Source organism: Pocillopora verrucosa, chromosome 1 (assembly GCF_036669915.1).
Source record: "Pocillopora verrucosa isolate sample1 chromosome 1, ASM3666991v2, whole genome shotgun sequence".
Lineage (NCBI taxonomy): Eukaryota > Metazoa > Cnidaria > Anthozoa > Scleractinia > Pocilloporidae > Pocillopora > Pocillopora verrucosa.
Window position 1 is genome coordinate 3,078,601 of NC_089312.1, and position 72,089 is coordinate 3,150,689.

A 72,089-nucleotide genomic window follows, 5' to 3' on the forward strand; every position below is an offset into this window, starting at 1 on the left:
AGAGAAGGAGGAAAAAGATAATGAAGATCAATGCAATCCACGTGGTAAGAAAGTTTATTGGTTGACCAACATTTCCTAAGAATACGATCGTTACAACTTGATACTGAACGTATATTCAACCTATGATGTGACCATAAATCGTGCTGTATACTTTTGTCATGACTTATTGACAACTGAGAAATTATCTTAAATTGTTTTACTTGATTTTCCGTCTTAAGTCAGCTAACAGTTGTCTTTATTTATGCTTCTCATTAACAATTAATTTGTCTTTGTAGTCAAACAAGGTACACCCAGTGACGATGAACTGGAATATCTTGCCTCAAAGCTTAGTGATCTTTGGAAAAAGCTTGGGCGCCGCTTGAAAATCCTAGAACCAAAGCTTGATGATCTGCACAAATTAAACGAGGCTCTCTCTGAAAAGGGATATAAAATGCTCAGGCATTGGAAGGAGGTAAACGGGTCAGCGGCAACGTACGAAATTTTGGGTCATGCCTTACTGGATAGGCTTGTGAATCGACGAGATTTAGCGGAGGAATTTTGCTATGAGAAACAATAACCGAAAAATGTGCCCCTAACGTCAGATTGTATATTTTGTATGTACTAATTCTTATATTAATTTAATCTTAATTTTGTGAGTATCTGATTTCTGATTTTTGGGGTTTTCGTATCAGGCGGCGGCACAAAAGCGTTTTAGCCCGAGAGGTGATGACTAGTTTTTTACTATTCTGTGCAACTTTGTCGGACGGTATTAAATTCTCGGGCTCCTAGTTCGAGCTGCACACCCACTCTTGTGTATGAGTCGTGAATTTAAATAGGAACAGTACATTTCTTAAAGTCACCGAAACAGATCGGCATAGTATCCATATCCACATTCTGAGAAACTTTTTCTACCTTCCGTGACACGGACTCCCTGCTAGAATCGACACTAATTGTCGCACGTACTGTTGATGATTCCAACTTAGGACCTAATATTGCTGATACTTTAGTCTGGACCTTTTCATTAGCTTTCTCATACTTCATCAAAGCATCCGATCTATGACCCGATCTATCGTGAATTAGCTTCCTGTCAACACCAGCATTAAACAAACTCGACGCACACGTTACGCGTAAACAGTGCGCAGTTTTTCGCTTTCTTCCGGCAGCCTCGCACATATCGGGCAATAAACGATGAAGCATTTTAATGCCCACCGGTAATTAGTAGTTCTTTTCGCGTTAGGCCTGAAATAGAATGCATCAACTTCCTTCGCGCAAATTTGCACGACCAATATAAAGGCGGTAATATTCAATAAGACAAGTCTCGTGGTGTTCACCCACAGAATGGCAAATATGCCTCACGTGGCGCGGTTCATATTTCAAATCAAGCAAGCTTCCATGAAATGTTTTGGACGCATTTTCTTCAAAACGGATGTAATTATCACCTATTTCAAAATTCTTCAAGCAGATTCGCCCATGCTCCCCCCACGGCCACCAAATAATTTGCCACTATAGTAATATACAACATTTAAAAAAGACTTAGCCGTCTCCATTCCAAATACTCCTCTTTGCCACAGCTACCTTTCTTCTTCATCAGTGACTGGCTCCTTCTTTTTGTTTCGCTTTCGAACCAATGCTAGCTCAAGTCCCATCCTTCATTTCTGCGTCCAATATTCGTCTAAAGATGGCAAATCTAATGAGGAAAAGGGAAAGTTCGATGCAATTTCCTTAATTTTTAAAATATCCAACGGCCCCCTCTCCGATAACGCCGATTCACGCACCTTTTGTCTGAAGAGTCCAAGCGATTGAATTCGATAGCTGGGTTCTTTTCCACCATGAATCGGCGAATGCCGCAGACAATCTGGTACAACGTTTTCGGAGGTTATGGATCTTTGGAACACTTTGCCACCTCTTGAACAAATTTGGATAACCCATAGTTGAGCGTCAATGCTTCCATCTATGTTATGGGCCGAGTAAGCGGCTGAACTTTGTCCAATTCATACTCTTAAAAAACTCCACCAACTTCGACTATTGGAAACTTGACACTTCGCACTCGTTGCCAATCCTCAAAAATGCCTACTGCCCTCTTATTTTTATATCTGGTAGAATTCGGTACTGCTCTCTCTACGCAAAGTTCTTCTTCCTCGATTGTTTTCGGGAAGCGAAGCCTTCCTTCGGCTATGGCAAAAACAACATTTAAACTACTTCAAGTTCACAACGCTTTTGGAATACAAATTTGGTGCAACGCGAAACTATTGGATACTTAAAAACAAAAGCTCACAAATACAATGAATGCCGACTGAAGGCAACAAATCACACGTACAAGGCATTTTAAATAAAAATGGGAAAAAGACAACACTGCATAATTTAGTATTGTTCCTTTGGAGAAGTCATTTCGAAAACTCGTGCTTCGGGTTTCATCAAGTTTCCAGACGCTCGAAAACAATAACACTACTCGGCCTGCGGCCTTGTGGTTTCAAATGTTTTCTCGCGTTTGGAAACCTGATGACACCCTCGCTCTTGTTTTTGAAATAGTACAAAGTAATTTTTTAATCTATATGGAAACCCCCGGAAGGGGGTACACGGGTCATTTTCTGCTGGGTATGTGCAGTTGGCTTTTCTGAACCTTTGCCGTATTTTAGCCTATGTTGTGGCCAATTAGAGACCCCATATTTGTCCGCTTTTGGGCAAGACCGGAAGGAAATGGGAGCCATCAGGAGCCCTACTACGGCTGCGGAGCCGCTAAACTTCAGGCCCCTTGCGGCCTATAGTTCACTCTTCCCTATAAAAACGACATTGTCGGATTGAAAGAAGACAGACCATTTTGATTAAGAAATTATTGTAAAGAAATAAGTGTAGTTACATGATTTATGGTAGTATTGCCTTTTAAAATTATCACTCTTCTCATTTTAAGTAAGCTGTGTAACTACGCGGTTGCGCACGTGCAAACAGGAAAGGAGACACTGTTAAAATTCCGTCGAAGCCTGAATTTCTTTCAGGCTTTTTTCAGCAATTGTTTAAACAGCAGCGCATCTGCGAGGATCACTGCTTTACTTGATTTTCATCCACAGGTCAAATGAAATTTATTCAAATTAGAATTGTGAAATATTTAGGCCCAGTACATACAGGAGCTCCTGGTACATGTTAAAAAGCAGAGACTGTTTCAAAGACATGAAAGAAAAAAGAACTTACAGTTATCCCTTGAAATGCTGCAATCACCTTTCTGAGGACCTTAATATTAAAATTTGGGTAGGGGGCATGCCCCTCTGTCCTCCGAGGATGGTCTGCCTTCGGCGAACATCTACCCGAGTCCTAAGTGAATCTTGGACTTTCCCCAAATACACAAATTGTCTTTGGTTTTCTCAGATTAAATTTATATAATTCATGAGAATTATTACTAGGATGCTGTTTTAACATTTTTAAAATTCTCAGTTTCGATAAGGTACCACTTTGGAGAGGATCCACTCGTATCTCGGGCAAAAATTCACCGCGGTTTTTTTCTTAATTTATTTTTACATTGATGGCGCTGTGTTTCATGGGATAAATGTGCCAATAAGCGATTGTTCCGCTGCCTATACGACGCCGAAGATCAAGTAATTTCGTGGAGCTGGATTTGCCATCCAATACGCGAACTTTTTACTTTTGAGTGAAGTAAGTAGTTTACTAGCCTTGTAACGTATCCACGATAGCCATGTCTTTTAATTGCCGCCTTCACTCTGTTGATTGCGCAAGTCAATGGAATGAACAGGTGTGAATTAATCCAGTCACGTTTCGAGGAATTTTTCGACAACAATTAAGATAACAAACAGCAACAATTCCGTTTGAGAAGTTTTATTGGCAAAAGAAAGGCTAAAAGTAATTAAGTTCAACCTTTTTAGTTTAAATGTGTCGCCCAACTCTCTTTTGCCAGCACGATAACTCCTTAGTGCTGTGAATTTTACTTCCGCCTTTGGAAATTGTTTCTTAAATATACAACTGTAGGTGAAATTTAATTTACACACTAGTAACAACTTAGGCTACTAGTGTCAGACGCTTAAATGCTTCCAATAACGGTATTTAAGGTACAAAGACATCGATCTGAAGTAAAGACTCGGCAGACGCTGAGGCCACTGACTTGAATTGCGAGACCGAGAACAAACTATTTACCCTAAACAACAACCAACCATTAAGCCGTCGCTAGACTCAGATAATGGCTAAGTACTGTTAATGACAAGACAATATTGCGTTAGAGTTGAGACGATGTACTCTTTTTTGCGTTCATGTTAACGATGCGTCAGCATATACACCGTATTTTTTTCTTATTTCTAAACTACAGGGATCATATATTAAATTCTCCTCGTTAACATCTTAACTCTAATAAGCTTCTCCCCTCAGAACGAGGACCCCTGCTGTAAGTAAAAATCCTAGATCAAAAGGAAAAGTGACAATTTGGGGCTCACCACAAAGGCTAACGAGTTCCGATTAAAAAATGGCGGGCCTACGGTTTTTCAAAGGTTCCTTTCGCCACCCTTGAAAAGGAACCACAACCCTTCAGCTCTGAAGTTTCTTAACTAGTATGACTGCTCTTGTGGGAGCCACATATAGACCTATGACTTGTCTGCCACTGCAGTGGAATCATACAAGATTGTAGATATCTAACAGAAGGAGACAAATTCTTGATTTTTTTCATTGTTCTTGTACCAACATCATGATTTGACAGAGGATAATGGAGTATGGATGGGCAGTGACTGTTTTTGAATAAAATCATATTTATTTGGAAGCTGCAATGTAAACATTTTTTTCCCCAAAACACTTACAAAGACTAACACGAGGCACCTTTGTAACATGAGCACTGCCCATAGGGTAGCCTGTGACGTTCATTAAAATCTAATCTGAATTGATATTTGTGTTTGGCAGAGTAAGTGGTGTTTAAATATGGCCAGAGATGCAGATAATGGTGCCAGACAAAGTACTGGTGGTTCTGCCATGAGAGTAGTGACAACTGGAGGGAATAAGGTAGAGATTAATGATGTTTGGACAGCTAGAATATTGGTGACCGCTGTCTCTGGGGCTGGAATTTCTTCAGGAAGAGGCATAGGAACTTTTTTCCGTAAGAACCCAAAATTGGTTACAGATAAATTACAACCGGCTCGTAAAGTTTGGGTTAAAGTTAAGAACACCGGGCCTGGGTCAATTATTGTTGACTTGGATTGTGGATCACATAAGAAATTTTTACAATTATAAAAAGACTTCAAGGATGGTAAAGTTAAAGATGCAATGGAGAATGAGTTAAGAAAAATTGGCTACCATGCCAAACTGGAATTAAAACTCATGGAGGAAACTCGCAATGTGGCTATGATCGAAACGAGGTAAATGGGTTGTTTTTATTTGATAGCTGACATGTAATGGTCTGTTAGTCAAGAGACTGGCCAGGCCTTCCCTTCATACGTCCCTCAACAGGCAAGTTAAGCATTTTAGCAGGCAGTCACATTAACTTCTCTATTCATACCTGTTTAACCTTGTATTGTAATTTAGTACACCCTAAAACCAATGTGCACACATTCTCCATACTGTTCTCTAAACATTTCCCAAAGTAGACACAAGGAGAATTTATTTAACAATCAAGAGCTTCTTTAATTAGTTGGTGACCATTTCCTTTATTCTCCTAACCTTAACGTGTGGTTTAGGGATGATATTGTAAGGAGAAATTAAATACTAGATTAAGTCACTCTCGGGGATCCAATAATTAGTATTTAGTTCTGTTTCCAACAGTGTGAAGATTGTTTTATCTGCATTAATGCCTTTACTGTTCGGTTCAAATGCATTAATATACTGGGTTCTCTATTAATTCTTCTAGATATGCTAAGGACCTTTAGTATGAAAATTTTGCTTTTCCATAATGACCAGCAAGCTCCCACTTTTGACTAACATAACATTCTTGATTTGAGCTCGCGATGAAAATCCACGAAGTTATAAGTGACTATAGAGTTCTCTAGCCACTAATCTCTTGTAAAAATGCAAACTACTCAGAATCAAAATGGAGAATTAATTATTCACTTTATGTGGATGTTTTTTGTTTCAAATGCCACATTCTTATCTGAGATTCAGTATAATTAAGAGTTCTTGTCAGCTGTGTTATTTTATTTTATTTGTTAGTGTTTATCCATCATCACAATGTATTGACCTCCAATGTAAGTAAAAAGAAAAAATAGTTATTTGATAGGTAGGAGCTGTATTTTTTGAGAACATGGTTTTCCATAAGGTACAATGTTGTATTTTCAACAAAAAACCTAGGATGGGAAAGACCAAGAAAATTTTATTTGCTGAAGAAATTCAGAAATCAGGAAAAAAGTGGCATCCAAGAGCTGGTGTGACATGTGCTCTATGAATGTTAACAGACATTTACATAATGCAATATATCAACACTATATATATACACTTTATAGGTGTAAAGTAGAGATAACTTTGCTGGATGTAGTTACCAATAAAATTTCCAGTTAGTTATTAATCTTCAGAATCTAGTGATTAATTTAACCTTGGTTTACATCCTTTTATCAATAGCCTTACAACATTGTACAACAAGACTGTTTAGCTAATATTAAACACGCCTACGTAGCAATCATCTCCATGTGCCTGAAAAACACAAAAAATTATGCCTGTTCTGTAGGCTAAATCTCTTTAACTTTAGTTCTTTAGGAAACAAGTTAGTAGGAGGAAATTCAAGCACAAAAATGAGATACCACATTTTTGCCCTAACCTTTTCATCTCTCTTGCTTACATACTAGCTTCTGGTTCCACTGAAGTTAAGCAAGAGGAAAAAAGGGGCTGAGGAACTTCTGGGGTATCCAGCACTAGTGAGACAAGGAAGTTTAAGGGTAATGACAAAAGAAAAATTACATTTTAAGTTGATTAATTTTCAAAAAACTTGTAATTGCTGCATGCACTTTACGTAATTATCCATTAGCATGATATTTTAAGGATCGATCATGTAAAATTTCTCTACAGACTTGAAGAACTTTCAATCTATCTCCCAAAATAGGTTTTTTGTCATAAATTGTTACTGAATTTCAATCAGTTATACCCCCACTAGCTCTCAAAATGTAAATCAACTGTGATAAGTTTGATTCAACATATTATACCTGATAATATGAGGAATCTGTGTGTGGATATGTATTTGTATACTTCTAAAATTGACCAGTCTCCCCCAGCAGCGCTCATCTCAGGACCAATACGAACAATCCGTTCCCAAACATTGTAAATAATCACGGAGTGTAAAAACCCAACTGGCCGGAGGCAGGCCGCAGTTGGCTAACAGCTAAGGACGGCTTGTTCCCAGGACCACCAGACTTCAAATGCAGTATCCAAACCACTTGGCCACCCTGCCTCCACAATAACTGATAGAAAATTTCCGGCATGACAGAAAAAAGCCTTTCTTCTCCCCCCTCCCCACCCGAAAAAAAAAAATGTTACTTGCAATGAATGGTTTTAAAATTGTTACTGAGTCACAGTAAGAAACGAGTGAGCTGGTAATCTTAAAATAATTAACTCTGACCCTATTTTTTATTCTATATTCAAGAGGGAGTGATAACTTGTGAAGACCATCAAACACTTGACAAAGCTATTGGTGGCGGGTGGGATTAACTGACACGTCGACTACCTGAAATTGAGGAAGATGACATCGAAGAAATTGAAAAGACATATCAGAATTTGCCTAAAAGGGGATTTTATATGCTGAAACTGTGGAAAAGAAGCAATGGGAAAGCTGCAGACTATAGGACTTTGTATAATGCATTAGTCCATAAGGTGGTACAGCGGAAAGACTTAGGAGAAGAGTATTGTTTTGAATAATGGTATCTCATAGATATTGCTCATACCGAAACCTGGCAGTTAGTACAAAACGAGATGGCCACTAGGTTGACACTAGAGATTCCAGTTGGTTATTTATTGTAAGAATGTAATGATTAATTCATCCTTGATTTACATCCTTTTATTTATAGCCTTTTTACAACACTGTACAACATGTGTTTAGCTAATTTCATACACCTATTTGATTGCATCTATTTAAGGAAAGACGCATAGATGGGGGAGAATGTTTTAGAATGATCGTATGTCAGCTCAAGAGAGAAGTTCTTTAAAATAAAGTTGGAGTATTTTAGATAAATTCTATAAGTATTCTAAGTTTTTTAATGAAGACAACTATATATACTGTCTTTAAAAATGAAAGAACTGCTTGTTTGGAGCAATCACGTTATTGATTATGGGAACGTTTATTTAATGATTGAGGAACGAAACAAATGCAGTCGTTCGTCGTTGGTAATCACAGCTTCAATTTGTCTTTGTACAAATCGAGGATGGCGATATTTTATTTTGCCATGGTAGTATTATAGTTAACTAGTGTTTGCTTAGCAGCTCTCTTTTATGCAATGTAATAAAATATTTAGCCCGGTTATGAAATACATAGAGTGCATTTACTTTGGACGTTCAAGGTGTGGTGTTCCAAAACGTGTTTATGCACCCCACTTTCCCTGAAATAGACGAACGCAATATTGACCGTATCACGCCTGTTCGAGAAAAAACATTAACCTTGGACCTAAGCCTCTTCCGCGGCAGTGTACCCTCAGCTTTTTGAAAATTCTAACTGATAAAACCGGCACACCAGCAAATTTGATCACCTTCTGGTTTGTCATACTTCTTTTTCTTCAAGCTTCTTTTCTCAACTCCATGGATTTGAGCGCTCTTTGACTTAAGATTCTCGACCTTGGAGCTTACATTTGTTAAATTCATTTTTAACAAAGTTCGCATATAACGCGTGCTGTCATTGGTTGAAAGAGCGTGCTCTATCAGAATACAAACATGAAGCTGAGCTGTCACGCCATCTGCCAAACTGAACTATGTCCGATCTTTTCCGAGACTTCTCTCTAGCCTTTTTTCGTTGATTGAAAGTGAAATTTCGAAACAAGCGCGCCGGAAAGTAGGAACAAAAGAACTAAACAAAGATTTGTAATAATAATAACCATAGCAATAATAATAATAATAATAATAATAATAATAATAATAATGATATTGATAATGATGATAAAGTTTTTTTGGGCACATTAAGAAAATTCAATCCTCTATCATTACTATATAGAAAAAATTAATTAATTAAAAGCTACGAAATGTTGCTTATAAGAGTAAACACGCCAAGCGCCTTTATTTACGTTATTTTAACGTGAGCAGAGACGAAAATTCTTAAAGAGAAAATTAATTGGACTGTCCTAGTTTTGACGGTTTTCACGCTCAGTTGCTCAGTACTCAAGAAGTTGGGAGAAACACTGGACTGCGTCTCATGCTTCTCCTAGAGATTTATGGCGTTAAATCTTACAATGAGCTTGGAGATATTTCGAATCCGTCAAGCGGGAACGCATCATATTTTTCCTTGTCACGCGCAATTGAAAGAAGTTCTTTTACCTCTGTCACATCCTGCTTTATGTTGCTGTACTGGATTTACAGATTTCTTTTGTTTGACCGAGGCCCTGACGTGGGATTTATGCAAGCTGTCCCAAGTTTACGAGTAGTAATTATCATTTCTTAACAGAATACCTACATAATTTATGCAAGTTTTTCCGCGCCTCCCATGTCTCATGGGATGGCGTGCTTCCGGGTTATATTAAGAGTTGCCGCACACATCCTGGCGATGTCATACAATTTTCACGAGGACCACGCGATCAAGTGAATTGATTTACGCCTCCAGATAAGGTGAGAGGGATCGCTGAACAATCTCTCTAAGTTATGACATACTTTATGTGGCCTCCTATTGGGCTCGCTGTCGCTAAGTACTTCTTATTGAATACGAAACATCGATCGCCCGCAGTGAGATTCGTTTCAGCTCCTTTTTGAACGAAGTATCGGCTAGGGAAACAAGCGAAGGAGCATTCAGTGAACGAGAAGTTAAAATAAAATAAAGTACTTGAGGATAAATCATCCTGCATCGTAAAGACTGACAGTAAAATTTCAACAGTATGTACTCTGATGACCTTGGTTGGAAACTTGAAGAAATGAGATCTTATATCTGGTATCTTCCATCACAGACCCTCGATTCCAATATAAGAGTTATTAGATGAGCAAGGAGGCTTGAACAAGCGCTTTACAAAATGTAGAACGAAATTAGATGGATCCAAACATTTCCTGTGTTGCAAATGAAGCAATGCTTCAAGACATGCCTTTGTATGTATATATAGGCTAGCCAATCTTGCACCACATTTGGAAAGCTGATAAGAGGCACCCTACTTCTAATGACCACTGCTCTTGTTCTGAAAGGGAAAACCCCTAGGTGATATATCGATAAGTAATCAGTTTTATAATAGTTGGAATGGTGCCGGTAAATTGTAGATCAGTAATATATGTATTGTAAACTGCTTTGTGAAAATAGGTGAATATCATCGTGTCAAAAGGGTTGAAAAATCGGTAGGAGTTTAATTTTGTGGTTTGGCATACTTTTCTGATTTTTAGGATAAATGTTTGTGCTTCAAAGTGAGTGAAATTTCTGCTGGGAACAAATAATAATAATTACAATATTATTTTCTTTTCAAGTAGCAGAACATTGACAAGGAAGCTACTTATAACTGGAAACAGCACACTCTGCATCTTATTCCCCAGCATATACACATGAGAAAACATGTTTAGTTAAACCGGATTTCACTAAATGAAAATCAGAAACAGAGAACTGAAGAAATGAAAAGGGCACCACGACTTAAATTAATGTAAGAGTGAAATCCAAAAAGAAGACAGAAATCAGGGGCTGTTTTGTATCTGTGAAATTAGAGCAATGCTGATTTCAGTACAATATGTATGTTTTAGTGCACAGATGTGTTGATTTTTACGTGCTAAAAGGCACCAAGCCTTAAATATGTACATAGAAATTACACCAGATAACAGGCTTGCCACAAAAATATGCAACAGATATTAATCACAGTTACTTACAGGGCTTAGCACTATACAGGTTTCACCTCCTTGGTTCCATTGTAATGATATGAGTTGAAGTACAGCTGCACCAACATGTTTTACTCATTTGGGGCTGAGATGAATGACAGTTACAGTGATACTTTGATTACAGTTGTCTTTGTGTAATTTGTGCTATTTTTTTATTGAAATCTAATAGGACGTGCTGAGGAAATGCAACAGGAGTCCCAAGGCAAAAGGCCTTCAGCTCGAAAGCGAGTGACTGGTAATTACTCACTTGTCTATTTTTCAAACATGCCACAATGTTATGAACAAACTGCATCTTTTCAATAATGAGCAGGTACAAAACATTTTATCAAAATCAATATACCAATATATTTTTGGGACATTTTTTGTATATTGAAGAAAACAATTCTTGGACAATACAATGTCATCGTTATGAAATTTTCCAAGTGAATGCTCTAATAGGGGTAATTCCATTTTCTGACTGACCCTGCTGAGGATCCAGAACCGTCTGCATCAAATGTTATTCTTCTCACTTATTAGGGAACTGATGAAAAGGTGACTTACTTTTAAAATGAAGGAACTGTGTAACTTTGCATTCATTGGAAATCTGTGGATTTCATTTATTATTATTTGTCAACTAGATTGCTTTCACATCAGTTCCAGGGAAACGTTTATATCACTTTAGGCACTTTTGCTATAAGGTGATTAGCAATTACTACTTACCATTTTAAGGGACAAAATCCTTAATGATGATTATTATTTAAATTCTTCTGTGGGGACATTACTTCACAGCAATCATTTCTGCTTTTGACTGAGCTGGGCTTAAGGCTGCAACCGTTCTGGTTGCTATGGCAACTAGCCAATTTGGCCATTGATTATCTTGCATTTGCTGTTTGTGCATAGTATGTGTTAGCCGGCTGTAACATTCTTTAAAAGAGAGATAAATAATTGTCACCCTTTCAAAAGCATAAAGAAGGTACTAGAGACTTTTTATTTGCCTGTTTTTGTCTCCTGAAAACAGAAAATTTTTAAGTTGATGCAATTTATTCAATTAATCGTCAGAAGAGAATTATTCTCAAACAGTAAATAATAATGCTTGGAGGCCTTCTTAACTTGAACAGCTCTAATAATTTTCAAACATATTTATCTCAGAATCAATTGGGTAGTTATAGTAAGGTTGCATAAACCTGAAACAGGCATGTTTCTTTTAATTGTGAAAGTTTATATAATGAACTATAAGATGTTAGTTATAATTATATATTAAAAAATAAGTTTGGAAGTTACACAGTATTAAACAAAAATTAACATAATTATAACAAATTACTATTTTGATGGCTATCATGCTAATGGAGAATACAAATGACTAAGGCCACCACTTAACTGTGTTAGCGAAAATACATTTATTTACTTCTGACCAGAAGAGCCTCCTGATTTTAGCTAATGGCAGTTACAGGATAAATTTATTTGATTAGTTCAAAATAAATCACTTATTGTCTGAGCTTGATATCCCAGGATCCATATTTTAACCTGCAGAAGAGGTGTAAATTCTTTTGCAGAATTGAGGCAAGCATGAAGTCAAGGGCTCGAGTTATCATTTGCACTCCTACCCTTTGCATGACTTGTGCTCACTTAGTGCTTATCTCCATTTGCCTAAAGAATGCAACAAATCATGCCTGCTCTGCTGGCTAAAACTCTTGAAATTTAGTTCTTGAGACAAACTAATTAGCAGGAAGAAATGCTAAAACCTTTTCATCTCTCTTACTTACATACTAGCTTCTGGTTCCACTGAAGTTAAGCAAGAGGAGAAAAGTGGTTCAGCTGCCAAAAAACCTAAACTTGATCCTACTGGTGAACCTGGAACTTCTGGGGTATCCAACACTAGGAAGAAAAGGAAGTTTAAGGGTAAGGACAAAAAGAAAATTACATTTGAAGTAGATTGACTTTCAAAGAACCTTCTAATTACTACATGCACTGTATGTAACTATCCAATAGCATGATATTTTAAGGATCAATCATGTAAAATTTCTTTATAGACTTGAAGAACCTTCAATCTCTCTTCTAAAATAGTTTCTTTTGTGATGAATTGTTACTGACTCACAATAAGTTATAACCCCATTAGCAGTCTCAACAAAAATCATCACAGATCAGTTTGATTCAACATATCATACCTGATAATATGAGGAATGTGTGTGTATATCTATTTTTATAGTTATAAAATTAACTAGTCTCCTCCAACAGAGCTCATCTCAGGACCAATATGAAAAATCTGGTTCCAAACATTGTAAATAACCTTACTTGCATTGGTTTGTCAATCGGAAGAAAAGCAGAAAGGCCAATCAGGATTTAATTAGGCAAAATGTGATTTTCCTAGGCATTTACGCTAACCCTTAATCACTGATGAGATGATGAATTTTTTTTAGAAAAAGGAAACTAGGATCAAGAAATTCATAAATCAGTTTAAATTAGCTGAACTAAGTCTTTCTATGATCATGATTTAAATTCACCTGTGGAGACTTTACTCCAGAGTAATCATTTGTGGTTTTTACTATGCAGGGCTTTAAGTTGCAACTGTTTTGGTTGCCATGGCAATTGGCATATTTGGCCATCAGTTATCTTGTTTTTGCTGGTTGTGCATGGCATGACACTGGCCAGCTGTAACATTCTTCAAAAGAGAGATAAACAATTTTGCATAGTACAATCCTTATTGAAGTACTAGGTTTACAATTGCCAAAAAGTACTATTCTCTCAAAGACATAATAGGTATGGTTAGCACTAATTGGGGAAAACTAGGATCTAAAAGGAACACTAGGACTAAGACATTCATAAATCAGTTTGAATTGGCTGAATTAAGTTTTTCTGTTTCCCTTTTTTCCTTGAAAGTGTTATATATTGCAGTTATTGCATAGAAATAAAGACAATTAACCCCAATAGAAAATTAATTAAATGAAGAGCTCTAATTAGGATATGTCTGCATGCAGTTTTTTAGACTGCAATCAGCCACTTTATCATGAGTCTCAGGTGCATAGCTAGCATTAATGAAGGCAAGTTTAACTTAACTATGGATGCCTTTAGAAAGTGATGTGAATATGTGCATGAATAAAACACCTGTTTAGAGACTCTGGCGAATTGCAGCTTGAAATCATTGGCTCACTTAATTTGGTGCCTCAGAGGACTCCTGTTTGAGGGATCTGTGTTTCAGCCCTGGGTAGGTCATTTAGAGTTAAACCTTTAAACCCTGAGAGTGACCAGTATCTTACTTCTCCTTACAACAATACGGCTGAATCATTTATGAAGATCATGAGAATAAAGGAAACAATCGCCACCAAAGAAGCTTTGATTGTTAAACAAATTCTCCTTTTCAGTACCAGAAGAAATGTATAGAGTAGAGTATGGAGAATTTGGATGGTGATGTAATGGTGTAGAGGGTTAAATGTTCTTTAGTGAGACTGACTTTACTCTCACCCAGTTTCTCTCTGCACCCAGGAGTATAAATGGGTAACGATGAACTGTCAGAAAACCTGATTAAAAATGTTGAGGGGAGGGGAGGGAAGGTGGTTAATTGTAATAGATGTGCATCTCTCCACAAGACTTAGTCACACGTACTTGCTTCATGGAAGCCAGGGTAAACCGCTGCAGTATTGTAAAATTCATCACTGTAAAAGACATTTCGAACATAACGCATGTGTTGATATTCTTAAACATGTTGTCCTGCTGTATTAACTATTGATAGAATGCACTTTTCAATTATTTTGAATTTATTTTTTCAGTGGTAGTGAAAAAAGGAAATCCTGATAATGATGAATTAGAACAACTGGCCAATGACATTGATCCTAGTGATTGGAAGAAAGTTGCAAGAAAGTTAAAGATTCATGATCCAAAGATCACAGCCATACATAAGGAAAATGAGGAGTTTTATGAAAAAATATACCAAATGCTGCTAAAATGGAAGCAGGCAAATGGAAGTGCTGCTACATGGAAGAAACTAAATCAGGCTTTAATAGATGCTGGTCTCAGAGAGTTAGCAGAGAAGCACTGCTGTAAAAAAATTAATTGAAAGAGACCATCTGTCAGGAGCAGTTTTCCACCAAACACTGTGCATAAGATATTTCTTAGCTAAAAATTGTTACACCCAGGTAAAAATGTTGCTCCTACTTTTTAAACATATTAGTTAGCCAGGTGATAACCGATGGGATCAGTCCTTCCCTACTGCACAACTTTTTTTAATACAGATGTTTGTGACTTTTATAGTTATGAAACTTGGAAAAGATTGAAGTTGATGCTACCTGTGCGAGCCATCCTTTTTTCAAGTGTGCACTTAACTATTTATGATTATTTCCAGCGCTAGATAACTTGTACAAATCTCCTACAGTTAAACTTCTTCAAAAGCTTTTTAGATAGTATTTAAGTCTTGAAATTATCTAAAAAAATTTTATTCAGTATTTTTATCCATTGATTTACTAATCTATGAGTCATTTATTTTTTTTTAACACCGTACTTTCTAGCATTTAGGTTTGACTTTTTATTTTAATTAGCTTTTGTTTGATTAATTCACACGATGCTATTTCATTTTCATTGTCTTGTTGACGGTAGACATAATCCAGTTAAGCAGATCTTCTCACTTATAATCTGGGCAAATAAGTCTGCAACGATCTAGGTAGGATATTATGGCGCGCACGTTTCACAAATTCGTATGACAACGGCCTTTAAATAACTTAAAGGAAAGCTTTTAAGGGAAGCTTGTGATAAAGACAGAAACTTGGTTTCAACGACAAGACGAACAGACAAGCTTGAGTCAACTAAAATAACTTTCACGCGTAAATCAACTTATGAACGTAAACATCGTACACGTCACGTGCCATTGCAGGTGCTATGCTAAAAGTATGCACCCCCCACCCAGGTAAGGCTCAGATGCCACACCCCCCCCTGGGAACGGATGACGGTCAAATTCCCGTGGGTTGCCTGGGGGATGTTCAAGCTTTGAATCGATCGGTGCACAAGATCCTCAACTGAATATTTAGTAAATTAACTTGTAGGGACCTAAGAGCCATTTTTTCAACTTGTTGTGAGGCTGTTACCTAAGAAAGTTCAATTTTTGTTTCAAAATTTGCAAGTCGTATCATCAAAGTCACGCAGGCGGAAAAATGTTTAATGTAGGTCCTGATCAACTGGTTACTCCTAAGGAGAGATATTACCTAGCAATAGTGTTTTTTTAAAAGTGGACGTTGCTTTTCACTTTAAAACAGGTTGCCGAATAGTTATAGAGATATATGCTTTTAAATGTTTTTAGGAAGTTATTAAATAAATCTTAGACAGTCATTATTTTGGTAATGTCATTGTACAAAACATCATCTTTTTATTATTACACAAAATATCCCTTTAGAATACTTAGTGTTTTTAGTTGTATTTTTAACTTTGTTCATTTCATATTAAAACACAGTGGTTTTACAAAACACATGTTTGAGCGTCCGTTTATGCGTCTGTGACCGTACAATGGAATCTCTCTTTCTTTCTCTTCAACCTGATTTAAATCTTTCGGTTTAAGTGGTAATTCGTGGAGGGAATATTTTGCACAGGTATGTTCATGGGGAAGTGCGTGCAGCCTTGCTTAATGATCGTAAGAGCCCATTTGGAGTAGAAGGGGCGTCCCAAGGTGATTTCTCTCGGTGTGATTTCGAAACCTTTGAAATCAAAGCTGTAGATCCCTTGAGAGCCCGCGTGGCTTGAGGGATTTTCTTTCTGATTGCTTTGTTTTTTGTTTTTTTTGTTTTAAGGTTTGATGAAAGCCGCGAACTTCAGTTGGAGGTCTGGAGGAACTACGTATTTTTCGCACAGGCCCCTCGCGGTCTTCAGTTCAGGCTTCTGGATAAAAACGACATTGTCGGATTGAAAGAAGGAAGACCATTTTGCTCAAGAAATTATTGTAAATTATAGTGCCTTTTACAATTATCGCTTTTTTCATTCTAAGAAAGCTCTGTAAGTACACGGTTGCGCACGTGCAAACAGGGAAAGAGAAATGTGTTCGAATTCCGTCGAAGCCTGAATTTCTTTCAGGCTTTTTTCAGCAATTGCTTAAAAAGGAACGCATCAGCGAAGATCACTGCGTTACTTGACTTACACCTCCGAGTCAAATAAAATTTATTTCAGTTAGAATTGTGAAATATTAAAGCATATTTCTTATTCAAAAACAGAGACTATTTCAAAGATATGAAGAAAAAAAACAAAAAAAACCAACACTTATCCCATAAAATGCTGGAAATAATCTCTCTGAGGACCTGAATATTAAAATTTTCTCGGGGGGTATGCCCTACTGTCTTCCGAGGATGGTCTGCCTTCGGCGAACATTTATCTGAACCCTCTCTGAATCTTGGACTACCCTCAAATATACAAACTGTGTGTAGTTTTCTCTGATTAAATTTACGCAATTCGTGGGAATGATTATCAGGGCACTGTGATAACATTTTAATTCTCAGTTTAGGTACAGGTACGATCAGGTACAACTTTGGAGAGGGTTCATTCATATCTAAGGCAACTGTTCCAAAATTTTACCGCGTTTTTTTTTCAATTTTTTTTTCAATATAAATTATTGACGGCGCTGTGTCTCATGGGATCGATACGCTAAGAATAATAGGCGTTGTTCTGCAGCCTAAGCGACGCCGACGATCAAGTAATTTTCGTGGAGCTGGATTTGCCAACTAATTCGCGAACTTTTCACTTCTGAGGTAAGTAGTTTACTAGCCTTGTAACGTATCCACGATAGTCAAGCCTTTTCATTGCCGCTTTCACTCTGTTGATTGTGCTAGTCGACAGAATAAAGAGGTGTGAATTAATCCAGTTACGCTTCGAAGAATTGTTCAAAAACAGTTAAGATAACAAAGAGCAGAAATTCCGGTTTGAGGCAGAAGAAAAGCCAAAACTAATTCAGTTCAACCAATTCAGTTGTAATCTGTTCCCCAATTCTCACTACGCGGCACTATCGCTAATTTATGCTCTGAATTTTACTTCTACCTTTGGAAATTGCATCCTTTGATCAAGTGTTTTCGCGGAGCGGGTTTGTTAGCCATAGACGTAAACTTTTTACTTCTGAGTGAGGTAAGTAGTTTACTAGTCTAGTAACGTATCCACGGTAGGCATGTCTTTTAATTGCCGCCTTCATTCTGTTGATTGCGCTTCGACGAATTGTTCAACAACAATTAAGATAACAAACAGGAACAATTTGGTTTGAAAAGTTTTATTGGCAAAAGAAAGGCTAAAAGCAATTCAGTTCAACCTTTTAAGTTGAAATCTGTCGCCCAATTCTCATTACGCGGCACTATCGATACTTTACGCTGTAAATTTTACGTCCGCCTTAGGAATTCCATCCTCAGATATACTCCTGTGGGTAAAATTTAATTTACACACAAATAATAACTTAGGCCCCTGCTACTGCAGGGGAATCATACAAGATTGCGAGTATCAAACTGAAGGAGATAAATTCTCGATATTTTAATTGCCCTTCACTTCAATTTAAGTGTGTCCCTACGTTTCGTGGATAGGGAAGCATTCATCAGTCATGCTATTGTCTAGGTTCATTTCCGAATTAGTAGGGCTCCCGTCGAGTTTCATTGGGAAATGTAAGATTGCTATAGAAATCGGAGCCCCTTTGATCAACGCGTGACACATTTTCTTTTGTTTATCGTCCAAAAACGAACAATAGCTTCGAAAATTGAATGCATAAAATGTCTGCAGTCATTCTTTGGAATTCATGCTTCACACGCGCTAACAAAAGATGGCTGTGCATAAATTACAACGTTATTAAAACAAGACGTAAAATGCGAACTTTTGCTTACAATCATCAAATATGCTCGTTCAAGGTCTCTTTTTAAAGCTCTGAAAATGCTCTGTTTTAGTACATACAAATCAAACTTGAAGGCATAAAATGTTTTCAAGCATCCTTTAGAGTTAATTGACACGTCAAAACAGTTCTAGACGCAGCCGCTCGAGGTCGCTTAATTGAACTATTGTTTCATTCCTTAGAGTCTTCCTCCGAAATGATCTCGCCTTTTCCAGAGCGCTTTAATCCGAACTTAGGGCCTCTTCGTATGAGCCCGGTTGACCGGGCTGGCCTGGTTTCCGAGATCTCGGTTTACCTTTAAATCCTTTGTAAAATTTTCGATGTGGTCATAGGAGAGGGTGGTCTGGCTCAGTTACCGAGATCTTGGTTTTTCCAACCGGGATCTCGGTAAGCGGGCTGGAAAATTCTTCATCCAGGTTACCGGAGTGAATTCTTTGCAACGAATAATTTCGCTTCCGCAAAAAGGCGGCCCGAATGGCATCGTTTTGCCTTGCCTGATGAAATTTCCACATCATTAGCAACCCGTCTAACTGCAGTGATACAGGTAAAAGGGTCGCAAAAGCCATGATAGGCGCAAAATTAATAACTCAGTTGCGTTTCGCTATCTTTGTTTTGTTTTTTTAATTTCGCGCCAAAACTCGGCCCCAGGATCTTCGGCCTTTTCTCATCTCGGAAACCGGGATGAATTTTCTCATATGAACCCAAGGCGAAATTCGTCCCGGTAATAATCTTGCCATTGTTGCTTGGAAAACTCCCAATTACTTGTAACATCCCCACGACAAACCATTGCTGCTGGTGCAGGGAAATTTTTGGGGAAATTGTATATCTGAGGCGGTGGGGGAGCGTGCAGACCGGCGGAAACAGCTTGTAGAGCTGGTGGTAGGGGGGCTTCTTCAGTATCTGACATCGTTTCGCTTTCTACGCACGTGGTCGATGAAGGAAATCGTCGTACGTAACGTTTGCTTCAGTTGTTTGGCTTCGCTTCGCACCCAGAACTGATTGAACGGAGTGAAAACATAACTAGTTAATCGCGTGCATTGCAGCTCCCTATAAGATTAAAAAAAATCACTCCTGACACCATGTTTCGCCAAGACACTCAATTAAGATCCACATTTGTTGAGCAACAACAACTCTTCTTCCAATCAACAACTCTTGTACGTGTACACAGACAGTATTTTCCAAATAAGATTAAAACCATATACGTAACAATATGTAAGGTGGAGTTGCTTTACTAGAATGAGTGCTCTTGTGGGAGTCAGATATAGACCTATGACCTGTCTGCTACTGCAGAGAGATCATATAAGATTGCGGGTATCAAAGAGAAGGAGATAGATTCTTAATTTTTTTCATTGTTCTGGTACCAACAGCATGATTTCACAGAGGATAATGGAGTAGCAAGGGGCAATGAGTGCTTTTGTAGAAAACCATATTCATTTGGTAGCTACAATGTAAGCTCTAAATTTTTTCCCAAAAATACTTACACAGACTAACAAGAGGCACACTTGTAACATGGGCCCCGCCCATAGGGTACCCTGTAACGTCATTAAAATCTAATCTGAATTCATATTTGTGTTTGGCAGAGTAAGTGGTGTTCAAATATGGCCAGTGAAGACGAAAGAGATGCAGCTGATGGTGCCAGATCAAGTACTAGTGGTTCTGCCAAGAGAGTAAAGACAGCTAGAAGGACTAAGGTAGAGATTCATGATGTTTGGACATCTAGAGTATTGGTGACTACCGTCTTTGGGGCTACATTATACTTAGCCTAAAGGCTTAGTAACCTCAAGAAAAAGTGAAAATTTGGGACTCACTCCAAAGGCTGACGAGTTCAAATTCTAAAATGGCGAGGTCAACGATTTTTCAAACATTACAACTTCACGTTGATTTAAGTCTGTGACTACGTTGCGTGGGTCGTTAAGCATTCATGCATTCATGCTATTGTTTAGGTTCATTTTCGAATCAGTGGGGCTACCGTCGAATTTCACTCGGAAATGTAAGACTGCTGTAGGAGTCGGAACGCCCTTTGATAAACATGTGGGACAAGTTTTCTTTTGTTTATCGTCCAAAAACGAAGAGCTTCAATTACGAAAATTTTGCCTTTAATTTCTTAACCACAAAGCTAGGAACGCCAAATTTGAAAGGCATAATACCTCTAAAACAAAACATAAGTTAAGTAAACCGCCTCGCGCATGACAATAGCAAATTGCAAGAATTGAACCTTTTCGTCGGCCTTTCAACTTTAAGAGCAGTAATGCGAAAATATCTACGTTTATTGTAATTAGAAGATATTTGTGTATTTCTCTGTTGGGTCTATTGGATAAGAGGATAAGTAGGCGGAATTTGCCGTTCGCGTTTGCCGTGAACTTGGTTAAAAATCAAGAACAGAAGTTTGGAGCTCATTAACAAAAACTGCTCGCGAGCGCACCCTTCCCACGAACACTTCCCTCATCAATTACTTTCAAAGGCTTCTGATTAATTTCAGAGTCGTAGAAATGTGTAAAGAGCTCTCAGACTCGGAGCTATTTTATATTCTTAGATCGGACTTTGTAAATATCGATCGTGATCTGGCACGCGCTCATGGAAATGTCCTAGAATGCACAACTTGCAAACACGCTTCACACCCATCTCGTTCAAAGGTCTCTCTATAAAGCTCGCAAAACACCCTCTTTTATTTTATGAAAATCAAAATGGGAACAATTGGCGAGCAAAACTTGAATGCATAAAATGTCTAAAGTCATTATTTGGAATTCATGCTTCACACGCGCCAGTAAAAGATGGCTGTCCATAAATTACAATGCCAGTAACAAGAAGTAAATTGCGAACTTTTGCCTATAATCATCAAATATGCTCGTTTGAGGTCTCTTTTTAAAGCTCTGAAAATGCTGTTTCAATACATACAAATCAAACTTGAGAACATTGAGCGAAAAAACTTGAAGGCCTAAAATGTTTTCAAGTATTCTTTGGAGTTCATTGACACGTCAAAAACACTTGTAGACGCAGCCGCTCGAGGTCGCTTAATTGCACTATTGTTTCATTCCTTAGAGTCTTCCTCCAAAATGATCTTACCTTTTCCAGAACACATTAATCCGAACTTCGTCATTACGCTTTGGGCGGGTCTACGTGGCCCCCGAAGTGAATACTCATAGGAGTAAATCGAGCCTTCTATGCACAAAATCAAGCGGTAACACCCATTCCTGAATGACACACTTAAATCGCCGCCCTTGAAAGGGAACCACAACCCTTCAGCTCTGAAGTTTCTTTACCAGCATGAGTGCTCTCGTGGGAGTCACATATAGACCTATTACCTGCCTGCTATTGCAGAAGAATCATACAAGATTCCAGGTATCAAAGAGACTGAGATAAATTCTCGATATTTTTATTGTTCTTGTAATAACAGCATGATTTGACAGAGGATAGTGGGATAGGAAGGGCAGTGAGTACTTTTGTAGAAAATCATATTCATTTGGTAGCTATAATGTAAGCACTATTTCTTTCCCAAAAATAGTTATACAGACTCAGACAAGAGGCACCCTTGTAACATGCGCCCCGCCCATAGGGTAGCCTGTGACGATCATTAAAATCTAATCTGAATTCATATTTGTGTTTGGCAGAGTAAGAAGAGTTCAAATATGACCAGTGAAGACGAAAGAGATGCAGCTGATGGTGCCAGACCAAGTACTAGGGGTTCTGCCAAGAGAGTAAAGACAGCTGAAGGGACTAAGGTAGAGATTCATGATGTTTAGACATCAAGAATATTGGTGACCACCGTCTCTCTCCATAGGCTGACGAGTTCAAATTCTAAAATGGCGAGGTCAACGATTTTTCAAACATTACAACTTCACGTTGATTTAAGTCTGTGACTACGTTGCGTGGGTCGTAAAGCATTCATATTTTCTTGCTATTGTTCTTGTACATTCCCGAATCAGTGGGGCTCCCGTCGAATTTCACTTGGAATTGTAAAACAGCTGTAGAAATCGGAACGCCCTTTGGTAAACATGTGGGACAAGTTTTCTTTTGTTTATCGTCCAAAAACGAAGAATAGCTTCAATTACGAAAATTTTGCCACTACAGCTAACGCTATTCTTGTAACAGTTTGTGCGTGGCAAAGGAACATCAAGCTTATTCTCAGAGTCTCTTAGGTTATACGCTGTTTCTCGCCTTTTAGATTTAGAACATGAATAATCTGGAGCTAAACCGTGCAGAGACTTATAGACCATTATGGCTCTTTGTATTTGCGGCTGGGAAGCTTGGTTTTTCCATCTCAGGAGCTCAAACAAGTGACCAGCATCGACGTTATAATTTGAATAAGTCAAAACACGGGCTGCTCTGTTTTGTGGTTTCTGTACCTTGTTCTGCAAAGTTGTCCCGCAGTTTCCTCCAACAATATTACAATAGTCAAAATGTGGCTGAATCAGAGCTTGATATATTTGAATCAATGTCGCTTGAGGGACAAGGTGCCTTATTCGTTTTATAGCCCCAATGCCAGTAGGAACTTTCTTTGTTTGTTTATCGATATGACTGCTCCAATCGAGTTTGTTATCGATGGTCACTCCAAGTGATTTTGCAGCGGTGACCTAGCTAACTTCATTGTCATAAATTGTGATCGTAGGAGAAACTGCTAGAGTACTTAATCTCAGCCCTGAACCGATGAGCATAAACTCGGTTTGAGTCATATTTAGAGTAAGTTTGTTCGCTCTCAACCAATTAAGAACATTCTCTAAGTCTTGATTTAAATATAACTGAAGATTGTCTACACAATCACCCGCATATGTGTTTCGGCCGGCAAGACACTCATCAACTGAGATCCACATTTCCAAATCAACAACAACTCTTCTTTTAATCAACGCTTCATGTAAGTGTACACAGACAGTATTCTCCAAATACGGTCATGAAACCATACACGTAACATCTCCCTTTCTTAAAAAAAAATAAATAAAACAACTCTGACAAAACTTGACTAAAAAATCTGGCTAACTTAAGTTTACACAAAACTCGTTGACGCCGAGACTAAACGTAGTCCCTGACCGAACCTAACGCTTTTATCAACGTTGGCTTAGGACTTAAAGGTGTGGCAGGCCATGTCAGTGCCGTGAGTACTTCCTTGTGATTGACACTAGGTAAGGTTGTACCACCCTTTGCTTTGCTTGTGTTGAGTTGTAGGCTCTGCTACATGTCTCAAGAACTGCCTATTCCTTCTGAGGGTCTGATCGCCTGATTTGACCATGTAGGACCTGTCTGAGAGTTTCTCTAGGCAAGTAGCTTGCCTCCACGTTTGATTCTTCCACAAGGGAGCAATTCGGAGTTCTTGTCCAATCTCCAGTTCAGGCAAATGTTTTGAACTACGGTCATGGTAAAACTTGGCCTTTCGCCTCTTCCACTGTAACTCCTCTGTAGAGTCTGGAATTATTTTGGGACGAAGAGACTTACTGCTGTAGGTAACAGAGTTCGTGTTCTTCTAGACATAAGCCTTTGAGCAGGGCCGGTTCCTAGACTTTCTGTAGGGGTGTTCCTATAGTCTAATAAAGAAAACCAGGGGCCCTCACCATCACGTTTAGCTTTCTTGAATAGCTGTTTGACCGTCTAGACTGAAGATTCAGCTTTACTATTAGCCTTTGCATAATGTGCTGATGACGTCACATCGTTGAAATCCCAGATGAGTGAAAACTCGTGAAATTCCTGACTGCTAAACTGTGTCTGAAACAACAGTGTGCGGAATCCCATGTCTACTGAATTGCTGTTTAAGAACTTGAATAACTGCATGTGAGGTAGTGTCCTCAATTTCATTAACTTCAACAAAATCTGAGAAGTACTCAACGAGTGTGATGTAATTCTTCCCGTTTACTGTAAACAGAACTGTAGCAACTTTGTTCCATGGCCTGTCAGAAACTTTATGAGATTGCATAGGCTGACTAGCATTTTTTGCTTGAAACTCTGCGCAAACTGAGCACTCCTCAATTACCGCTTTTATTTCTGAATTCATGCCAGGAATTCATGTCTTTAGCCTTTGCCTGGCCTGAAGCAATTCCTTGATGGCTGGAGTGTATTTTTGAAAGCATCTCCGGCGTCATAGCTTTCGGAACTCTCACTCTCTGACTCTTAAACAGAATTCTGTTGTGGAGCGAAATATCTTCCCTATAATTCCAATAATCGCAAACTTGCACTGGGCATTGCTCTCTTTTCTCTGGCCATCCTGTTAGATCAGTGGTTTTTAAAGTTTCGAGAACGAGGTCTTACGCTGTAGACTTCTGCAGTTGAGCAAGCCATTCTGGAGCTACTTTGATGGAATCAAAAGGGGTGAGTGTTTCAAGTTCTATAGCAAAAACTTGAAAGTTGTCTGACATTGACATACTATCAGCAAGTGAGGCTCTAGAAAAATGACCGGTAACATACATCTGTGCATCAGGTTTGTACTTGACCTCTTCATTAAAGCGTTGTAACCGCAACATCACTCTCTGTAAACGACATGGAGCCGAGTGGATGGACTTCTGAAAAATACTCTGCAAGGGCTTGTGATCTGATTCAACTGTTATCTTATTCCGACCAGCAAGGTACTCACTAAACCTTTCACATGAGAAGACAATCGCTAAACATCCCTTTTCATTCTGAGCATATTGTCTCTCAGTCCGTGACAGGGATCTTGAAGCAAACGCGAACGGCTGGCCGTTTTGCAACAACGCTGCTCCTAACCCATATTCACTTGCATTGCATCGAACGGTGACTTCTTCCTTCAGATCAAAATACTTGAGCACAGGGTGTTTGACTACAAGTTTTCTTACTTCCTTGAATGCCTTCTCGTGCTATTCTGACCAGATAAACTTTGCTTCCTTTGCAGTCAAGTCCCTCAGTGGTTATGCAACGTCTGATAACCCTGGCAGGAGCTTTGACAAGTAATTGACGAATCCTAGGAGACTCGACAGTTCCTTCATTGATTGAGGCTTCGGCCTCTCCTCTACGGCTTTAACTTTGTCTGGGTCTGGCTTCAACCCATTCTTAGTCATTACGTGTCCAATGAATCTTAGTTCAGACTTCCTGAGCTTCATCTTGCTGCTGTTTAGACGTAAATTTGCTTTACGAGCTCGGTTTAGCAGACGAAGTAAGTTTTCATCATGATTTTGGTTAGCTTCTTCGTCATTCTTTCCATAGCCCATCACAAGTATGTCATCTCTGATCACTTCTGCTCCCGGTAACCCATTAAGTTTCTCTTGTATCTTAGACTCAAATACTTCAGGAGCTAGGTTGATACCGAAGGGTAGTCTCAAATACTTGTAACGCCCAAACAGAGTCACGAATGTGGTCCTAAGGCTACTACTCGCATCCAGTCCAACCAGATAGAAACCATCTTTAGCATCCAAGGTGCTAAACACTTTTGCTTTGCAGAGTTTCGGTAACAATTCATCCAAGGTGGGCATTTGATATTTAGGACGGATGACTGCCTTGTTAAGATCTTAAGGATCCAAGCAGATCTGAATCCTGTTTGGTGTGGTTACTACAACCATACTACTGATCCAGTCGGTGGGTATGGTGACTTTCTACACGATGTTTGGTGTGGTTACTACAACCATACTACTGATCCAGTCGGTGGGTATGGTGACTTTCCCCACGATTACTTTCTTCTCTAAGTGTGACAAGTTGTGTGACTTGCTATGTGATAGTTCCTAAAAACGTTGTAGAACGTCGCTCGATTTTACAATAAATCTCCGTTTAATACCCAAGTGCTGTTTCTTACACCAAGTCAGCAAGTTTGGCCCTGACTCTTTCGCGTAAGGCGACTGGTAGTCGACGTGGAGAGTGCTGCACTGGTTGACGCTGGGGTCTGTTATGATCTTAGTATCTCCAAAATGTCCCAACCCCTCAAACACGTCACTGTAATCTCTAAAAATCTGATCTCTTGTCAGGAGACTGTTCCTAACACTATTAATAGATTCCTCTGGATCCGATTCAACCTTAAGTAGCTCTAACTGTTCACAGGTCTCAACTGATAATAGGAGTTTGTTAGTACTGTTAACAACTTGGAATCTCAGGTCCCTGCGGTTGCCTTTTCTCTCTACTGTGAGGGTAATCTCGCCTACAGGCTATATTAAAATACCTTCAAATAGCTTAAGCTGTGAGTTGGACTTACGTATAGGGGGATCACCATTCTGGAGTAGTTGAACCAGGTTTCTGTGACTGATCGCATAGCAAGTTGCTCCAGTGTCCAATTGACACACAAGCTTTGTACTTCTGATCTACTATAACCGTAATGCTAGATGTCAACTGATTACCACTACCACTAATTGCTGTTATCTCTTCTAGCTGTAACAATGATTCCTCTGACTCTAACCTTTAGCCTCCTCGGGAACATGAACTTTCTTTTTGCTTGACTGACACATGCGAGCGAAATGATTCATTTTCTTACAAATTCGACATTTCTGTTCGTGTGCTGGACAATCAGTCGGCTTAGCATGCTTCTTTTGCTGACCACAGTACTTGCAGTACTTGATTTATTGGCAGGTTTCTTTTGACTTGGAGGCTTCTTTTGGTTTGGAGGTTTCTTCCCATGTCCTAATCTACGTGTATCACGAACGAAATTCAGTTCGTAATTATCCTTCCTCTCATTATTTTGTATTGATTTTAACTGCTGATTCGTAACTTCGCTTGATTTACACATGTCGAGAACTTTATCCAGGGACAGAGCTCTCTCTCGAAGCAATCTAACCTTTGTATTCTTACCTTGAATGCAAATGACTAATCTGTTTCGTACAATGTAATGCGTAAGAGCTCCATACTGACAGGATGATGTCAATTTCCTTAAGCGATTGACAAAACAGCCAACAGTTTCGTCGGGTGTTTGACAACAAGAATTAAACACATACCTTTCGTAAACCACATTTCGCTTGGGGAGAGAATAATCCTCCAGTGCTTTGAGTGGTGAAGAAATAGTATCTTCACCAGAGCCACAACGGAACAGAACGTTGCTAACCTTTTCATCCAAACCAGTCGCTACTTCATAATCTTGCCATTTTTGTTTGAAAATTCCCAATTGGAATATCCCCACGACAAACCATTGCTGCTGGTACAGGGAAATTTCTCGGGAAATTCTATATCTGAGGCGTTGGGAGAGCGTGTGGACCGGCGGAAACAACTTGTGGAGCTGGTGGTAAAGGGGCTTCTTCAGTCTCTGACATCGTTTCGCTTCCACACACGTGGTCGATGAAGGAAATCGCCGTAAGTAACGTCTGCTTCTGTGGTTTGGCTTCGCTTTGCACCCAGAACTGATTGAACGGACTGGAAGCCCAACAAGTTAATCGTGTGCATTGCAGCTCGCTATAAGATTAAAAAAAAACTCACTCCTGTTTCAGCAAGACACTCAACAACAGAGATCCACATTTGCTAGGCAAAAACCCTTCTTTTAATCCACAGTTCATGTAAGTGTACACAAACAGTATTCTCCAAATACGATGAAAACCGTATACGTAACAATATGTAAGGTGGAGTTGCTTTACCAGCATGAGTGCTCTTGTGGGAGTCACATATAGACCTATGACCTTTTTGCTACTGCAGAGGAATCATACAAGATTGTGGGTTTAAAAAAAAAGGAGATGAATTCTCGAAATTTTCATTGTTCTTGTAAAAACACCATGATATGACAGAGCATAATGGGGTAGCAAGGGGAAGTGAGTGCCTTTGTAGAAAATCATATTTATTTGGTAGCTACAATGTAACCACTATTTCTTTCCCAAAAATAATTACAGACTAACAAGAAGCACGCTTGTAAAATGGGCCTCGCCAATAGGGTAACCTGTGATGCTCATTAAAATCTAATCTGAATTGATATTTGTGTTTGACAGAGTACGAGGAGTTCAAATACGGCAAGTAAAGCCAAAAGAGTTGCAACCGATGTTGCCAGACCAAATACTAGTGGTTCTGCCAAGAGAGAAGTAAGTGTACACAGACAGTATTCTCTAAATACGATGAAAACCATATACGTAACAATATGTAAGGTGGAGTTGCTTTACTGTGCGCTTGTGGGAGTCACATATAGACCTATGACCTTTCTGCTACTGCAGAGGAATCATACAAGATTGTGGGTTTCAAAAAAAGGAGATGAATTCTCGATATTTTCATTGTTCTTGTAATAACACCATGATATGACAGGGGATAATGGGTAGCAAGGGGAAGTGAGTGCCTTTGTAGAAAATCATATTTATTTGGTAGCTACAATGTAAGCACTATTTCTTTCCCAAAAAAGGTTACACAGACAAACAAGAGGCATGCTTGTAACATGGGCCTTGCCCATAGGGTAACCTGTGATGCTCATTAAAATCTAATCTGAATTGATATTTGTGTTTGACAGAGTGAGAGGTCTTCAAATATGCCCAGTGAAGCTGAAAGCAATGCAGCTAATGTTGCCAGACCAAGTACTAGTGGTTCTGCCAATAGAGAAGTGTACACAGACAGTATTCTCTAATTACTATGAAAACCATATACTTAACAATATGTAAGGTGGAGTTGCTTTACTAGCATGAGTGGTCTTGAGGGAGCACATATAGACCTATGACCTTTCTGCTACTGCAGAGGAATCATACAAGATTGTGGGTTTCAAAAAAGGGAGATGAATTCTCAATATTTTCATTGTTCTTGTAACAACACCATGATATGACAGGGGATAATGGGGTAGCGAGGGGAAGTGAGTGCCTTTGTGAAAATCATATTTATTTGGTAGCTACAATGTAAGCACTATTTCTTTCCCAAAAACAGTTACACAGACAAACAAGAGGCATGCTTGGAACATGGGCCTTGCCCATAGGGTAACCTGTGATGCTCATTAAAATCTAATCTGAATTGATATTTGTGTTTGACAGAGTGAGAGGTCTTCAAATATGCCCAGTGAAGCTGAAAGCAATGCAGCTAATGTTGCCAGACCAAGTACTAGTGGTTCTGCCAATAGAGAAGTAAGTGTACACAGACAGTATTCTCTAAATACTATGAAAACCATATACTTAACAATATGTAAAGTGGAGTTGCTTTACTAGCATGAGTGGTCTTGAGGGAGCACATATAGACCTATGACCTTTCTGCTACTGCAGAGGAATCATACAAGATTGTGGGTTTCAAAAAAAGGAGATGAATTCTCAATATTTTCATTGTTCTTGTAATAACACCATGATATGACAGGGGATAATGGGTAGCGAGGGGAAGTGAGTGCCTTTGTAGAAAATCATATTTATTTGGTAGCTACAATGTAAGCACTATTTCTTTCCCAAAAATAGTTACACAGACAAACAAGGGCATGCTTGTAACATGGGCCTTGCCCATAGGGTAACCTGTGATGCTCATTAAAATCTAATCTGAATTGATATTTGTGTTTGACAGAGTGAGAGGTCTTCAAATATGCCCAGTGAAGCTGAAAGCAATGCAGCTAATGTTGCCAGACCAAGTACTAGTGGTTCTGCCAATAGAGAAGTAAGTGTACACAGACAGTATTCTCTAAATACTATGAAAACCATATACTTAACAATATGTAAGGTGGAGTTGCTTTACTAGCATGAGTGGTCTTGAGGGAGCACATATAGCCCTATGACCTTTCTGCTACTGCAGAGGAATCATACAAGATTGTGGGTTTCAAAAAAAGGAGATGAATTCTCAATATTTTCATTGTTCTTGTAATAACACCATGATATGACAGGGGATAATGGGTAGCGAGGGGAAGTGAGTGCCTTTGTAGAAAATCATATTTATTTGGTAGCTACAATGTAAGCACTATTTCTTTCCCAAAAATAGTTACACAGACAAACAAGAGGCATGCTTGTAACATGGGCCTTGCCCATAGGGTAACCTGTGATGCTCATTAAAATCTAATCTGAATTGATATTTGTGTTTGACAGAGTGAGAGGTCTTCAAATATGCCCAGTGAAGCTGAAAGCAATGCAGCTAATGTAGGGACTGTGGTAGAGATTAATGGTGCTTGTACAGCTATAATACTGGTGACCACTGACCAGGGTGCAGCTGAAGGCTTAGCAATGATTCGTGAGAACTTTATTTTAATAAAAGATATCTTACAACTCGCTCTTGATGGTTGGGGTATCATTAGGAGAATCTGGTATGGGTCAATTATTGTTGACTTGGATTGTAGATCACAGGAGAAATTTTTAGAGTTTCAAAAAGACTTTGAGGATGGGAAAGTCAAAGATGCAATGGAGACAGAGTTCAGAAAAATTGGCTACAATGGCAAACTGGAATTAAAACTCATGAAGCGTGTGTTTGAAATAAGGTAAATGAGTTGTTTTTATTTCATAGCTAACATGTAGTGGTCTGTAAGTCAGGTGACTGGCCAGGCCTTCCCTTCATACCTCAACAGGCAATCATTTTAGCAGGCAGTCACTATTCATACCTGTTTAACCTTTTATTGTAATTTAGTACACCCTAAAACCAATGTGAATATATTCTCCATACTGTTCTTTGTACATTTCCCAAAGTACAGACAAGGGGAATATGTTTTACAATCAAGAGCTTCTTTAATGAGTTGGTGATCATTTCCTTTATTCTTATATTTATGTTGCCAGACCAAGTACTGGTGGTTCTGCCCGTAGAGAAGTAAGTGTACACAGACAGTATTCTCTTAATACGATGAAAACCATGTACGTAACAATATGTAAGGTGGAGTTGCTTTACTAGCATGAATGCTCTTGAGGGAGCACATATAGACCTATGACCTTTCTGCTACTGCAGAGGAATCATACAAGATTGTGGGTTTCAAAAAAAGGAGATGAATTCTCAATATTTTCATTGTTCTTGTAATAACACCATGATATGACAGGGGATAATGGGGTAGCAAGGGGCAGTGAGTGCCTTTGTAGAAAATCATATTTATTTGGTAGCTACAGTGTAAGCACTATTTCTTTCCCAAAAATAGTTACACAGACAAACAAGAGGCATGCTTGTAACATGGGCCTTGCCCATAGGGTAACCTGTGATGCTCATTAAAATCTAATCTGAATTGATATTTGTGTTTGACAGAGTGAGAGGTCTTCAAATATGCCCAGTGAAGCTGGAAGAAATGCAGCTAATGTAGGGACTGAGGTAGAGATTAATGGTGCTTGTACAGCTATAATACTGGTGACCACTGACCAGGGTGCAGCTGAAGGCTTAGCAATGATTCGTGAGAACTTTATTTTAATAAAAGATATCTTACAACTCGCTCTTGATGGTTGGGGTATCATTAGGAGAATCTGGTTGGTGATCATTTCCTTTGTTCTTACATTTATGTTGCCAGACCAAGTACTAGTGGTTCTGCCAATAGAGAAAAATAGTTACACAGACAAACAAGAGGCATGCTTGTAACATGGGCCTTGCCCATAGGGTAACCTGTGATGCTCATTAAAATCTAACCTGAATTGATATTTGTGTTTGACAGAGTGAGAGGTCTTCAGATATGGCCAATGAAGCTGAAAGAAATGCAGCTAATGTAGGGACTGAGGTAGAGATTAATGGTGCTTGGACAGCTAGAATACTGGTGACCACTGTCCTTCAGGGTGCAGCTGAAGGCTTAGCAATGATTCGTGAGAACTTAATTTTAATACGACGTGCCTCACAACTCGCTCTTGATTGTTGGGGTATCATTTGCAGTTTCTGGTATGGGTCAATTATTGTTGACTTGGATTGTAGATCACAGGAGAAATTTTTAGAGTTTCAAAAAGACTTTGAGGATGGGAAAGTCAAAGATGCAATGGAGACAGAGTTCAGAAAAATTGGCTACAATGGCAAACTGGAATTAAAACTCATGAAGCGTATGTTTGAAATAAGGTAAATGAGTTGTTTTTATTTCATAGCTAACATGTAGTGGTCTGTAAGTCAGGTGACTGGCCAGGCCTTCCCTTCATACCTCAACAGGCAATCATTTTAGCAGGCAGTCACTATTCATACCTGTTTAACCTTTTATTGTAATTTAGTACACCCTAAAATCAATGTGCATATATTCTCCATACTGTTCTTTATACATTTCCCAAAGTAGAGACATGGAGAATTTGTTTAGCAATCAAGAGCTTCTTTAGTTGACGATCTCTTCCTTTATTCTTATGACCTTAATGTGTGGTTCAGGGATGATATTGTAAGGAGAAATTAGATGCTAGATTAAGTCACTTGTAGGGATCCAATGGTTAGTATTTTGTACCGTTTGCAACAGTGTGAAGATTGTTTTATCTGCATTAATGCCTTTACTCTGCAATTCAAATGCATTGTTGGGTTCTCTATTAATTCTTCTATATATGCTAAGGACCTTTAGCAAGAAAATTTTGCTCTTCCATAATGACTAGCTAGCTCCCACTGTTGGTTAAGATAACATTGTTGATTTGAGCTTCCAATGAAAATCCAAGAAGTTATAGGTGACTATAGAGTTCTCAAGCCACTAGTCTCATGCAAAAGTACAAATTTCTCATGATCAAAATGGGAGATTAATAAATCACTTTATGTGAATGTTTTTTGTTTAAAATGCCATATTCTTATGCAAGATTCAGTTTACTTTAAGACTTCTTTTAAGCTGTATTATTTTATTTATTACTCTTGACGTTTATCCATCATCAAAATGCATTGACCTTCAGTGTTACCAAAAAAGAAAAAAATACTTAATATTTAATAGGTAGCAGCTACATTTTTTGAGAACATTGTTTTCCATAAGGTTTGTTGCTTGTTGTATTTTCAGTGGAGAAACTATGGATCAAAGGGCTGGGGAAACTTCATTTGCTGCAGAAATTAAGAAAGCAGAACAAATGTGGCGTCACAGAGCTGGTGAGACACGTGCTCTGTGAATGTTTACAGACATTTATAGAATGCAATATATTAAAAAACATATGCTACTGCATGATCTTATAGCTTCCAAGTTCAGAGAAAGTATACAAACTAACTTGCTAGTCTGTATGTAGCCATGGATTTTTGTTTTGTAAAGGTGAACACATAAATTGGAATTGTTTAGAATACAATTGTACCTACGAATTAGCCTCTCATGCCCAAATTTTGCCTCTCAAACCTAACAAATTTTAACCTTCATTCATTTAATTACCAAACCAAGTATTGTGAGTGGTTTCACAAGAGTCACTTATAATTAAAAATAGAAATTTGTATGAGCAATTCTTACCCTGAAAAGGGAAAGACAACCCAACTAAAGGAGACATTCAGTCTTCCTCTCAAAAGCATGAAGATGGCACCAGAGACTTTACATTTGCTAATTTTTTTTCCTGGGAATTAAAGGAGAAAACGTTCAAGTCGTTGTAATTGTGAAATAAGTTGTCAAAAGAGAATTATTCTTGAACAGTATAGTGCTTCAACACCTTCTTAATGTTAACAGCTCTGTTAATATTTAAACATATTTATCACAGAAGCAATTGGGTTGTTACTGGTATAGTAAGGCTGCATCAACCTGAAACTGGCATGTTTCTTTTAATTGTAATAGTATATACAATGAACTAAAAGATGTCAGTAGTTTTATAAAAAAATTAAGTTTGGACCATAAAGTATTAAACAAAAGTCAACATAATGATTATAACAAATTATTATACTGATGGTTATCATGCTAATGGAGTATACAAATGACTTAGGCTTAACTTCTTGTGCCGCTGAAGTCAAGCAAGAGTGGGGGAAGGAACCTCACAATTTGGCTCAGTCTGAAATGTGGTAAATGAGTTGTTTTTTTTTGATAACTGACATGTAGTGGTCTGCAAGTCAGGTAACTGGCCAGGCCTTTCCTTCATACCTCAACAGGCAATCATTTTGGCAGGCAGTCACATTAACTACTCTTTTTATACCTGTTTAACCTTGTGCTGTTATTCAGTACACCCTGAAATCAATGTGCATATATTCTCCATACTGTTCTCTGCACATTTCCTAAAGTAGAGACAAGGAGAATTTGTTTAACGATCAAGAGCTTCTTTAATAAGTTGGTGATCATTTCCTTTATTCTTATGACTTTAATGTGTGGTTCAGGGGTGACATTGTAAGGAGAAATTAGATGCTAGATTAAGTCACTTGTAGGGATCCAATGGTTAGGATTTTGTACCGTTTGCAACAGTGTGAAGATTGTTTTATCTGCATTAATGCCTTTACTCTGCAATTCAAATGCATTGTTGGGTTCTCTATTAATTCTTCTATATATGCTAAGGACCTTTAGCAAGAAAATTTTGCTCTTCCATAATGACTAGCTAGCTCCCACTGTTGGTTAAGATAACATTGTTGATTTGAGCTTCCAATGAAAATCCAAGAAGTTATAGGTGACTATAGAGTTCTCAAGCTACTAGTCTCTTGCAAAAATACAAATTGCTCAGGATCAAAATGGGAGATTAATAATTCACTTTATGTGTATGTTTTTTGTTTAAAATTCCATATTCTTATGCAAGATTCAGTTTACTTTAAGAGTTCTTTCAAGCTGTGCTATTTTATTTTATTTGTTACTGTTGACATTTACCTATCATCTCAATGCATTGACCTTCAGTGTTAGCAAAAAGAAAAAAATACTTATTTAATAGGTAGGAGCTACATTTTTTGAGAACATTGTTTTCTATAAGGTTTGTTGCTTGTTGTATTTTCAGGGATAAAGATGCAAGTAAAGGGAGTGGGGAAACTTCATTTGCTGGAGAAATTAAGAAAGCAGAACAAATGTGGCATCACAGAGCTGGTGAGACACGTGATCTGTGAATGTTTACAGACATTTATAGAATGCAATATATAAAAAAACATATGCTACTGCATGATCTTATAGCTTCCAAGTTCAGAGAAAGTACAAACTGACTTGCTAGTCCGTATGTAGCCTTGGATTTTTGTTTTGTAAAGGTGAACACATAAATTGGAATTGTTTAGAATACGTGTACCTACGAATTAGCCTCTCATGCCCAAATTTTGCCTCTCAAACCTAACAAATTTTAACCTTCATTCATTTACAAACCAAGTATTGTGAGTGGTTTCATAAGAGTCACTTATATTTAAAAATAGAAATTTGTATGAGCAATTCTTACCCTGAAAAGGGAAAGACAACCCAACTAAAGAAGACATTCAGTCTTCCTCTCAAAAGCATGAAGATGGCACCAGAGACTTTTCATTTGCTAATTTTTTTTCCTGGGAATTAAAGGAGAAAACGTTCAAGTTGTTGTAATTGTGAAATAAGTTGTCAAAAGAGAATTATTCATGAACAGTATAGTGCTTCAACACCTTCTTAATGTTAAAAGCTCTGTTAATATTTAAACATATTTATCTCAGAAGCAATTGGGTTGTTACTGGTATAGTAAGGTTGCATCAACCTGAAACAGGCATGTTTCTTTTAATTGTAATAGTATGTACAATGAACTAAAAGATGTCAGTAGTTTTATAAAAAAATTAAGTTTGGACCATAAAGTATTAAACAAAAGTCAACATAATGATTATAACAAATTATTATACTGATGGTTATCATGCTAATGGAGTATACAAATGACTTAGGCTTAACTTCTTGTGCCGCTGAAGTCAAGCAAGAGTGGGGGAAGGAACCTGACAATTTGGCTCAGTCTGAAATGTGGTAAATGAGTTGTTTTTTTTTGATAACTGACATGTAGTGGTCTGCAAGTCAGGTAACTGGCCAGGCCTTTCCTTCATACCTCAACAGGCAATCATTTTGGCAGGCAGTCACATTAACTACTCTTTTTATACCTGTTTAACCTTGTGCTGTTATTCAGTACACCCTGAAATCAATGTGCATATATTCTCCATACTGTTCTCTGCACATTTCCTAAAGTAGAGACAAGGAGAATTTGTTTAACGATCAAGAGCTTCTTTAATAAGTTGGTGATCATTTCCTTTATTCTTATGACTTTAATGTGTGGTTCAGGGGTGACATTGTAAGGAGAAATTAGATGCTAGATTAAGTCACTTGTAGGGATCCAATGGTTAGGATTTTGTACCGTTTGCAACAGTGTGAAGATTGTTTTATCTGCATTAATGCCTTTACTCTGCAATTCAAATGCATTGTTGGGTTCTCTATTAATTCTTCTATATATGCTAAGGACCTTTAGCAAGAAAATTTTGCTCTTCCATAATGACTAGCTAGCTCCCACTGTTGGTTAAGATAACATTGTTGATTTGAGCTTCCAATGAAAATCCAAGAAGTTATAGGTGACTATAGAGTTCTCAAGCTACTAGTCTCTTGCAAAAATACAAATTGCTCAGGATCAAAATGGGAGATTAATAATTCACTTTATGTGTATGTTTTTTGTTTAAAATTCCATATTCTTATGCAAGATTCAGTTTACTTTAAGAGTTCTTTCAAGCTGTGCTATTTTATTTTATTTGTTACTGTTGACATTTACCTATCATCTCAATGCATTGACCTTCAGTGTTAGCAAAAAGAAAAAAATACTTATTTAATAGGTAGGAGCTACATTTTTTGAGAACATTGTTTTCTATAAGGTTTGTTGCTTGTTGTATTTTCAGGGATGAAGATGCAATTCAAGGGAGTGGGGAAACTTCATTTGCTGGAGAAATTAAGAAAGCAGAACAAATGTGGCATCACAGAGCTGGTGAGACACGTGATCTGTGAATGTTTACAGACATTTATAGAATGCAATATATAAAAAAACATATGCTACTGCATGATCTTATAGCTTCCAAGTTCAGAGAAAGTACAAACTGACTTGCTAGTCCGTATGTAGCCTTGGATTTTTGTTTTGTAAAGGTGAACACATAAATTGGAATTGTTTAGAATACGTGTACCTACGAATTAGCCTCTCATGCCCAAATTTTGCCTCTCAAACCTAACAAATTTTAACCTTCATTCATTTAATTACCAAAATTCCAGTTGGTTTTTAATTGTAAGAATTTGGTGATTATTTTAACCTTGAGTTACATTCTTTTATCGATATCCTTTTTGGTAGTTCGTGTAGTGTGATCGTCCGGGTGAGTGTAGTTCTGAAAAGAACTGTTGTTGGTGACTGACGTTTCGACTATCTGTGCGGTAGTCATCTTCAGGGTCAAGTGAAGAGTAGTTGTCAGTCGATGATGTTATAAAGTCTGACATCTGTTGAGAGGCGTCTGTTCTAAGTTAGAGAACCAGCTTTCCAGAGTCAGTCGTTGAAAATAGTTTGTACTGTAGGTTAAGCATTTAGCAGAGTCCCAGTCGATTCTGTGATAAGTTTGTCGGTGATGTTCAGAAATGTGATTGTTTACATCGTCATTTCTAGTTGCTCGTTTGTGTTCAGTTAGTCGCGTGTTAAGGTTTCTACCAGTCTCACTGTCTGTTGTTGGGTTCGTCTTTGTCTTTAACGTTGGTCAGCAAATGTCGTAAAGTAGTAATAGGCCTGTGAGCTACGCGAATGTTGTAAGGTTGTAAGGATCCGCGCGATAGCCTCAGAAGTGCCTTTGATGTAGGGTATAGCAGCTGTAGTCGTGATAGATGTGGAGTCCCTGTTAGTTTCTGTAGTGTCGGTCACCCTGTGAGTGTTTCGTCTAATGAAGTCAGTGTTGTAGTTGCTTTTGTCAAAAACACGGTCAAGGTACTTGTTTTCGTCAGATAAACTGTCCGGTGTGTTGCAAACAAGTTGCGCTCGTCTTATCAATGTCTTGATAGTCGTAGCTTTGTGGGAAGTCGGGTTGTAGGATGCTTCGTCAAGAAGTCTGTCGGTATGCGTCGGTTTTCTGTATATTGTTGTTCGTAGTTCGTTGTTGTTTCGGCCTACCAAACAGTCGAGAAAAGGAAGCTTGCCGTCTTCTTCGATCTCCCTGGTAAACTAAATGTCGGTGTTTTGTTCGTTAAGGTGATTGTGAAAAGCGTCAATTTCGTCTTTGTGTACGGCGGTAAATGTGTCGTCAACGTAGCGTAACCAAAGCGGTATGGTTTGTCGGCAAGTTGCAAGGGCGCGTTCCTCGATGTTTTGCATCACAATTTCTGCGACAACAACGGAGACCGGCGACCCCATAGCTGTTCCGTGCAACTGTATTTCGACAGTTGGTACGTCGGGGACCTACCCCTTTTTACAACATTGTACAACATGTGTTTCGCTAATATTAAACATGCCTAGAACTTATCTCCATGTGCCTGCAAAACGCAACAAATTGTGCCTGTTCTGCTGGCTAAATCTCTTTAACTTTGGTTCTTTAGGGAGGGAGGAAATGCAAGCACAAAAATTAGAGATTATGTTTTTACCATAACCTTTCATCTCTCTTACTTACATACTAGCTTCTAGTTCCCCTGAAGTCATGCCAATGGGGGCACTTGGCTCAGCACTCTACGTATCTATCCAATGGCATGATGTAAATTTCTTGATGTAAAATTTCTTTACAGACTTTAAGAACCTTCAATCTCTCTCCCAAAATAGTTAGTTAATTTTTACAAATCATTATATTGATGGTAATCATGCTAATGAAGAATACAAATAACTTAGGCCACCACTTAAGTGTAAGAGAAAACACATTGCTGCTGACTAGAAGAGCCTGCTGTTTTTCGCTAATGGCAGTTATTGGGTAAATTGTAGTTCAGTAGATCAAAGTGAACCACTTATTGTCTAAGCTTGCAATACCAGGATCCATATTTTAGCCCGAAGAACAGGTGTAAATTCTTCTGCCTTTTTCAGTAGAATTGAGGCAAGTATGAGGCGAGCATAAAGTCAAGGGGAGGTGTAATTATTTGCACTCCTACCCTGTGTATGACTTGCACTCGCCTAGCACTTATCTTCATTTGCCTGAAAAATGCAACAAATTATGCCTGTTCTGTAGGCTAACCTTCTTAGACTCTAGTTCTTTAGACAAACTAGTGAGCAGGAGGAAATGCAAGCACAAAAATGAAATATCATATTTTTACCATGACCTTTTCATCTCTCTTACTTACATACTAGCTTCTGGTTCCACTGAAGTTAAGCAAGAGAAGAAAAGTGGCTCAGCTGCCAAAAAACCTAAACTTGATCCTATTGGAGAACCTGGAACTTCTGAGGTATCCAACACTAGTGAGACAGGGAAGTTAAAGGGTAAGGACAAAAATAAAATTACCTTCTAAGTTGATTGATTATCCAACAGCATGATATTTTAAGGATCAATCATGTAAATTTCTTGACAGACTTGAAGAACCTTCAATCTCTCTCCCACAATATTTTTTGTGATGAACTGTTACTGACTCACCATCAGTTATGCCCCCCACTAGCTGTCACAACATAAATCAACAGCAATCAGTCTGATTGCTGACTCACCATCAGTTATGCCCCCCACTAGCTGTCACAACATAAATCAACAGCAATCAGTTTGATTCAACATATTATACCTGATAATATGAGGAATGTGTGTGTGGATATGTATTTGTATAGTTACTTTTAGGAGCGTTTCCACAAGAGCACTAGGTAGTCGTGCTACATGCCATCTCACAAAAACTTTGATTGAGAGCTTGTCAATCAACAGAGGTAAATAAGTGATTGTGTGTTTCTAGACTTTTCGATTCATCCAAATATTTGACGTCTTTGAGGTGAAATATCTCCTCTTACCAGAAAACTACAACACTAATTTTTATTTCCCATTAGAATTCGTCATTTAATCTCTGAAAACCATCAAAAAAGTCTTTAGGCACTATTGTATTTTTTCTTGGATGCTTTTTAAAATCTGCGACTGTGACAAGCTTCTCTCAACCACAACTGTCACACAATTCTGGCTCTAGGCGGTCACTTTTATACAAGATAATCAGTGATCAAGAAAACTAGGAAATGTTAAAAAGTCTCGAGATTTATTGTAGGAATGGAAAATTTCACGTTTACACTCAGTCTATAATTTGATCGTTTGTCATCATTATCGTTTACTTTAGGAAACAGTAAAGTCACACGCCGCTTGTTGGTCGACATTATTACAAGCTCCAGTGTGCAACAACTTCGGCTTTTACAGACGAGAAATTCTGCGCTCTCACTTGAGTGGAAATATCAATAGCTCTATCAAACTAAAAATTGTGCTACCACTCCGAAAATAAAATTAAAATATTGTTGTTGTTGCCAATTACCGCCATCGAACATTTTCATTCAGAACTCTGCCAAACTAACATCTGTGGCGTGACCCGAAGGCTTTTCGTAGGAATTATTCAAGTGCGTTGTTCATGCTGTCTTCCAGATTACAATTTCAGAATGTTCTGCAGATCTCTATATTTATTTGCTACCTTCGAATTTTAACCTTTGTTCATTTAATTACTGAACCAAGTATTGCGGGAGGCTGAGTTACTGTCACTGGAAGAGTCACTTATATTTAAAAATAGAAATTTCCCAGGTAAAAATATAAGGTGGGATCCCGCCAATCCCACCAGGGATCCCAGGTGTGTCTCAGGTGGGATCCCGTCTTTTTCAGGTGGGATTCCACCTGGGATTATGAAACATCCCGCATGGGATCCCACATGGGATCCCACCCGGGATCCTACACGGGATTGCACATGGGATCCCACCTGGGATTATGGAACATCCCACATGGGATCCCACATGGGATCCCGCCAATTGAAGTTGGGATTCCGCCTTAAATTCCTAATAGCATCCCACCTAGGAAAGCACATCCCGGGCGGGATTAAACCTAGAATCCGACCAATGTTTGACTTGTTTCATTAACAAATTTCTTAACCGAACATTTTTAAAGAATAACAGCACAACTCAGCATATTACTTTTTCTTCATCATTTATGCAGACTATCTACAGTGTAATATGGCTCAACGTTTAAAAAAATTGGCTGTTGTGTATCAAAGAATAGAAGAAAGACAAAACCTCAATAATTCATGTTATCAAAAATTTGACAAAGAAGGTACTAATTGAAATTCTGCTCTCTCTTTAGTCGAATTTTTCAAAGCAAAGCAAGGTCAGAATGTTCCCAAATGTGACTAAAGTAATATTGAAACCTTACTCATAGATTTATTTCATTGTAAAGTGTAAGCCTAGGAAACTGCAGCATGCAAGTGACCAATTCGATTCTCAGAATTATTCGAGTTTCAGTTGCGCTGAGCGTTAGGTAAGCTTAATTCAAGCCGTTATTTCTATTCTTTGGTAAGATTTTGATCACTTAACGAATATGGCAATTTGTACTCACCACAAACTTTTAAAAATCCTAGCTTTATAAATGGCCACTCGATCGTTGTTTGAACCAGTCGATATGTCAACTGTTAATTGTCCCTTCTTTTAATTCCACGGCGCCAACGACTTTCTTTTCCTTTACAACACCCACGCTGTTCTCGTTTTCCCATTGAACCACAATAAAACCCATCTTTAGAAGTGTTATATTAAGCAAAACAGTTGAGAGAAGAAACAACTTAAAGCAAGAGGTATTAACCGATGAAAAGGACATTCAAAGACGAGCACCAAATGGAGATTTCTTTGTTTCCGATCACGGGCTTGATCACGTGCATTTTTTAAGAAAGAGAATCCGCTGGCTTGACCGATTGCAGTCTCAAGAGAAGCGCGCAAAATTTATTTTGTCTCGTCTGACCGGTTCTTTTCTCTTGGATGGTGGTACCTTGCATCCATGTTTTGACGATGATATAAATAATGATGCGAATTCACTCTATGTAGAAATAATCGACAAGAATCGAAAAAGGATGCACGATTTGTGGCCGAAAGTTGTCGAGGAAAGAAAGACTCGAAACCTACTCGAGTTATGTTCACGGCAAAGGTGAGAAACAACACAAGCCAATCACATTAGGAAGTATAAGAGATACTTGGATGATCCCAGTGTACCAGTACCCAAATCAACAAGGCTTGACCGTAACAAGCGTTCAGCAACACGTTCTAACACAGCTAGCCATCTCGATTCCTCAGTCGGTCTTTCCACTGAACTAGCAGTGGTGCCAACAGAGTCAATTGCGTCTCATAACGGAGAACATTTGCACGAGAGACAGAAGCAACTATATGCGATTACAAAGGTGCATTGGAATTCTGGTCTACAAATGGTTATGCACAGTCCGAAGCGTTACCGAGCTTGGAAAGGGGTGGAGAGAACGAAGATACAAGGTTGTCATTTTATTCTACTAGTAAAATTTTATACCAGACCTAAAAGGTATAGAACAATTTTGTTGATCGCTGACTCAGAGAACAACAACAGGTAAACTTTAGAGCTGTTATTATTGAACTGTGACTTGCACTTTTCATTTTTATGTAAAGAAGGACTTGTATTTTGCACCAAAATATAAAGAAGTAATATTTTTTTGGAGGTCCAGTGATTGGGACATTTAAGAAATTAAGTTATGAAAAGAAACTCGGTTTGTACTTCTCACTACTAACAAGTCTTGTTGTAAAAATATTTTCAGATCAGGGTTTCAAATAAAGCAAATTGAAGAAATCATTTAAAAGGTGTATTTTCTCGAAGGGAACAGCAACTACCTCTGTCTTGTCCACATGCCAAATATTTGTGGAGTGTGTGGATGATCCATAAGTATTGGAACTCTCACAAAAATGTTTTGTAAGAATAAAAACAGCAAAAGGTGTTGAAGAACCTGGAACGTCTGGGGTATCCAGCACTAGTGAGACAAGGAAGTTTAAGGGTAAGGACAAAAGGGAAATTACATTTTAAGTTGATTGATTTTCAAAAAACTTATAAATACTACATGAGCTGTATGTAACTATCCAATGGCATGATATATTAAGGATCGATCATGTAAAATTTCTTTGCACACTTGAAGAACCTTCAATCTCTCTCCCAAAATAGTTTTTTTCTGATGAATTGTTACTGACTCACAATTAGTTTTACACACCACAAGCTTTCATAACAAAAATCAACTCAGATCAGTTTGATTCAACATATCATACCTGATAATATGAGGAATGTGTGTGTGGATATCTATTTGTATAGTTATAAAATTGACTTGTCTCCTCCAAAAGGGCTCATCTCAGGACCAATATGAAAAATGTGGTTCCAAACATTGTAAATAACCTTACTTGCATAGGTTTGTCAATCAGAAGAAAATCAAAAAGGCCAATCAGAATTTAATTAGGAAAAATGTGACTTCCCTGGGCATTGGCACCAACCCTTAATCACTGATGTGATGATGAATTTTTTAAAAAAAAGGAAACCAGGATCAAGAAATTCATAAATCAGTTTAAATCTAAATCTTCAAGTTCTATGATCATGATTTAAATTCACCTGTGGGGACATTACTCTAGAGGAATTAGTTGTGGTTTTTACCAAGCAGGCCCTGGTTGTTCAAAGCTGGGTTAAGGTAACCCAGGGTTAGGGTGAAATTTGATTTCAGGTCTGAAAACTTTAAGAGAAAATTCAGTTCAAATCTTTTTGCTTGCAATTTGATCATTGGATGTTCTAAAAAGAATAGTGAAAATTTTCCCCAAAAGACTTTTGAACAAAGAAATAAAGAAAGCTGGATTAAAATTTAACCCTGGGTTAGAGCTAATCGGCCTTTGAACAACTGGGCCCAGGGCTTTAAGTTGCAACTGTTTTGGTTGCCTCGGCAATTGGCATATTTGGCCAACAGTTATCTTGTGTTTGCTGGTTGTGTCTGGCATGGCACTAGCCAGCTGTAACATTCTTTAAAAGAGAGATAAACAATTTTGCACAGCACAATCCTTATTGAAGTACAAGCTTTACAATTGCCACATAGTACTATTCTCTCAAAGACATAAGTGGTATGGTCAGTACTAGTTGGGGAAAACTAGGATCTAAAAGGAAAACTAGAATCAAGACATTCATTAATCAGTTTAAATTGGCTGAACTAAGTTTTTCTGTTTCCCTTTTTTTCCTTGAAAGTGATATATATAGCAGCTTGGTTTTGAATGCTTTTGAGATTTTAACTGGTTCATGAAAATCTTGCCTGTCTGTTGGAAAATAGTTGGTCCCCCTCTCAAAAAGGTCGAGATTGACCAAGGAGATAACAGGAATTGCAATGAGACATCACATGATATGTTGGTAGACTTATCTCAAGAGATTACCCCTTTCTGGAAGCCTCTGGGGGTAAAGCTGAAGGTCCCAATTGTCGAATTGCAAGCGATCCAGTATGACAATATTCACTTCCCTGCAGTAACAGATAAAGCATTTCGAATGCTTTCAGCTTGGATTGACCAAGGACAGGCAACATTTCATGACCTCTCAGAGAATTACGGTCAACCCGCCGACGGTCCAACTCGCCGACGCCAACTCGCCGACGTATAAAATCGAGTAGAGACGTCGGCGAGTTGGTCCTCAATCCAATACAACTTATTAGAAGTTAAACATACAGAAAAGTAAACGATATTTAGTAAAAAAAACACTGGTGAACATTGGTGAACATCAAACAGAAGCTTAAACATTGGTGAACATTGGCGAACATCACCAATGACTATAACAGCTTAAGACGCGAACGAGTTATCTCGTTCGCGTCTGAAGCTGTTAGAGTCATTGGTGGTGTTTACTTCGCTTTATTCACCTTGAGATCCTTATAAACTTTGTTGCAAATAGAAAGAATTGCTTTTTACTAAATATCTTGTCTAGAAAGCCAAGTTTTCTTTAAAAAATCTGAGCGATTGACATGATGTGTCTTTACGGTGTTGTTGTCACACAACTGAAAATTTGAGCTAAATCTTTCTTAAAATCAACGAAAGTGTTCACCACTTGTTGCGTCACGCTTTAAAGCCAAGGAGAGACAGATAATTTTAAATTCATTTTGCGAGTCATAATTCCTGAGTTACAGAACAATTTAACCTCAAAATACAATGCTCATAAGTTGATTTTCAATTTTTTTTCGTTTTTTGGTGTTTTTGTTGAAACGTTGTCGAGATATGAATTTTTTTCTGCGTCCGAAACAGTTGGCGAGCGCTGTGATCTGCCGCGCGATAGTACCAGTCAATGAATTTCCTAATCGTATTGTTTGCGACAAGTGCACTGGAGCATGTCAACTTTGACATTAACAAAATGCTCAAATGACAAGCTAAATTTTGATACCAAACTCGATCGAATCCGTTAGAAGCCGACGAAAATATTAGCATTTAAGTTCATCCGAAACATAAGGTCTACAATTTTGATCCTTAGGAACATATGCGATCGAATTTATAGAAAAAACAAGCGCGACGCGTTCGTCATTTTGACGGCTTCCATTACTTCCAAATCATCCCAAAGTCTACTTAATCAATAAGGACTGTTTTAGATTTCCTTATTAAGAAGTAAAATATTACATCAGGTGAGGAAATGAGAGGGAAACTTCCTAAGTACATACCGCATGTTTCAAGCATGCGCTCAAGTGCTGTTTGTTCACAAGCACAAGGCCGTGAAATTAAATGCAAAGATTAAGGATTCTAGAGTTTCTAGGATTCAGATGTGGCGAGAAAAAAAACCACATTCCTTGGAACACGGTATTAATGCATATTTTACAAAAAACAAAAAACAAAAACAAAAAAACACACACAAAAAAAGGCGTGGCCGCATTACATCGAGGGTAATGGAAAAATTTTCTTCAAATGCGTCCGAATCGACCGAAATGACATAATTTCAAGATAGGAAGGACTTTGGTTTTTTAAAGAAGAAACCTGTAAAAGCCAAACAAAAAGGTAGAACTGCATATATTTACATGTATATAGTGAACAATTGTTGCTTGCAAAGACATGTCATCACAATCACTTTGTTTGAGAATGCATCACAAACATTCTTTAACTACACTCAAAGGCATAAGGCAACAAATCAATGCCAATTTATTTTGCTTTAATATTTTAGAAATTTGGGAGAGTTTTGGCGTAAATTTCATTCTAGATTTCTGAGTTTAAAATGTTATTGAAGTTAATACAGAATGCTTTAAGACCAAAGGTTGTTACTACTGGCTTTAAGTCCATTTTAGATTTAGAGACTGACATGTGATGAAAACTAATGAAAAAGCTAAACTGTGGCACCAGATCTGTATAATTTGTCTACCAAATTTTACCTGAATTTTTTTAATTAACTTTAATTTGTAACTCACTCCAAAGCATGAATCAGCTGTTTATTAAGAGTGAGTTACAGTCTGTAATAGTTCGTAGGAGCTGAAGACCAAAACTTCACCAGTTTGGAAATTTAGCTTGAAGATAGAAGGGGAACAAACTGGTGTAAGGCGAAGTGCATGTTTGTGCTACAAGTACGCATAGCTTCCTGGTCTCAATACACCAAGACCCATGTCAAAGATATGCTCTTAGGGCTCTGATATATGCTGTCAAAAGCTTTCAAAGATCAAGTGGTACGTGAGTTGTACAATGGCAGAAGTTAGTTATCTTGCCTGTGGTACCAGGACTCCATAAGAAGATTGTCGTGTTTTTTTGGCTCGTTAATGCATAGTGCTAATTTCTAAATTTTATTTTAGAATTGACTTCAAATATAATTTTAAAGTACTTTGAATGATAAATTTTTCATTTGCACTATTAGATGCCAAACAACAAGGATGGACTTGAGAACTTGCCTTTCTCAGTAATATTTTATTATGCTAACCTTGCCGGGTTACTTGTCTCTTTTGTGACAAAGTTAACCTAGCTTTTACCCTCAAACAACTGTGAAATGGACTATTCTCAAACACAGTGAGCCTTATAAGACCATCAGTGAGTTGTATCAATTTAGTATTCTTTTTTAAGTGTGTGAGACATTGTAAGCACTGAATTCTTGTGAACCTTATCTGTTCAAGTTTCCAAGAAAACCACCCCCAAAAAGGAGAAAGCTAGAGATTCCAGTAAAACAAACAGAGAGGAGAAGAATGAAAAAGGTAACAGTTTTTGATACATTCTTTTATGGCTTGTCTCAGGCTCAGATGGTCAGTTCGCTTACCAAACCTGGTGATATGGGCCATATAGGGTCCAAGTATGGAAATGGTATGGCATTAAATATGGCCCATATATGGGTTGTATATGGATTTATTATGGGCTATTGCTTCCATATCAAAACCATATACGCCACTGTCTTCATTCAGTTTTGATTCTATTGTCTTTAAGATTGCTATATATTTGGCACAGTTCCATAGATTTTCCATAGTAATTGGTATAGGAATGATATGGATCAGCCCCATACCAATACCATATGATCCTTCACCCTTCTGTATGGAAATGCTATGTATTTGGTACAGTTCCATATTTCCCATATCATCCACGCATACTACCATCTGATATGGGAATGTTTCCATATCATTCGTTGATTTATTAATTTATTATACTCATTACTCGTACTTTTATTTTTTCCACTGGATAAAAATATCTTAGAAAGCAACAAAGCAAGTTCTCAATGATTTAAGAACCCTGTTTAAAATCTATATGGTATATTTATACCGCTTGTTCTCTTAACTTCACATCGCAAATACCGTACTATGTTAAAATACGCGAGCTCCGTTTGGGGGCGCGCGGCGCATGCAATGTTTACTTCTACTTGAAATGACATGTAACCTGATAAGTGCTTGGGTTTGATCCGAGGTTGATGTCTTTGACATGTTGCCCAACACGCCGGAATGCGTAGCAATTATTAGACATCAATCAAGCAGATTCCCGGGAGAGTTTATTTCATCTTTTAACAAAAGAAAAATATCTCACCTACATCAAAGAAGTTGCGCTCTTCACGATCTTCGGAAGCATGCCGGCATGTCGGCAAACTCATCGGAATGAATAAGTAATGAGAAAGAACAATAGCCTGAATATATGAATACTTAACAACCTCAATTTTTGAGGTTCACGTTTAATCCGCTATGGAGTAGTCATGTGATCAAGCTCACTTCTGATTGCAGTCCCATAGCAATACCATATGATCAATGCATCTCCCCACAAACTATGGGAATTCTAAGGCACAGCTTTTGTTTTAAGGACGTACCCAGTGGTGCCTGCATGCTTATGGAATGGGGGGAGGAAATATAATGCTTAGTCCTGAGGTCAAAATGTACCAGTGGTCAATCTAGTTGCTCAAAAAGGCAAAAGATATTAAGAGAGGTTACCTCTTATTTCTGTGTTTAAGGTTTTCTTCAAAACAGAGCTTACTCATTGATACCTAAAACCTCTTACTATTTTCAAAAGAAGACGTAGAGAAAGCAAATGTGTTGCTGCTATGAGATATATATGGAAATTATATTCCCATAGCTTTCCCATACAATGGATAGCATTAGCTTCTCTTCCCATATATTTTCCAAACAGTAAAATGTGGCAAAATTGAGCCCCATGTCAGTTCCATATCTTCACCCAACCTTCCCATACCATTCCCAGGTATGGGTCATTTATGGCCCATGTTTTGCCATATCATTCCCATAATGTTTCTCCGGTAAAGGAGGAGACAAAAAGAGAGCACTGTAGGCCGTTATTTAGATGCTTACTTTCCCCTTGCACTGACCGAGAGCCTGGCAAAGGCTAGTTCCTTTTTTTAAAAATTATGGTCATTCAATGCTGTAATACTTTAATGTAATTGATCTATATAAGTTATTTTCTTTATTCATTGCATGTGGGTGTATGAGGAAGTAATTGTAGTTTTAAGATGGAACACCAACTGACTTGGTTCAGTAATCGCACATATTCAAATTGTTTCAAACAGACACACCAAAGAGCTTTTTAATAACATGCACTAGTTTTGCCCAAAATGTCACAGATCTTTATAATCACAGTTACCTGCATCTCTTTAGTGCTTTTGCAGATTCTTGTTTGCTTTACTTCAGTGACGACCGCTGTCCAGGTTCCCTCATATTGTTTTGTTGAATAAGAAACTTCATTTCACGGATAGTTCCTACTTACAATTGTTGATAGTTGATAGATGAGAGTAGTGTATTAGGTTCGTTTGTTTTTTTTCTGCTCTCATAATGATCACTAACTTTAGAGGTTTTTAATGTTATATTATTGTCTACTTACTCTGCTCTTTCTGACACTTCTGAATTTAAAATCCAGGTACACGTGCACAAACAGTCAACAATGAAAAAGGGAAGGCTAGTAAACCAAGAGACAGCAAAAAGAAGGGTAAGTAACTGAACAGTTATTAAGGGAAAGGAAAACTTTTTGAACAAAATTAGTCAAATTACGGCTACTCTGTTGAATACCAAGGAAGTAAAAATACCTTGACTTACTGGCTTGTGTGATTGAATATTATCCCTGATAGAAAACTTGGTTCTTACAGCAGCCAATGAGATCTCGTGAGTAGATAGGCCATAAAGTCGGTTGATTTCATTTGTTATATTTGTTATATTTCATTTGTTACTGGCTTGTGTGATTGAATATTATCCCTGATAGAAAACTTGGTTCTTACAGCAGCCAATGAGATCTCGTGAGTAGATAGGCCATAAAGTCGGTTGATTTCATTTGTTATATTGGGCAAATAGAGTGATTAAATTTTTGTCGTTGAAGCTAGACTTTACCAGAGATTTGGAGACTAGATTGTCAGAAAAATGATTTTGACTCATTTTTATAGTTAAACAGGGCAAACCAACTTGGGAAGAGTTAATGAGATTGGGTAGAGATATTGGTAACAAGTGGAGAATTCTGGGAGAATGCTTAAAAGTATCAGAAGAACTGGAATTAATTGATGACGGATATAAAAGCCTTTCTGACAAAGGCTTCGAGATGCTTAAATACTGGATCCAGAAAAATGGTTCCTCTGCGACCTACCGAGTTTTAAGTGGTGCCTTAGAGCACGAACTTTTAGCACGTAAAAACTTATCACAAAAGTACTGTTATGATTGACGGTTGACACAACAGTGCTTTTCTTGTCTTTTAACTCTGATATCCTGGGGAATGAGCAGCTTTAGTATATGCTCTGTTTTTCTTGATCTTTGGGTTACACATGTCGCTTTCATGGAAAGGTTTAAAAAGTATGTGCAAACTTATGACAGTTATCTTCACAACCAAAACAGCTGCTCAAGAGTCAGAGTAATGCAACAGCAAACTAAGTATAGTCAGCAATAGTGTTGTTTCGTGGTCGAATCTCGAAGTAGAATTTTAGCTATTCAAATTGATCCCTCAGCATACAGAAAGCGATTATTTTTAAAGAACACACTGAAACAGAAAGGGCAATTTGCTGATTTTTTTATTCTTGGGGTATTGTCTAGTTGGTAGGTTTCTGTGAAATTTTAATCTTTTTTCTACTTCACTTTTTAATTTTTTTTAGACCTGCGTTTTTGTCTCTCTTTCATGCTGAGCACTACTAAATTTAAATTGTCAGTAATAGTAAACAAGTTAATTGGTATGAAAAGGTTTCTGGTTGATTTTAACAAAAATAGATGTAATTATTTTAGATTATATTTCAGGTCATTATTACATGTTGTACATATTGTACTTTACGAAACAATCAAGAAATGGTATGTTTTTTTACACCCCGTTGTTAGTGTGCTAGTGGAGAATTCCCCCCCCCCTCCAAAAAAAATGTGTTACAGAAATATTTGGTAAGGACGGCAGTCATTTTTCTTCATATCAAGTTATAAATTTCGTCCGTTAAAGCTATGTAAGGTTAGGTAGGATTATTTGTATAAATCTAGGTAAATAAGAAGTTAGTAATAACGCAAACCTTTTAAAATATGAATTTGGTGGTCAGTTAAATTACTGTTCCTAGATGCCCAGCATTGTAAAATGTAAATTAAAATTACCCGTAATAAAATACGTTTAATGTATTGAAACTCTCATCAAGCAATGTTTTTGTTATTCAGCATTAAGCAGAAACTCATGCATCCTTGAGGGTAACTTAATTGTTAGATTTCCCAAGAAATTTCTTCGAGTGAGCCTGCTGAAGGCAGTCAGTTTTCCAACAATTTTCACTACTGTGAGAGCGCGGGACTGACTTAGTCGACTAAAACTCATAAAACAGCAGCTTTTTATTTATTTGTTATAATAATCATCATCTTCATCGACATCATTATCATTGTCGTTATCATCATTATTATTATCATTACTATTATTATCAAGAAGATCCTGAGGTGAAAAAGTGACCATTGTTTTTTTCGACATGGAACGAAAGCCATCCAGTGACAAGCTTGTTTGTATTTCTCAAGTAACAGCTATTTTATTTCTTTAATTTTTTTTTCATCATAGTGCTTCAGTGTACTTCAATATTTGTAGCGATTGCCATATGCACGATGACAACTTGCACAAAATCAGTGAAAATTAATTACTCACAAGTAACCTTACCTTTACAATGTTTCATTTTCTTATTTAAGCCAATTTAAAAAACATTTTACCTCACAATCATTAGACTTGGCATGTTCGAAAATAGAAAATTTTTTCTACACAGAAGAGTTGCTTACTTCTTAAACGAACTTCGGCATCCAGTAGTTCACACTGCATGCAGACACATCTGTAATGGCCGTGTCCAGAGTTTGTACTCCTTCTTCAAAGTCTTTCGTCGTAAAAAGGCCGCCGGGTTCCAAAGTACAGGACTTCACTAATCGATTCTGTTTCCATTCCTCGATAACCTTACACGACCATTTGGTTCTACAAGCTTTTGATTTCGGTACTGCATTGTCAACACTTTTCTTCTCATCCTCCACACTTTTCGGCAGCCGAAATCTCTCGACCGACTTTTTTGCCGTATACATCCTGACTAAACGACAACTTGTAAATGCTGGCAACTCCAACAACTTTCGCATCTCAGAATAAATTAAATCGCACCATAAATACAAATTAATTACGCCGGTAAAAAACATCATTGATATTGAAATTATCGAGGAAGGAATGTTAAACAGCAAACAATTCTAATTGGAAGTCTTTGTTTATTATTTCTTTAAGAGTGATCATGAGAAGTTATTTCCAAAACTCGTGCTTCGTGTTTCATCGGGGTATCCAAACACCTCGTGCTTTCATTTGTTTCTTGGTGTTTGGAGACCCCGTTGAAACACTTGCTCTCGTTTTGGAAAAAGTACTTCAAACGACACGTTCGTCTGGAATATACAATTTCTGTCGTTTCCCTGTAAAGCAGTAGATTTGCTATTGATCTTTCTTCGGTGAGCGAGAACCGATGTTTCCCCTTTACGTGAAGCTTTCGAGATAGCTATTATCTTTGCAATGTGCATGACGCATGTTACATACTCTCAGTGGTCGAAGAATTCGACAAAGAAATGCCTTAAAATGGGAACTTTTGACTTACTTATTTTAGATTAGGAAAAAACAAGTTGAAGACCATGAACTGGGAAAAAGAGGATGAAATTGTAAGAGGGATTTCCCATAGATCTTACCTAGATCACTGACTTTAGAACTCTTTTTAAGGTCTGAGGAGTTACTAGAATTGGAACGTGTTTCCCTCACTGGAATTAGTTACAGGCTCTTTGAGCATGCAAACTGCCAGACTTATGTAGGAGAAAAGTTCATTTTTTACCGCTCTGGTACAGTATTTAAATCTTGTTATTTATAATTCCGATCTGGCAGTTTAAACCGTCCTTGGGGGTCGGAGATGATAGAATGGGAACATCCTCGGCTTGGAAAGCCCCGGTTAATTTCGCAGGGGTTCACACGCACGCAACCTCACCAGGCTGCGTGGAACAATGAGCTGCGCGCGTGATCTCGCGTGTACACCGTACCTGCGTTCTATTTTTCGTGAATATTAATCTCTATTAATATGAATCTAGACATCGATAACTGGGAGGCCTGGACTGGGTACTGGCAGGGTGCAAGTAAGTACTTTCCCATTTCTACAAGATTGAGCAATTTGTTCAACATGTGAGTCATAAGACTTGGGTAGAGCCAATGGCTATTCACCACGCTAAAGCGTTTTAATTTCGAAATTAGTATAGTAGCTATATGTGCACGTGTTATTGGTAATCTTGCAAGCAAGCAAGCAACAAGTTTATTTCTTCTAACATTAAGAAAGTTTTGGTTTCCCTCCCACCCGCACCATCGACAGTTTTGATTGTACCTTAATCTCATTCGTGTTTGTAATTTATTCTTGATTACTGGACCGTTGGTTTAGTGTATTCGTCTGATATCTTTGTTATGTAATAATCTAGTGTGTTATTTACGTATGATATATACATTTAATAAACTGTCCGGTCCCAAAACAATCCCCTGTCTGTTGTGGTGTTTAGAGGCCTTGCTCCGCGCTGTACATGGATGGGAATCAAGTTTTGAGAGTCATGCGCTCAGCTTCTTAGCCGCTCAGAACATCCTCGAAGTTTCAAGACAATTTGAAAAGAATCAGAATTTTCCTCCACAAGTGGTAAGCGGAGACTCTTACAACAAAAAAAGAACAAATTACGGTAAATTGTCAGTGGTAGGTCAGTCTCTAATCGAAGACTGGAATTCGAACGAAATTATAATCCCAGTGAAATAAAGTCAATGTTCTTTTTTTGTTTTTTGTTTGTTTGTTTGTTTTGTTTGTTTTTTTAATTTTTATTATTATTTTTTCTATATATTTATACTTATATATGTACTTACACTATACTTACTTCTTACACGATGCTTACATTACATTAACTTGCACTACTTACAATACATATATTACAATACAATTACACCAGTCAAATTGCATAACAGTTGATCTATTTACGTTATTGTTTGCATGTTAATTGTTCGAGTCACTAATAATAATTTTGTTTGTTAATTACACTACAGAGGGTATTAATTTTCTAGAATTTAATAGATTATTAAATAAATAGATAGCGAAAAGAAACAAATCAAAATACAAAAGTTGAGAAGAAAAAGGACACAATACAATTTTCTAAAGACAGAAAAAAATTTCCATTTGTTCCTGGATTCCTTCTCTTTGTTACGAGTGATTGCAATATATTTTTCTAGATTAATTTTTTCGCGCACAAGTGAGACAAAATCATCGAATTGGTACGTTATGGTATTTAAAGCGTTAACATATAAGAAATATTTACCCAAAATAATGAGATGGTTGAGGACTAAACAGTAGGAGTGACAGCGAATAATTCCGAACATAACCTCTAGTTCTGACAGCAGCAGTTTCGTATTACTAGAGACTGAGTACCACCCTGGAATCTATTCCAGAAAGATCTTGCGTGCATGCAGTCTATAAACAAACGCCAAAGCGTCCGACACTCAGAAGGACAAATGGGACAGGAGGGCGAGGCAACTTTTTTCATTTTGTGTAACAAGCTATTCGTTGGTAAAATTCGGTGAATGATTTTGTATTGGAACATCGTCAATTTAATTTCTCCTGTAGCCTTGAATGGTAGGAGGTAGATTTTAGAAGAAGTTGGTGGAGGTAGATCTTAAAGGTTAAGCTGCATACTATATATTGTCTTGCATGACAGTGAACAGATTGAGGTGGGAGGCGTAACTGGGTCTTCGGAACCTTCTTGCAATACTTTATTCCAATTTTGGGGAATAGAAGAAGGAATGCTATAATATTGTAAAAAGTTACATTTTACATTGAATTTATTGCAAAAAGAATTAAATGGAAGGAAATGGCCCTCACAGGAGTAAGAAAGGTCCGAGATTTGTTCTATTCCTGCTTGATACCAATGAGGAAAGAATATCATTTTCTTATTCACAGTTAAAAATCGGTTATTCCAGATTGGCTGTGAGAGAACCTCACTTTTATTTTTAGGTGTGGCCGTTACGATTTCCTGCCAGTAAAAAATGATTTCTTTGTAGAAAGCAAGAAGATGGTTGTCTAGGTCAAGGAGATTATAATCATAATTACATTTAAACAGTTCTGTGCCGCCAACATCAGCTAGGAGCGATTTTGGTATGTACTGCCATGGAGCATCCGAGTTAGAGCATAACCGTTTCACCCAGTTTAACTTAGGCGCTTTGTCGAAGATTTTGGTGGGTGTGTGATTCCAAATAAAGTCGAACGTGATCTTTTTTATTTCTTTACTTAAGTCTTTAGGGGTGTTCATGACGCTGCAGATAAAGATCAGTTTTTTAAGTGCTAATGTTTTAATTATATTTATCCTACCAACTATGGAGAGGTCTCTTTGGGACCACTTATTCAATGTTTTCTTTCAAGATCCTAATTTGTCAAAAATTTTTTTCTTTTCAGACACTTCTAAATCATATGTAAAATGCACACCAAGCGCGTAAACTGGCTCGCTGCTCATTTGGAGATCAAGTATGGTATCTTTTCTGTGGTGCATAGAGCCAAGCCATAGCATTTCAGATTTTGTTTGATTTAGTTTTAGACCAGAGAACCTTTCGAAAAGCGATAATAAATCAAATTATTTTTTAGAAAGAAGTACAGTTGTGTCATCTGCAGCTGCATATTGCGAAAGTTTAACCTCATTATGTTCATCTATCGTTATACCTTACATTTCTTTTGAGAGTCTAATACTTTGCGCAAGTAACTTAATAGCAATAACGAATAGTGTGCCGGAAAGTGGGCAACCTTGACGCACCCCGCGTTCTAAATGAAAATGTTTGGAGGCGTATCCGTTATTCAAAACGCAACTAGAGATATCTGTCTAGAACACTTTTATCCATTGTCGGAGGTCAAGACCGAAATTAAACGTATACAAGTAAAGATACAGGTCGCCAATTTTTAAAATATTCGGTTTTCTTCTTCTTCTTGGGAATTAAGAAAATAATCCCTTGGCGTTTAGAGATAGACAGAGTTCCCTTTCGAAAGGCGTAATTAAAGCTACTTACCATAAATGAACCGAGCAAGTTCCAAAAATAGCGGTAAGATTCAGGCGTTAGCCCATCCGTGCCAGGAGTTTTGATGTTTTCGATAGTTATTAACGCAAGCTCACACTCATGAACAGACATGACACCTTCGCACGTTTTCGCGATTTCTTCTGATAATGCATTTTCTGTTTCAAAGAACTCACTGAAAGTTAGGCAGTTGGGGTTCATATATCTTGATGTATAAATCTCTTCGAAAAAACGTTCTTCCTCCTCCAAGATGTTCTTCGGGTTTGAGATTTTTTTACTATCGTTATTAACTAAGGACGTTATATGTTTATTTTTTTGGTTCCTTTTTTCTAAGTTATAAAAATATCTACTATTCTGCTCACCGTGCTCGTACCAACGCGCTCTACTATGCACGATTGTTCCTCGTCTTTTGATACTCGCAATTTTAGAGAGCTTGGATTTTGTTCTCTCCAGCTCGGTCTTAAGAGCTAATGCCAGCATGCATCAAACAAAGGGCAGCAAGTCTCCCAAATTTGTTTTCCCTCCTATTTTCATATTTTGTAGCCCGATATGTTTTTTAATAATTGTGGTGTAGTTTTTTTGTAAAAATTTAATTTAGTTTTCGAGAAATAGTTTTTTTCGTTCGACCGCTCAATATGCAAATTTTCACCGTGAATATTACCCGAGTTGTGTGACCTCATGTAACGAATGTACCAGACCTACGGTAATTTTGTTAATATAATCCTTTGTTTTATTATCTAAACTCAATCCTCTGTCGTTATTGAAGCTGGCAAAGAAATATTTATTTTTTGGTGAATATTTTTGTCCGACATACTCTTCCTATGTCGAAAAGTAGCATCAAAACAAAGACAGTTTTAACAATGACCGATATAACACAATCTACTGAGCTTCAAGCTTTTATAAGACAAAAGGATGGTCATAAAGTTACTGTAAAAATTTCCTAGTGTATTTGTGTTGTTCTATCTTGAGACGAACTCAAAGTCCGGCAAAATTTACTTGATAGCGACTATGAAATATACATGGTGCGCCTACTTGTCGCCACCGTTGATTGGCATTAATCACTACAATTTGCAAAAAAATCTAACATAACACTCTTACCTTGTTTATTTATGATTTTATTAGCTGTTTCGATGACCACGTTAATTATGCTCTACCACATTCTAGCCAGATTTGAGTTCCAGTTTACAGATCTTCTCTAACTTATTATATCACTTGCGTGACAAGCGTGACACAGAAATTCAAAGATGAGTCAACCTCCGAAATACCGAGAGATAGGTTTTTTTCCTCTTTGCATGACATCTAGAAAAACCTTTCAGGAATTACTGCATTCAGAAAACTAAAATGTCCAGATCCATCAATGATTCCTTTGCCGGCTGAAGTCAAAGTACGGTTACAGTAATCAATTTGATTGACAAGCTACATACTGATTTAGCTAACTGATCTGTTTTATAAGCGTCTCATCTTACATGCTAACATAGAGATTTGCTATTTAGTTAAATGGTTCGCTGGTGGAACATGTGGGTTTAGTTATCGAGAAGACCAAATCGTTCCCTTGCGTGATTGTTAAAAAGACATTTCAAGTCACTTACGGAGTTGCAAGTTTTCAGATCCAGAAAATGAAGTTGATCTTGTTTTGCGCGCGCCTGTGTGACAGCGGATTTGGATCCCCTGGTCCATATCTGCTAGCGGATTTGGACCCCCCCCCCCGTCCAAATCCGCTAGCGGATATGGTCCCCCCTTCGCAGATTTGGACCCCCCTACCAAACTTTCCTTTTAAGCATCCTTTGTATCATATTTGGTAACTAATTCTATTTGCAAGCTTTGTCGATGTTCTCTTCAATCACAACACAACATTCCTCAATAAAGGTAAAAGAAAAAACCAGCCATTTCGTTCCAATTCTACCGCATTTATTATAGCGTGTCGTACAGTATACGTAAGAATCAGATGTGAACAAACTACTGCATTCGAACTATTGAAATTGTTACGATAAATCTTTGCTTCTTCTGATGCGAATCAACATTGATACGAAACGTCATAAAAATAGTAGAGACTATTGTGTCCAGTCACAAAAATAACTCAGTCTGATTTTCTAAAATAATAACATTAAACAGTTTCTGAACAAGAACGAAGAAACTACTCCTACTACAAGTCGTTCGTAAAGCCTATGATAAGTAAAAATGTTTCTATTCTGAACTATTGGAACTCTCAGCTTATTTTCAGATGCAAATCAACATTAATCAACATTAATGCCAACGTCTTAACAAAAGTGGAGACTATTACATCGAACTCGATCTTATTTTCTAATTTTAACGATTATTAACTGTTGAGGGATCCGAAATAACACCTTAACAATTACGAAGACGTCTAGAGTCTGGCGATCTGCAGACAATGCAGAGCCACTCGCCCTCCGGGGTAGTCTTAAATCATGTGAAACCATTCCTCGCACAACTTGCACCGAACCATGTCGTCACTCGGGCAATGAATACATGTAATGACAAAATAAATTAGTGTCACAAGTTTGTCTCCTATTGAATCTAGTGGTGTTCAACTATCGCAGAAAAGGTTTAAAAAACGACCTCTCTCCAGACATCAAATTAACTCTTGCCCATTTTCCCTTGGTCAAAAGAAACATCCGACGGAATGCCAGTGCGTATGCATTAACGATACGCATGTTTTGAATGAAAAACATACTTTAGTACGCACTGGAACGTAAAGTATCATCCATTTTTACTAGAACGTTGAGGACGATGTTTTCACTCAGTTTTGTTGGGGGGTCCAAATCCGCGGAGGAGGGTCCAAATCCGCTATTGTATTTGAACCGGGGGGGTCCATATCCGCCAGCGGATTTGGACTGGGGGGTCCATATCCGCTAGCGGTTTTGGACCGGGGGGTCCAAATCTGGGGGGGTCCAAATCCTCTGGGACACCGGCATCTTCAAGACGCCAAAAGATATCGATGATTTTACAAATTGCCCCACTCACAGATCAAATCTCGGTGTTGGGTGGAATCGTGGTTCCAATAGCAGATGTAGGGTGCCAAAAGAAATGCCCGGCCATGGTAAAGGTAGGGTTAAGTCGATTCCAAAAGCTGATGGGGAAATTGGCAAGTGTGTATCACAGATAGTACTCAAGATGTCTGGAATATTCGTACAATCTGGCTTCGGTAAGTAGGCTACTTACCACCGTGAGCGAAATTACGCGTGACGTCAGAGTTAAGTTTCGATTGGGAATTGGTCAATAGGCTACCAAAAATTCAGACAGAGGCGGAATTTTCTGAACTAATGTCTGAACACTTTCTTGGCTTTCCGCTGTCTGGGGGAACGCGTAATTATGCACACGGTGGTAAAGGGCCCTTCCGCACTAGCAACTTGACGCTGACAAAACATGCTCCTCTTCGCCAAAATTACATCAGAATTTGTCCTTGCTAATGCACCTATCATCGGCCATCATCTCCTGGGGGGGACCCCGGGCAAGGGTGGGGACTTTGTAAAGGACCCTGTCAAAGTTCTTATTTTCCCCCTCCTAGGTGGGGACACAGAGGAATCAAAGTTCCCCTCCCTGAGGGGAATCACCTTGAGCAGCTTGAAACCTGACAAGAAAACAGTACTTTATACCCTTAACGAAATGTCATGTTTTAATAGTGCTTACATGTTCGTAACAATGCAAATTTCAATGTACTGCTAAATACAATCACACAAAAAAATGTTAACCAAAATACAAAAAACAAACCTCCCTCATTTCCCCCGCCTCCAGGGTAAGTTAATCGTTCAAATCCCCGTATAAGTCCCCATTCAACGTTGAATTTGCCCGGGGTCCCCCCCAGGGGATGGCCGATGATAGATGCATAAATGTCAAGTGTGCTGCACGTATTAGCACCCCCGGGGGACCCTTTACATAAGAGGGCGGGGGTGCGCGCCTGGAATTTCTAAAACGACCGCTATAAAATTATAAAAGGTGCTCCGTGTGGGAGTGGCAACAATTAGCCTGTAAAAGCAAGTGTTTATATCCTTTTCTGTTCTTTTTCAATGCTTCCCTCGCTCCTACAGAGGATTCATACAAATATGAGAGCTGTGCCGCGTCTACATTGTACGGGTAGAAAAGGTCGTCTAGAATGAGTGTTTCGTTCTATAACGAAAACCCCAAGAACTCACTCAGAAATGACTCATTTCGGATAAATTTTACGCTGGTTATTATGTGGCAACCGGTATGAACTCGTTCTTGTACAAAACTTATTCGGATGTCATGTAAAAGGCCCCTAAAAGTCTTTATTCCCAGAGCATCACGCTTTGCACGCCTGTCTGAATACTAAAAATTTCAGCAGCGTTGAAGCAACAACCCGCTTTTAACTGCTTCGCTGCCGCTGAAACAACGATTAGTGAAGAAAGCACATATTTTAACATTTCCAATTCAACGTAAACAAAAATCTTTATAAATGGTAAATTTCACTTGTGTCGGTATCAATTATTGCGTGACTAGCTTATGATATAAATGAGGGAAGGGGAAAACACAACGCAAAACCTGAGCTCCTGTCATAAAGTAATACCCAGGCGTAATATAATTATCGAAACGGCTAATAAAATCATAAATAAACAAGGTAAGAGTGTTACGTTAGATTTTTTTACAAATTGTAGTGATTTATGCCAATTAACGGTGGCGACAAGTAGGCGCGCCATGTACATTTCATAATCGCTATCAAGTAAATTTTGCCGGACTTTGAGTTCGTCTCAAGATAGAACAACACAAATACACAAGGAAATTTTTAAAGTAACTTTATGACCATCCTTTTGTCTTATAAAAGCTTGAAGCTCAGTAGATTGTGTTATATCGGTCATTGTTAAAACTGTCTTTGTTTTGATGCTACTTTTCGACATAGGAAGAGTATGTCGGACAAAAATATTCACCAAAAAAAAAATAATCCTTTGCCAGCTTCAATAACGACAGGGGATTAAGTTTAGATGATAAAACAAAGGATTATGTTAACAGAAATACCGTAGGTCTAGCAATTTCGTTACATGAGGTCACACAACTCGGGTAATATTCACGGTGAAAATTTGCATATTTGAGCGGTCGAACAAAAAAAGTAATTTCTCGAAAAGTAATATATATTTTCACAAAAAAACTACACCACAATTATAAGAACATATTGGGCTACAAATATGAAAGTAGGAGAGAAAACGAAGTTTGAGCGACTTGCCACAATACTTCAAATTTGTTCGATGGATGCTGACATCCTCTCTTTTGTCCGCGTAAAAATTTGCGCTATTAAGAGGCAATCTCTGTAAGAGCGGTCCAGGGCATTTCGCATCGGAAAAAAGTTTTCCCTCAAATTTTACCCAATAAACTATCTTTGGTAACAAGTAAATAAAACCACATTAGTTTTTGGAAATACCTCAAAATAAAATTTTTAGAGCTCTCAAAAGTCAAAGCTGCAAAAGGCCCTTTTTTGACCTCTTGCGACATCGAAAATTTCAAATGTTGAATAGCCCGGTCCTCGTATCACACCGCATGCAACAAAAAATATTTTGTATTCTTAAAGTGTGTGATATATAAGGTGTATAAAATGCATTTCAATTTTGATATTCGTTTATTCAGAGGCTCGTCATAATTTATTTAAAAACACTCGTTGGACAGCTTTCTGAAATTGGTTAAAAGTACTCTTTCTTTCTCGATTGATATTGCTCAAGTCCAGACCAGACCATTAAAAACTCCGCTTGATTTCTGCTAATAAGATGTTTGGCTGCAGAAAAATATAAAAACATCTTGCACTTATTGATTTTCTTCGCCGAGGTGACTTCGAACTTTTAGCGATATTGCAAGCATGACAGCCGATTATGCAAACTAGTTCATTGAGCAAACTTCGGCCGTTTTATGTGAGTAGCTCAATAAATCTTAGAAGTAGAAAATATAATAGAAAATATAGTAGACAGAGCTTTAAGACCACACCGATTAATACCTTAAACATTTTAAAAGGCCAAAATTTGACAAATTTTATTATCTCCTGACGAAAGACGTCAACAACAACGTATCGAATATCATAATTTGATTAGCGCTCGCAAACCCCTTTTTTAAAAATTTGGCTTCTGTTATTTCATATTTGAGTTCTGATGGCTTACGCTATTCAAACCTGTATGAACATTTCAAAACCAAACTACAGGATTCTATTTAGTGTAACCGGCGATAACAGCACACACTGAAATACACCGTGACCACTGTCACATAATTCAATTGTACATGTGTAATTATCCTCATTTGCTTCTCCCTTCTTAATAAAGCAGCGATAACATCGCCTTTTGGATCCGAATTCTGGTCGGCAGGAATAAGAGAAATTTTGTCTGCACACCTGTCTTTATGAAAGTTTCTATTCAGAACTCTAGGGAGTTCTTGTGGAAAAGGACCACGCGATTTTTGAGGAAATAAATTATTACGTTACGTGTGACCTCATTTTTCCAACAATTAGCTATATCTATACTGTAAAGTGCGTAATTATATTAGCTGTAATTCATATTTCTCTTTCGGTACTGGTTTGCTTGGGATTAATAACACTAAATTCTTGAAGCGGTATTCGCCAAAAGAAGTCCTGTTTTCAGTCGCGTTCTTCAGAAACTTCGTTAGAAGACTCACGAGGAGTTTCCGGTTTGTTTAACTTGCCTCAGAGTACTGACTCAATAAAGAGTCATCTCTGCTTAATCCATTTGTCAAAAGAGAGTTTCACAGAAGGAGAGCTTATCTTTGCAAGGGCTGGCCTGTTCGATGTAGAAGACTCAGTTATGGCAAAATGTGGGTCTACGCAAAGCATAGGCACACTTATGGGAAGTTCTGGCGCTAAAGTTCAGCGTGCCAGTATCCGACACACCCTGGTAGCGATTCCAAAGGGCTAAAGAACCGGTATTCTGTCAATTTGCAAAAGTCAAAGGCCATTTCTAAGATGTATGGTGTTATATAGAGGTTTACACGATACTGCAGCTGAGGGGGCGGATGGTTTCAAGGATTTTCTCCAAATTATAGACGAATTGGAAAGCGTTGGAGCAGAAAAGGACTAGTGTAAAGAGTTCGGAAGAGGCTTCAGGAGAGCAAGTTGTATTTGAAGACTACATACCGTAATCACTGCGAAGAGGACGATAGCAAATGTGCCGATCACTGTAGGGTCTTTGCACTGAGCTATGCTGGTGACACTGAAGTTCAGAAAGTATGCAGTCACAGTCACAACGTGAAGTGTGAGGATTGTGAGATGTTGAAGAGTGTTCTTGAAGAAGTAAAAGGCGCTATTTCTGAGTACACAATGCAATTGGGTAGGTTTCAAGCGGAAGACTATCTGTATGAAGCAAAAAATGCTGCCGCTAAGACCTTTGAATGGAGAGGATATATCCTGAGAGCAGAAACCAGGATCAGTACGAGCTGCAAATTTTCGATACTTTGGAGGGAGATGAAGCATTTATAATAGTTGACTGGAGAATGAAGCTCATAGCGATGAAGTTCCGGGAAAAGCAAGCAGAATGGTTTCCCTAGAGGGAAATCAATTGGCAAGTGAGTAGCGCTGTTGTAAGACAGGAGGAAAGCCTGGAAGTAACCTGATACGTAGACCTTCTTAACAGCTGTAAAAAAGACTGGTTTTCAGTGCTGTCAGTCCTAGAAAATCTCTTTGTCACCATAAAGTTAAGAAAATTCAGGAATAAAAAAGGCCCTTTATCAGATCGGATGAAGCAGGTTGCTATCACAACAGTAAGCTAGTATCAACTCTACGAGGGCTCGGACATCACGATTGCCACTTTCAGCAACTTACACAAAAGGGCCTGCGCGTTTGGAGAGCGTTTAATGTTGGGTCTGGAAAGTTTATTCGGTAAAATTAAAATTGCAATTTTTCCACAGAAAAAATGACGGATCTGGTGAAGGAGATTCCATTTTTCCCCACTACTGCTCGACGAACCGCATCAGCAGGAGAAAGCAATGATGGCAACGACGGTAGTTCCTATCAATGCCCTGAACCTGGTTGCGATGAAGATTTTAAGAAGCAGGCCGACCTTGACTTCCATATGAACTAGCTAGTTCATCATGTAAGTCCTGTGCCTGCGAGCATGACTTAAAGTCTTTATGACAAAGTGAAGAGGTAGTGGGTTCATTACTTTCAGTCATTGTCATTAGAGGGTGAAAGTTCGACTGAACTGGTTGCAGTGGCCACAGAACCCTTGACAAGTACATCAAAGCTTCCCATGGGATGGGCTCTTCATAAGAGAGGTGCAAGTGAACGGCTTTCGCAAAACGTCAGGCGGTACTTGAAACAGAAATTTAATATCGGATGAGACACTGGCAGAAACCAAACCCAGTGAAAGTAGCAAAGGATATGCGAACTGCTTGCACAATAGATGGAGAGAGAATGTTCGATAGAACAGAGTGGTTATCCAACATACAGATTCAGGGTTTCTTCTCGAGATTGTGCCTTAAACAGCAATCTAAATACAACAAGAATCGGATGATGCCACCGACGCAGACGACCACTTGATAGAAGCATCCGCGTCTGATGTAGACGAAGGGTGTTTGAGAGAGGCGAGGAACACAGTAATGGATGAGATAGATTGAAACATCCATTCATGTTTGATATCTATGATGTGTGCTCGTTGGCAAGAGAAGCAAGGTTGTCTAGTCTCAAAGTCAAGATGCTAAGACACATATGCGAACATTTTGAGCTCGCATTCAAAATGCAAGATACAAATGCAGCACCTCTTGCAAAAATGGAGGAAATGATTTCAGAGTGCAGTTGTTATGCAATCTAGTTATGACGTCCACCCGTTATGCGAATGCGATATCTTTTTTTACAAGAACTCTTCAAACTTATGAACAGAGACTGTTATGCAGACAGATGTGACGACCAAATATCATTTTTTCCCTTTCAGCGAGAAATCCGAGAAATCGCTGCTTTATTTAGACGTGAGAAGTATTCAGGACAATTACACGATGGAATTACGTGACAGAGTCACTGGTCACGGTGAATTTAGTGTGTGCTGTTATCGCCGGTTACACTAAATAGAATCCTGTAGTTTAATTTTGAAATGTTCATACAGGTTTGAATAGCGTAAGCCATCAGAACTCAAATATGAAATAACAGAAGCCAAATTTTTAAAAAAGGGGTTTGCGAGCGCTAATCAAATTATGATATTCGATACGTTGTTGTTGACGTCTTTCGTCACGAGATAATAAAATTTGTCAAATTTTGGCCTTTTAAAATGCTTAAAGTATTAATCGGTGTGGTTTAAAGCTCTGTCCTACTATATTTTCTACTTAAAATGGTTAAAATCTAAGATTTATTGAGCTACTCACATAAAACGGTCGGAGTTTGCTCAATGAACTAATTTGCATAATCGGCTGTCACGCTTGCAAAATCGCTAAAAGTTCGAAGTCACCTCGGCGAAGAAAATCAATAAGTGCAAGATGTTTTTATATTTTTCTGCAGCCAAACATCTTATTAGCAGAAATCAAGCGGAGTTTTTAATGGTCTGGTCTGGACTTGAGCAATATCAATCGAGAAAGAAAGAGTACTTTTAACCAATTTCAGAAAGCTGTCCAACGAGTGTTTTTAAATAAATTATGACGAGTCTCTGAATAAACGAATATCAAAATTGAAATGCATTTTATACACCTTATATATCACACACTTTAAGAATACAAAATATTTTTTGTTGCATGCGGTGTGATACGAGGACCGGGCTATTCAACATTTGAAATTTTCGATGTCGCAAGAGGTCAAAAAAGGGCCTTTTGCAGCTTTGACTTTTGAGAGCTCTAAAAATTTTATTTTGAGGTATTTCCAAAAACTAATGTGGTTTTATTTACTTGTTACCAAAAATAGTTTATTGGGCAAAGTTTGAGGGAAAACTTTTTTCCGATGCGAAATGCCATGGATCGCTCTTACAGAGATCGCCTCTTAAAATGTTTAAACTGTCTATATGTTATCAAGTTAACTCCTTTGGAGAAAGTCGGAATTGAAATTTTTCGATATGCATAAACTAAACTGTGGTCACTTATGGCGACATGAGACACCCCCGAACGATACACATTCTCTGGCCGATTTGTGAAAATCAGATCAATTAAAGTAGTTGTAGAAGGTGTAATTCGAGTAGGTTCGTTAATGAGTTGTTCCAATCCATAAATGTCTGTTATGTTCAGAAGAGCTCTTACATTTCCATTGTCTTTGGATTGCAAGTCACAATTTAGATCCCCCATGAGAAAATGTTCTACGTTTTCAGAATCTAATTTGCCTAATAATGTGTTGATGTGCGTGAAAAGTTCATGGAGTGAATTTGGGGGTCTGTACCATGAAGTAATAACAAACGGTTTTGAGTTGTGTTTACGAATTTCAATTGATATTATTTCCAGGAGCTCACTGTCCAAATCTGTGCGTACAGAATAGCTTATGTTTGAACAAATGTAAAAGCATACGCCACCACCAAACCTGCCATTTGTTGACCTGTCACGGCGTATTATATCATAACCCTGGACTTTTACCTCCTGGTCAAAAATACTATCATTTAGCCTGGTCTCATTTATGGCTAGAACGTCGATGTTTTCTCAGAGAATAGCTAAGACTGCTTCTATAACTTATCAGTATGCCAATCCATACTACCAGAACACTCAGGATTACTAGTGACAGATACTCGTTTTAGTTTCCTCTCTATATACTATATTTGTTTTACTCCCTCTCCATTTGGGCCATTATTTGGGCAGTTGTATTTCTCCCAAATGGAAAATATATGTAGCTGCCCATTGACGGCCCACGAACTGTATTCGGTTGTCTTTATTGCGTGATATTAAGTGGTATTAATAGGTTAATAGAAGTTAATAGTTAGCGTGAATTGTAAATAGGATCGCGTTTCATATCTCGGCACGCTTTTGTTTGATCGTTCGTTCTGTTCACGTTATCGCTCCGTAGTTTTGTTTTTGTAATCCCAACCCTCCCCCCCCCTTGGCAGTTGTATTTCTCCCAAATGGAAAATATATGTAGCTGCCCATCAACGGCCCACGAACTGTATTCGGTTGTCTTTATTGCGTGATATTAACTAGCTGTTATTAGTTAAAAGAGCGTGCTCTATCAGAGTACAACACATAGAGCTGAGCTGCCACGCCATCTGCCAAATTGTACTCTGTCCGACCTTTTCCGAGACTTCTCTCTAGCTTTTTTTCGTCAACTGAAAGTGAAATTTCGAAACAAGCGAGACGGCAAGTAGCAACAGAAGAACCAAAGAAAGATTTGAAAACATGCTAAGCGCCGTAATTCACGTTATTATGACGTGTGCAGAGAAGAAAGTCCTCAAAGAGAGAACGAATTGGACTGTCCTAGTTTTGACAGTTTTCACGCTCAGTTAGATTGCAAGATTGCGAAAGTACTCAAGAAGTGGGGAGAAACACTCGACTGCCTCCCGTGTTTCTCCCTACGGAGCTCCGTACTTCTCGTGTTTCTCCCTACGGAGCTCCGTACGTCTCGTGTTTCTCCCCACACTTCTTTTGTGCTCTAGCCGCTTCCTGTGTGCTTAACAACAGAACAACAAGTTCTAGGCTCCTCAAGATCTTTGAGTTATACTGTGGGACCAGTCAATTTTTTTGTCTCGTGGGTGGGGTGGGTGAAGGATTTAAGATGGATCACATGGTTTTCAGGGGGGAACAGAGGGGGATCAGTCGTCGCCAGCAGAGTATGAAGGAGAAGATTAGAAAATTGACTGTCAATCAACTGCTAATGAAGGGATATTGTAAGAATATTGCAGCTCCTTAAGGGAGATCAAGAAAACTTCATTGTGACACAACTAAAATCCTTTGGCCCCTCCCCCAAGGGAGTTGCAAGTTTTTCCCGCGCTTCCCATGTCTCATGGGATAGCGTGCTCCCAGGTTAATTTTACTTTTGCCATTCATGATTTAAAGTACACATTGTGGTGATGTCATCAAATTTTTATGAGGAACACGCGATCAAATGAATTGATTTACACCTCCAGATAAGGTGAGAGGGATCGCTGAACAATCTATTTAAGTTATGACATACTTTATGCGGCCACCTATTCGGCTCGCTCGTTTTTGTACGAGGTATCGGCTAGGTAAATAGGCGTAGGAGTATTCAGTGTACGAAATGCATAAGCGAGAAGGCTTGAATGAGCGCTTTATAAAATGTAGGACGAAATTTATTGGGTCCAAACATTTTTTATGTAGCAAATAAAGCAATGCTTCAAGACATGCCTTTGTAAGTAAATAGGGTTGCCTAACTAATCTTGCGCCACGTTAAGAAAGCTGAAAAGAGGCACACTACTTCTAATGATCACTGCTCTTGTTCTGAAATGGGAAACCCCTTAGTGATATATCAATAAGTAATAAGTTTTGTGATGGAGTGGAATGGGGCCGGTTGAATATCATCTTGTCGAAATGGGTTGAAATATAAATAAGAGTTTTATTTTATGGTTTGGCATACTTTTCTGATTTTAGGATCAAATCTTTGTGCTTTAAAGTGTGTTGAGAAAAATTACAATAATTAAAATTTTCTTTTCAAGTGGCAGAACATTGACAAGGAGGTTACATATAGCTGGAAACAGCATACTCTTACATCTCATATCCTAGCCTATTCACACCAGAAAACATGTTTAGTTAAATTGGGTTTAACTGAATGAAAATATGAAACAGAGAATTGAAAACTAAAATTTCAGTAGGACTCAAGTAATTGTTAACTTTTATTTGCAATGTGCTGCATGTATAGTTGACAAAATTTGCTTTAAGCAGAGGCTGCCTTCTATTAAGAAAAATATTTTGAGCCATGTTCAACTAAAACATTTTAAGACATGCGTCAGCTCTTGAGTGAATGGGATATTGGAGAAATGTCACAGAATTCCAGAACCTTCAATAACTTTAACTGAATGAACAAAATGAAACTATAAAAATAATGTTACCCCTTGGCTCCTGCCTACTCACGTGAGTTTTTAGTGAAATACGAATACATTTGTGGCATTTTGATTTAATGAATTTTTTCAGTGGGAACTAATGTATATAAATTAAGGGCGATTATACAATTCTGAAATCATTTGTAAACTTTTTTACAGGATATCATCTGAATAACCAAGCTGCTGTCATGAAGATAACCCCCGTGTTAGAGGAATGGAGGCAGTCAACCAAAGGTGGTCGTTCCACTCTCATGAGACAGATGGCTATAGAGCTGTCTAGACTAGAAAATGTAGAAGTTTGTATTTTAATTCCAAGTGCCAGTCCAGAGGATAAAGAAGATGCTCAAAGATATAACATCAAGGTTTTTGAAGCTAAAAAATATCCAGGCTATGAACCAGTTGATTGTCTGCAGTTTCCTCCGGAAGGATTTAGTACTGACGTTATCATTGGTTATGGCATTAAGCTTGGATGTCACGTACAGGTCCTTAAGAATAACCTTGGCTGTAAATGGGTACATGTGGTCCTAAGAAATGCAGAAGAAACAGTATTATTCCAGAAAACCCCAGGTGCCATTTACAAAAGGGCAGAAACAGCATGAAACTGAGATAAAATTGTGTGAAAATGCTGACATGGTTATAACAGTTGGCTCTCAGCTCTATGAGACCTTTAATTCTGCTCTGCATCAGTGTAAGAAAGATCATATATTCAATCTTATACCTGGCATTTTTAATGAGACGTTTGGTGTGCAGAAGCAATACCGAGCTTCAAAGAACTTTGAAATCTTAGTATTCGGTGGAGGGAACACTGGAGACTTTGAACATAAAGGTCTGCATGGTGCTGTCAAAGCTGTGGCACAGCTTAAAAAGTATGAGCCATCATCCATTCTCAAAGTTGTTGGTGCCCCTGAGGGAGAACAAGAGAAACTGGCTGAGAGGTTGAAAGGTTTTGGGATCTCTCGTAGTCATCTGATTGTGAAAAGTTCTAATGAAGAAAGAACAAAACTGGCTCAGCTATTTTCAAAAGTGGATCTTGTTTTAATGCCTTCAGGTACTGGAGCATTTGGTCTCACAGCTTTGGAGGCATTGTCAGCAGGTGTACCAATCCTTGTTACCTATTGTTCTGGCTTGGCAGAGGCTTTAGAGGAAGTACCTTTAGGGCATGGATGCATAGTAGATCAAGAAACTGATTGGGTTGTACAAATCAAGCGAGCACGAAAACATCAAAAAACTAGATTAGAAGAGGCAAGCACGCTACGCAACATGTATAAAGAAAAATACTGTTGGAGGGACCAATGTGCTGCTTTTGTAAAGAGGCTTATGGCCTTGCATTCAGGTTGAAATTTTAATTTTATGTGCATTTAACTGAAGTACAAGAATTCAGCAATTATCTAAGTAGCTGCTTAGCACAAATCTGTTTATCATTTTGAAATAGGCTCCATGACTTGAATTAATATAAGAGTGAAATAAAAAAAGTATACATAAATTAAGAGCTGTTGTGTATCATGCAACTTAGGTCATTGCTGATTTCAAGATAATATAATGAATGTTTTGGTGCAAAAATGTTTTGATTTTCATGTGCTCATGCCACCAAACCTTAAAATGGACATAGAAATGATACCACATGACAAACTTGCTACAAAAATATGCAACAAGTATTTATCACAGTTATGTCTAAAAGAAGGTTTTGGAATCTTGTACTCAGGCTGGAAAAACAACATTACTTCCAGTGAATATAAAATCCCTTCAGTTTGATTACATCATAGGTCATGTCAGATAGCATGATACATGACACATGTTTGCTTATACGTCAGTGTCTAATAAGCTGTAGCTGTCGAAAATCTCCAGCAAAGAAAGCAATTCAGGGTCATTCAGGTCAAATTCAGAAAACTGACATGTAATAACTTTCATTGAGATCCAATGTTCCCCCAATAAAATAAAGGTACCAGAAAATGAACAAGAATGTTAAATTTTGGCACAGTTGGAAAATTAAACCAGGGTTTCTGATCCTCTTGATTAACCTCAGAGAAGATGGGAGCAACACGATGAAGGGCAGGAGTCAGGAGGCAAAGGGGCACAAAAGTACGAGAGGTGGGAGAATGTGGCATGGGAAGCGGGAGACTCTGACCACCCCGTCCTCTCCCACAGACAAGTGAGTAATTACCAGCCACTCGCTTTCGAGCTGAATGCCTTTTACCTTGGGACTCCTGTTGCATTTCCACAGCACGTTCTGTTAGATGTCAATAAACAAATTGCACAAGGCTGACTAATTAAAGCATCAGTGTGACTGTCATTCATCTAAGCCCCACATGAGTAAAACATGTTGGTGCAATTGTACTTCAACTCATATCATTACAATGGAACAAAGGAGTTAAAACCTGTATAGTGTTAATTAAGCTTTGTAAGTAACTGTGATTATATATTTTTGTGGCAAGCTTGTTATTTGTTGTAATTTCTATGTACATTTTCTAGGCTTGGTGCCTTTGAGCATATGAAAATCAAAACATCTTTGCACTAAAACATACATAGAGTGCTGAAATAAGCAATGATCTAAATTTCACAGATACGAAACAGCCCCTAATTTCTTCCAACATTTTGAATTTCACTATTGTATTAATTTATGTCATGGTGCCAAAAAAACATTAGTATGTTAATTTTGTTAAAATGTTATGTACTATGTAGCTCTATATAAAAAGGATCCAGTTTGTTAATAACAATAGGGCATATTTAAAAAATTGACAAGTGAGTAATTACCAGTCACTCGCTTTCGAACTGAATGCCTTTTCCCTTGGGACTCCTGTTGCATTTCCTCAGCATGTCCTGTTAGATGTCGATGAACAAATAGCACAAATTGCGCAAAGACAACTCATCAAAACATCATTATGACTGATTCATCTAAGCCCCAGTTGAGTAAAACATGTTAGTGCAGAAAAGAAGAAAGGGAGCAACACAATGAAGGGTGGGAGTCGGGAGGCAAAGGGGCACAAAAGTACGGGAGGCAGGAAAATGTGGTACGGAAGTGGGAGACTCTGACCCCCC

General features: G+C 38.1%; 3 protein-coding genes and 1 pseudogene across 9 annotated transcripts in view; 3 read left to right on the plus strand and 1 right to left on the minus strand.

Moving 5' to 3' along the window:
• The window catches only part of LOC131777639 (uncharacterized), a 37,737-nt gene extending 36,952 nt beyond the window's left edge, over positions 1–785 (plus strand). For all 5 annotated transcript variants that reach the window (XM_066163365.1, XM_066163370.1, XM_066163385.1 and 2 more), the window contains 2 exons: positions 1–44; positions 276–785. The exon at positions 1–44 is cut by the window's left edge and continues 10 nt beyond it. In XM_066163365.1, coding sequence (XP_066019462.1) covers positions 1–44; positions 276–556 — 325 coding nt within the window. In that variant the 3' untranslated portion in view covers positions 557–785. The remainder of the gene's footprint in view (positions 45–275) is intronic.
• Positions 786–17,482: 16,697 nt separating this feature from the next.
• Positions 17,483–51,218, plus strand: LOC136279497 (titin homolog). 3 transcript variants are annotated; one of them, XM_066163401.1, is made up of 20 exons: positions 17,483–17,618; positions 20,311–20,421; positions 22,339–22,449; positions 28,555–28,644; positions 29,061–29,150; positions 29,569–29,658; positions 30,080–30,169; positions 30,592–30,977; positions 31,270–31,300; positions 31,724–31,786; positions 32,121–32,509; positions 33,405–33,490; positions 34,297–34,372; positions 35,284–35,369; positions 36,167–36,242; positions 37,154–37,239; positions 39,550–39,678; positions 47,280–47,357; positions 49,501–49,569; positions 50,018–51,218. In XM_066163401.1, the coding sequence occupies exons 2-20, from the start codon at positions 20,329–20,331 to the stop codon at positions 50,287–50,289; spliced, it is 2,391 nt and encodes a 796-aa protein (XP_066019498.1). In that variant the 5' UTR covers positions 17,483–17,618; positions 20,311–20,328; the 3' UTR covers positions 50,290–51,218. The 3 variants fall into 3 exon arrangements, 2 of the variants coding, with proteins under 2 accessions (XP_066019498.1, XP_066019501.1); XM_066163404.1 differs by lacking the exon at positions 17,483–17,618 and adding an exon at positions 17,831–17,988; XR_010716913.1 differs by lacking the exons at positions 47,280–47,357; positions 49,501–49,569; positions 50,018–51,218 and adding an exon at positions 40,500–41,757 and having other exon boundaries at positions 39,550–40,104.
• Positions 51,219–66,048: 14,830 nt separating this feature from the next.
• Positions 66,049–69,121, minus strand: LOC136277549 (uncharacterized). Its single transcript, XM_066159894.1, has 2 exons — positions 69,085–69,121; positions 66,049–66,707 (listed from the first exon to the last, which is right to left on the minus strand). The coding sequence occupies exons 1-2, from the start codon at positions 69,119–69,121 to the stop codon at positions 66,049–66,051; spliced, it is 696 nt and encodes a 231-aa protein (XP_066015991.1).
• Positions 69,122–69,241: 120 nt separating this feature from the next.
• On the plus strand, positions 69,242–70,391 carry LOC136277555 (D-inositol 3-phosphate glycosyltransferase-like; annotated as a pseudogene).
• The last annotated feature ends 1,698 nt before the right edge of the window (positions 70,392–72,089 follow it).

Coding starts and splice junctions, on each gene's coding strand:
- LOC136279497 (XM_066163401.1), top strand. CDS start 20,329: ATGGCCAGTGAAGACGAAAGAGATGCAGCTGATGGTGCCAGATCAAGT. Junction 28,645..29,060: donor GTGGTTCTGCCAAGAGAGAA/GTAAGTGTACAC, acceptor TGTGTTTGACAG/AGTGAGAGGTCTTCAAATAT. Junction 31,787..32,120: donor CAGCTAATGTAGGGACTGAG/GTAGAGATTAAT, acceptor TGTGTTTGACAG/AGTGAGAGGTCTTCAGATAT.
- LOC136277549 (XM_066159894.1), bottom strand. CDS start 69,121: ATGCCACAAATGTATTCGTATTTCACTAAAAACTCAC. Junction 66,708..69,084: donor GTATTTCACTAAAAACTCAC/GTGAGTAGGCAG, acceptor CTATTCTCTGAG/AAAACATCGACGTTCTAGCC.